This window comes from Nicotiana tabacum, chromosome 6 (assembly GCF_000715075.1).
Source record: "Nicotiana tabacum cultivar K326 chromosome 6, ASM71507v2, whole genome shotgun sequence".
NCBI classification, from domain to species: Eukaryota; Viridiplantae; Streptophyta; class Magnoliopsida; order Solanales; family Solanaceae; genus Nicotiana; species Nicotiana tabacum.
This window is the reverse complement of record NC_134085.1, coordinates 33,061,396-33,133,484: the sequence shown is the minus strand read 5'-3', so window position 1 is coordinate 33,133,484 and position 72,089 is coordinate 33,061,396.

The window sequence follows — 72,089 nt, the reverse complement described above, 5'->3', positions numbered from 1 at the left end:
TGGGCTCGCTCATAGGCACTCGGCCATAGTAGGCTCGGTATATATCTTACCATCTGATCAGAGGTTGCCCAATAGGGGCCTGCCCATCGATTATAGCTCGATGGTAATGAAAATAATTTAATACTGTATATATAAACCCTCTGCTCTCTTGACTGGAAGAAGAAAATACACAATTAAATATGAAGTCCCGATAATGAGAATATTGTAACTTACAAAACTAGGAAAATATACGTAATTTGCGAGACTAGCAAAATATACGTAAATTTCGGGATATGAATTTTTCTTTATGCCTCGTTATCAAACTTGTGTAACGACGAGATCATGCAAAATGAAGGAATAGCTTAGCCTTAACATACCTGGAGTAGGAAAAGATTTGTATGATGTTCTTGGAAAAAGTTGCATCGTACTTATTTAGAACAGCAAAATTTCTTCGTTGCTAAAACACTAAAAATCTTTGTTCGACTATTGAAGATTTACGCTGCTTTATGATAATCACGCTACTTAATACATAACATCTGATCTTTGGAGTGATGTTTTGAGAATGGGGGGTTGAAGGAATTAAGGTTTAACGTTTTGGTCTAGTTTGGTTGAAAGACTTTTGGTTAGGCAATTTCTTGAAAATGAAAGATTTTGTTATTTGATGCAACTTAGCAAGGAATGACTTAGTCATTCCTTTATAATATAGCTAGCTGCCACGTGGGGATGGGGTGGGATATTTAATCTTTATCCACTTATTAGGTAATTAGGTAATGTCCCGTTACCCGGTAATTAACTAATTACCCGTATAATTAAAAATTATTCCAAATTACTTAAAATTCTACTTATTTTAAATATACTTTATACATCATACTACCGTGGTCATATGGTACCTTGCATGGTACTAGTCCATAAGTATTGGGTATTATTACTCGACCCATAGTTTATTCCAATTCGACAACCTTTAACAAAACTCATTTTCTTTAATTCGTGTACCATTTCCTTCACGACACTTACTTATTGGTTGGTAATAATAGAATAAATATACTAACATCAAGGTAATCTCATCCTCGAGTCTACGTCAATTAACTGAAGATGAAACTTTAACGTACGAAAAATGCGAGATGTAACAGATTATGCCGAGCCTCATACTCACGCGTATAACCTCGCCGAAGAACCCACCTCCCTCCGTACATCCAGAGCTAATGGTGGTAGAGGTGGATGCAACTGCAGGAATCGCTCCGAAGCCCAAACCTAACATAAGAAGTTGACATAAAATTTAAGATATATTTTTACTAGGTATGTTAAAATGAATAGAGTACTCGAATATGTTTTCACCTGTAGCAGCGGCAAAAATCCAGCAACGTCACGCTGGGTGCCCATAGTCGCCCGACACATCTGCCTGTACAAGTAGGCGAGAACAGCAGCACCCCAGCTGTACTGGGGTAAATCATCTAGCCGCTCAAGATGATGAAGAAATCTCAAGCTGACTAGGTTCTCCGAAGTGTTCGGGAACAATACCCCTCTAATCATAAGGAGTAGGAGCAACATTGTATACCGGTGAACATGATAATCCGGTGTATCGCCATCGATGTCAGGATGCAATTCCTCCAAATACTCTCGAATGGTCATCAACGAAAAACGATTGGTCCCAACCAGTACATTCTCCTCCTATGGCCGGAAACTAGTGAGCTGTTGCAGCATGTCTAGGTACTGCATACCTATCATCTCTCTCATGGCATACGGCAAAGCAACGGGGTGTCCACTAACGGGCAGCCCATATATAACCTTCACATCCTGCAGTGTGATGGTGGCCTCGCCAATGAGCAAGTGGAATGTGCGCGTCTCCGGTCTCCAACGCTCTATTAGGGCCGTGACCAAAGACCAATCAAGCTGTAGCCGCTCAATATCCAAAATCCTACGGAAGCCCGTATCCTGCAAGCATCTAACTACATAGGTATGGAGAACTTTGCGTTTCAGAAAGTCCCACGTGTCGTCCACTCTCCTGAAGCGGAGAGTCTCGGCTAGTAACTCTCCCTCCCATATGTGGACGGACCTATGATCGCCCTGTAACGACAGTAGCTCATCGCTGGAAGGTCCGGGATGAATAGGCGGCACCTCCATGTCGTCTACTGTAAATTAAACAACATTAATTACATGTTAGTTTTATAATTTTATATGTTTATTTTTGGATTAAATAATTACATATTGACATTTGGGTTCCAATTATTAAGTATTCACATATGGGTTCCAGGCTCGATATTTGAGGCCCAGTAGCACCAAGATATCCTGAATTCTTGTATGTGTTAGTTTTCTTATTTTACATGTTAGTTTTATAATTGTATATTTTTTTAAAAATTAAATAGTTAATTATTATAATTATACAATATTTAATTATTGAGTATTCACATATGGGTTCCAGGCTCGATATTTGCAGGCCAGTAGCACCAAGATATCCGGAAAATATTGTTCTTTTCTCATGTTACTTTCTTACAATAGTTGACTACAATTGGACAGAGTTTGTATTTGATTTATCAATTATTTTGATGTATTTTTGAATATAAGAGATACTTAAACTACAGGGATATTATGCTAAAAGGCAATACATTTTACTACCCTAAAAGAGCACTATATTACTAGTCTTTAAGCAAATAAATAATATAAATTAGATAAAAACAACAAATATATATAATCACAAAACATTCATGAAAATACATATACAACAGTAAAAAAAATTATTAACATTTTTTTAACAAATAATAACGTTTCTCAATTTTTGCAAATTTTTTTAGCACACTAATATCTAAGTCCGGATAAAAATAACGTACCAGTTTAATCGTAAAAAACATACAAAACAACATAGAACACATGTAAAACAACTAATATGCAATTTTTTTACGAGTTTCAACAAAAATTAAATCGGAATACCTCGATTTATGTTTTTCTGAAAGTTGAAGAATTGAAGATTTGAGTCTGAAACAAGCAACTCACAATGAGAGAAGGCCTTAGCTAGGATGTGGGACCAACACTCTTTACTTTTTGTGGAACGGGTGGGGTCCACTCGAGTTTTTTTTGGTCGTTAATGGGAGGGACTGCTGGAACGAATTTTAAAATGGGGGGGAGGGGGGAGGGGTTGCTTTCTGGTTTGAGCGTGGAGGAAGGAAAGGGGATAGGTATTTGAATATGTAAAGCGTGGTTTATTAAAGCGTTTTACATATAGCACTTTATCAAACCACATTTTAGATAAACATATTATCAGCTTTAGGTAAAGCGTATTTTGAAAATGCGTTTTACATAAACGTGGTTTTAAAACGCGTTTTACCTTAACATCCAAAACGGTCGTTAAAGTAAAGCGCAGTTTAAAACTGCATTTTATATAGTTTGGTCACTAATTTTTTTCCACTTATTTCGGTCTTTTGAGTCAAAAAAGACCACAAATAGGTCTCGGACTCGTGGGTTGAGGGCATTGTGTCACAAAAGACATATACCGAGTGCACATGGTGCGAACATTTGAAGGGCCGATGCGAGGCCCGTTCTCATGGTGAGATTTCCCTTCCTGAGTGAATAATACTTTGGTCTTTTTTTTGTTACCGAGTTCTTATTTATTTCATTTCCCTTTGCAGGTCTTTCCATGGATATTGTAATGAGTCCTCCATCCGGTGACGAGGATAGCCTCGCCGAGTTCCCTGCTCCGTGACAAAGTGAGGAGAAGAAGAGAAAAAGGGCTCCAAGTTCTCTAAACTCGGAGAAGAAAAAAACGAGGAGGAGGCTAGAGCGCAAATCTAATGAAAGCACCAGTTCCCGACTACCATCATCGGACTCTCCCTATTGATTGAGGGACGAATCCAAAGAAGAAGAAGAAGAAGAAGAAGAAGAAGAGGAAGAACGCCTCTGAACTGGTAGCTCACGTGTTGTCGCAGTTTGAGGGAGAAGGAGCCTTTGAACTAGGAAAGGAAAGGTCGGTCTGCCTCAAGCCACGGAGGCTGACGAGGTGGCCGTGACCGAGGCTTCCAAACCAGAGAGAGGCAAGGTCATTTTGCCTCAAGCAAGGGAGGCCGACGAGGAAGCCTTGGTTGGGGCTTCCCGGGCAATGGACAATGACCTGAAGGATGCACTCGGTGTGATAGATATCTCCGAGTCGCCTTCGTTTACTGAGTCCATGTTGAATGATGCTCAGATGGTGAAAGAGCGACTCAACGAGGGGGCTCAAGGAGCGGAATACCCCCATCCGCAGCATTTTTTATGGCGTGGATTCTGCCACCACGAAGGATGTCACCGGATTGGGTAACTTAGAGGTTCGGAGGAAGAGTCCATCTTCAAGACTAAATGAGCCTTCCTTGAGTCCGAAACTAATCAACCGGTTCCCAGCTCCAAGTGTGGATCCTGATCAGAATCAATCGATTTTTATCTCGATTTTGGAGGATGCCCCGTGTCCTGTCTGTTCCCGTAGGGGTAGCCAGTCCTTTAGTACTTGGTGACAGAGGAAGACCTAGCCAAGATAAATGATATGGAAGCGCCCTACCTGTTCAATGAAGCTCAACAAGGGTTAAACCGAGTAACTTTAGATACCTCGTGATGACTTCTAAGTTGTGCTTAGATCAATTTAAAGATGATCATAACTTTTTTCTCTGTGTTTGTAGGCCTCGATGCTTTATCATGAGACTTTTCTCTGGTATCGGGAAGAGTTAAACCAATATGAGGCCGAGATTCGAGGGCTGAGAGATGCTTACAAACTTCTCAGCGAGAACCGTGGAGGGGAGGCTAAGAGCCTCTAAGCTAGAGGTAGCTCGGAAAGAGCATGTCGACCTAGTCGAGTGGGTAAAAAGAGTATTTGAGGTTAATAACAATGAGTCAAACACGGTGACTAACAGTCCGAACCCGCAGGTCCAATAGAAGCTTGATCAGATCGAGCAGCTCTGGGTAGAGGTGGATGTGGTAAAGGCCAAGGCTAAAGAATAGAAAAGCAACATGGACTGCTTAGCCTCGAAAAAGGAGACTGCCCCGGCACAATTGGCTTCGGCTGAGGTCCAACTTTGAGTTATAATAGAAAAGGCCTTAGTGCAGGCCATAAATATTGAGGATCTCCAGTCTTTGCTGAGTTCGGCCCTCTCCGATCAAGAAAATCTGGCCAAGGAGCTTAAAACGGTCAAGTCGGAGGCCGAGGTGGTTAAAGTCGATGTCGATGAGATGGTGGAGGCTGATGCTGAGGCAGCTCTGGTTCAAGCAAATGATATCATCGAGTATGCGAAGTGGCACCTCAAGGAAATTCATGCTCGGGGTTTCGACTTATCGGCTGAGACTAAGAGTGATAAGGAGATCGAAGCCGAGGCCAAAAAATTGGCCTATCCCAAATATAATGAAGATTCTGAAGATCTGGACGAGTCCGAGGGTGGAGGAGACACTGAAGGTCCTGGTGATGAGGTGGGCTCCGGTGAAGACCAGGCCGTTTAAATGCCTTGTACATTTTTTTCTTTGTTTTTGTATCTTTGTACTCGTGTATTATTCTTTTCTTTGAGGTCGTTTGGCCTTTGTAAAAATTCGTATTGAGGTCGTTTTGGCCCTCATAAAAATCTTTTGATACATATATAAAGCTCTTTTCCCTCCAGCAATTTCTGACTTTTTTCCTTTGCTTTATTTTTATGTTTGCAAAGATTAAAATGCCTTAGCACGAAATAGTTACGCTATGTTCGGAGGTTCGAACAAGCCTTGCCTTTAACATTATTTTTTTTAAGGAATCGTGGGGGTTTGGTATGATTGGAAATTTTTCCCCAACGTACTTATACTCTTTTCGATTATAGTTTGCTGAGGGTAGCCTTTAGAACCGATTAAGAAATTTTAAGGCCTTAATTTTTTGTTATGGGTCTCGGATGTCTCCGAGCTATTTTAATATGGCTATCTTTTTAGTTTGGGTGATGCCCAGTTGTCTTGTCATGCCGAGTTATGTGGACTTTCCTAAGATAACTATCCTCGAGTGGGGATGGTCGTAGCGTTTAAAATTCGGGCGTTGGCTAATAGGTCTTGTGCTAACGCTCAGTATCCCAGACCGTCTGAGCTTGTTTTTGGACGGTAGTCCCCGAGTGAGAGTGATTGGTCAAACTCAGAGTAAGGTGTCCCTTGGGCTCGATACCTTTAGGGGATCGGATGTAGGAAATTATTTGGAAAATACAAGAAAAATTTTAATGGACAAAATACTTATCTGCAGGGAAGAGACTTCTTTTTATTCTTGTGCATAATAGTTATACATGTGTACATGCTTTGTGTCGGGGCTCGAGTAGTCTATGTGGGCACGGTTCATTTGACTGTTTGACCCTTACAGTAAATCTTATCGATCAAGACAAGATTGTTCAATCATAAAGTCCCCATCCTTGCTAAAGTCGTTATCCGAGGGTAATGCCCCTAGTGTCCGAGGTTGATCATAGAGAAGCCTCGCATACTATTGATGACACTTATTCATGATTGGCCTTCGATTCTAAGTTAGCACGATCCACTGTTGCCTCGTTAAGAACCTTTTAAAAACCCCATTTGGGACAAAACCAGTTCAAGGGAAATAGAGTGCAACATATGCTTTTCGGCCTAAAAATTCTACCTTTCCTTGATGGTTACCTGCAAGTGTTATTTAAAAAATAAGTAAAAAGGAATGAATGGGGTCGTACCTTAGCAGTAGTATCGCTTCAAGTGAGTTATGTTCCATTTATTCAGTAGTCGTTCACCGTTCATTGCCCCGGGTTTGTACCATCCTTTTTCGGTGATCCCGATATTTTGATACGCCCCTTCCCAATTTGGCCCCAGTTTCCCCTCGTTGGGATTCCGGGTGCTTAGTGTGATCTTCCTTAGCACCAAGTCCGCGACATTGAAATATCGAAAATTGGCTCTTCGATTGCAATACCTCTCGATTTGCTGTTTTTGGGCAGCCAATCGGATAAGGGTTGCTTCACACCTTTCATCTAATAGCTCCAGGCTAGTACTCATGGCCTCGTAGTTTGATTCCTTGGTTGCATATCAGAATCTGACAGTTGGTTCCCCGACTTTGAGCAGTATTAGAGCTTCGGTGCCGGAAACCAGCGAGAATAGGGTGGCCCTGGTACTGGACTTTGAGGTCATACGGTATGCCCATAACACTTCAGGCAGGATTTCCTTCCATTTTCCTTTGGTATCGGTTAACCTCTTTTGAGGTTTTGGAGTATGGTCTTGTTGGTCGATTCTACTTGGTCTTCGAGAAACTTGGTCACTTTGTTGCCGATGAATTGTTTCCCATTGTTGCACACGATCTCGGCTGGCATGTCGAACCGGCATATGATGTGGTCCCAAATAAAATCGATGACTTTCTTCTCCCTGACCTTCTCGTATTCCTGGGCTTCCACCTAATTAGAAAAATAGTTAGTCATAAATAATATAAATTAAGCCTTACCATGTGCCCATGGAAGAGGGCCAACAATGTCCATTCCCCACTTCATGAATAGCCATGGTGATAAGACTGAATGCAGAGCTCCCCCGGTTGGTGAATCATCGGGCATGTCTTTGGCATTCATCACATTTTCATACGAAATCCTTCGCGTCCTTTTCCATGTTGATCCAGTAGTAGCTGGCTCTGATCACCTTTCAAACTAATGATTCGGTGCCTGATTGATTTTTGTGGGTGCCCTCATGAACTTCCCTTAGTACGTACTTGGTATCTCCTAGTCATAGACATATCGCCAGTGGGCCATCAAATGTTCTTCTGAACAGGGTTCCGTCTTCGAACAAGCTAAACCGGGCTGCCTTTGTATGCAGGGCCCTCAATTCTTTTGGATTCGAGGGTAGTTTCCCAATTTTTAAATATTCTACATATTTGTTTTTCCAATCCCAAGTCAAGCTTGTAGAGTTTATTTCGACGTGACCTTCTTCCACTACCGATCTCATGAGTTGTACGACTGCCCCCGAGTTGAGCTCGTTATCCTCGACCGATGACCCTAAGTTTATAAGGGCAACAACCTCGCTATTTTGATCCCGAGGTACGTGTTGCAAAGTCCACTCCTTGAACCAATGTAATGTTACCTACAACTTATCCAGGTACCTTTGCATTTGTTCTTCTCTGACCTCGAATGTACCTTTGCATTCTTTCTTCTCTGACCTTCGCTCCCAAGCTTTTGGCTAGTTCGAGACCTGCAATCATGGCCTCATATTCGGCCTCGTTGTTAGTCAATTTCAGAGTCCTAATATATTTTCTAACTACATTGCATGTTGGTGGATTCAACATGATGCCAAGTCCAGACCCTTTTGCGTTCGAGGCATCGACCGTAAAGAGGGTCCAAATTCCCAAAGACGTCCCCAAGTTTACCAACAACTCTCTTTCGACCTTGGGTACTAGGGCCGGCATAAAGTCGGCCATGAAATCTGCCAAAATTTGAGATTTAATGGTTGTCCGAGGTCGATATTCAATATCGTACCCGCTGATTTCTACAGTCCATTTGGCCAATCATCCCGAGAGTTCGGGTTTATGCATTATATTTCTCAATGGGCAAGTAGTCACAACACATATAGGATGACACTGAAAATATGGTTTCAGTTTCCTAGAGACGCTTAGTAAAGCGAGCACCAATTTTTCTAGGTGAGGGTACCTAATTTCGGCCTCACCCAGAGTCCTACAAACATAGTAGATTGGAAATTGTGTACCTTGCTCTTCCCGGACTAGGACTCCACTTACCGCTATCTCCGATACTGCTAAGTACAGGTATAGTTATTCGTTCAACTTCGGCGTGTGAAGTAGTGGTGGACTCGATAGATATGGCTTGAGTTCCTCCAAGGCCCGTTGGTATTCAGGGGTCTATGAGAAGTTGTTCTTCTTCTTCAGTAGCGAGAAGAATCGATGACTCTTATCGAAGGACCTTGAGATGAATCACCCGGTTAACCTTTGCACGGCCTTTGCATTGTCCGCCAGTGTGATATCTTCGAGGGCTATGATCTTGTTGGGGTTGATCTCGATTCCCCGATTAGATACAATAAACCCGAGGAATTTATCCGATCCGACTCCAAACGCACACTTCTCCGGGTTCAGCTTCATATTGTGCTTCTACAGTATGCTGAAGGTTTCCTGCAAATGTTTTAAATGGTCCTCTGCTCACAAGGACTTAACCAATATATCGTCAATGTAAACTTCCATTGATTTTCCTATTTATTCCTCGAACATCCAGTTTACTAAAGTATTGATAAGTGGCACAAGCGTTTTTTAGTCTGAATGACATCATGTTATAACAATATGTGCCATATTTAGTGATGAGGAGGTTTTCTCCTGATCATCTGGGTTCATCCATATTTGGTTGTACTTGGAATTGGCGTCGAGAAAATTGAAGATCTCGTGGTCGGTCGTGGCATCGATCACGCGATCGATGTTGGGCAAAAGGAAAGAGCCCTTGGGATATGCCTTATTCAAATCCTTATAATCTACACACATTCTTAATTTGTTCCCATTTTAGGGACTACTACTACGTTTTGCTAACCACTCTGGGTATTTAACCTCCCGAATGTACCCTATTTTAAGGAGTTTAGATACTTCGTCCTTGATGAAAGCATGTTTAACCTCGGACTGTGGTCTCCTCTTCTGCTTGGCTAGGTTGAATTTCGGGTCCAAGCTTAGCTTGTGAGTGGTTATCCCTGGTGGGATCCCTGACATATCAAGATGGGACCAAGAGAAATAATCTATGTTAGCTATAAGAAATTGAATGAGTTTTTTCCTGAGCTCGGGACTTAACCTCGTGCCCAAGTATCCCTTCTGATCGGGTAGATGCTCAACCAATATGACATGTACCAACTCCTCGACAGTTAATTTAGTGGCATCAGAATCATCGAGGGCTATAAAAGATCTGGAAACCCCTTAATCATCTTTTTTATCAGTCCTATGTTTATTTGATTGGGTCGTGGCCGGTGTTGGTAATTGCTATATTTAGCCTTTTGCTTTGTATCCAAACTTGGTTCCTTTGATATTGCAAGTGTTGATATCGGAATCACTTTTTCGACAACAAACATTTCCTTTGGAGCTAGTTGTTCCCCGTAGATTGTTTTAATCCCTCTTGGTGTTGGGAATTTTAACACTTGGTGAAGAGTCGAGGGAACTACCCTCATGTTGTAGATCCATGGCCTCCCGAACAGGGCGTTGTACCTCATGTCTCCTTCGATCACATAAAACTTGGTTTCCTGTATGGTCCTGATGGCATTTACTGGTAATGTTACCTCTCCCTTAGTGGTTTCACATGCCATGTTGAATCCGTTTAGAACTCAGACTGCAGGCACAATTTGATCTTGTAGGCTGAGTTGTTCTACGACCTTTGATCGGATGATGTTATCCGAGCTTCGTGGATCAATTAACATATGCTTAACTCGAGATTTATTTATGAATACAGATATTACCAGTGCATCGTTATGTGGATACATGATCCCTTCTGTGTCCTCGTCATTGAAAGACAAAGTTCCTTCTGGTATGTAATCTCAAGTTTATTTGTCCCTTGTGATGGATACTTTGGTACGTTTTAACATAGGCCCCTGAGGAATATCGACCCCACCGATGATCATGTTAATGACGTGTTAAGGCTCTTTTTGTTCGGTATGTTTATTAGAATCCCTATTTCTGAAATGATTCTTGGCTCGGTTGCTCAGGAATTCTCGAAGATACCCGTTGTTGAATAATCGGGCCACCTCCTCCCTCAACTGTCGGCAATCCTATGTTCTGTGGCCGTGAGTGCAATGATATTTGCACATCTGGTTAGGATCCCCTTGGGCTGGGTCTGATTTTAGAGGTCGAGACCATTTGGTGTACTTGATGCATCTGATAGCTAATACGATGGCAGCAACATCAACATGAACGTTACATTCTGATCACCTTGGTGCTTCTTTAGGCCTGATAGGCCTGTCGAAAATGTTCTTGCTCATGAGTCCCCGGCTGCTCTAACCTCATTCATTTCTGCTTTTGTTTTGCATAGAATTTCATCTGGACCCACTACTTCTTCGATCTACATTGTACGGCTGGTATCGATCCCTGTTTGACCTTAGTTCACAGATGATATCTCTATTTACTCTGTCGATGGGTCTAAAGGGATAAACGGACTTGGAAGGAGCCCCAAGTTGATCATCTTCGACTCTGATTTTTGATTGATATCGGTTATGCACATCAGCCCAAGTAACAGCTGGATACTCTATCAGACTATGCTTCAACTATTGTGAAGCCACCGAGCTTCAACCATTGAGTCCTTAGGTGAAAGCTTGAACGGCCCAATCATCAGCGACCGGTAGCAGATCCATCCTTTCCATCTGAAACTGGGACATGAACTCCCTGAATATTTCATTATCCTTCTGTCTTACTTTGAAAAGGTCTGACTTCCTAGTTTCGACCTTGATAGCCCTGGCGTATACTTTCACAAATGAGTCTGTAAGCATGGCAAATGAGTCAATAGAATTAGGAGGTAAGTTGTGATACCATATCATAGCTCCCTTTGACAGGGTCTCTCCGAATTTCTTCAACAAGACAGACTCGATCTTATCATCCGCCAAGTCGTTCCCTTTGATGGCATGTGTAGGAAGTGACATGCTCGTTTGGGTCAGTTGTTCCGTTGTACTTAGGAATCTCAGGCATGCGGAATGTTTTAGGGATCGGCTTTGGAGCTGCACTCAGAGGGAAAGTTTTATGTACGAATTTCTTGGAAACCAGGCCTTTCAGTATCGGCGATGCTCCCAGGATTTGGTCGCCCTTGAAATTGTAGGTTTCTACCTTTTTGTCATTTGCTTCAATTTTCTTCTCCCCTGATTCTATCCGTTTTGTCAGCTCCTCGAGCATTTTTATGATCTTAGGGTTGGTCCCCGACTCATTTTCATTCGACCTCTCTGGGACCGGTTCTTCCTTGTGGGCGATTTCCCAAAACGGATCGGGTTCAATTTTGCTCGGTGCACGGCTTTGGTTCTGTAACTGAGCTATCACCCCTTGCTGAGCCTGTAAAATTTTGAAGATCATTCGTAGATTTATCCCGTCTCCTCCATTATTTTAAGTATTCAATGTTGTCGATCAGGCTCTACAGCGGATGCTATTTTCGGGGTCGGTAGGCAGGTTTGTTTCGATAGCCACATGCGAGTTAGCGTCCAATGAGTCCGCGACTGGAATTCCGATGTGATCAATGGATGGGACCTCGATCGTTACCGGGCGCTATGTTATTATTTTCACCGTGCTTACCGGACTCATTGTCAATAGGTAGGGGTGCCAATTGTAAGTTTGACATTTTGAGCTTTAACCTGAAATTAGAGGCACTTCAAAGAACAAGTGTAAAGTAGTGTGTGTTATGGAAAATTTGTATCAAATAACTATTATTATACTTAGCCCCACGGTGGGTGCCAAATTGTTTACCCTCAAAATCGGATAACAATTGAATTTGTAAGTGGTTTTATGGATACGTGGAATAAATTGATACAAAGTGATAAATTAAATTACAATTGAAATAAAGAATGATAAAGTAAATTCAAACCACGTGAATTGAACAGTTACAGTCTTGGGAGGTGAGCCACCCTTGAACAAAATGCACTTCGATCAGTGTAAAAACACAGTTGAATAAGAAATTATAAGAGAAAATAATAGTATGTTGCTTCTGAATGATTGTTACAATGTGCTTTACAAGTAATCACGCCCCATTTATATAGTAGGGAAGTCCTATATTAGGTACAATTCTATAAAAGGTAAAGATTTCCTGATTTGCTGATTTGCCGATTCTTTATTGATACGTGCCGAGATTCCTGCTATAACATCCAATCGATCATGGGTATTTCGGCCTTTTATTATTTCGGTCTTCTGTTGACAGTGTTTCCTCGAGCTCGATCGAGGTCAGGGTCGATTCCGGGATCACAACTCATTGTTCTTGAGGACGGATATTCTGATCTCGAGTTCTGGCCCGGTGGGACCTGGGTCATTCCTCATGTTCCGAGCAAGATCTACCATGTCATAGACGAGCCCGATTTCTACCATATACAATGGGTGGTGAAGTGACCTAATTCACAATGACTACGTTGTTAAGAGACATAATCATTATGCCACCTAGGTTACCTTCCGATGGGACTTCGATCATATTATTGAAATGGAATTCATTAACATCCTGCTGGTGTTCATTCATTTTTGTTTCCAAGAGAGCTACCACAATAGGCTTGTGAGTGTTAATAGGTCCCGAAAGGTCCTTTTATACTCTGCGTTGTTACAACCCTTACAATTCCAAACTATAATCTTAATGGGACAATTCACTGTAAACGTTGGATTCTCCTAGTACAGAGCAACTTGATCCTCCATTAGCAGCTTGTTGAAGCCTATAATAGTGGGGTTCATCACTACGACGTACTTCCCTGCCCTCCTATTGATTGGATTTCGGATGTCTATTGTGCATTTTTTAGGCTTAGAGGACTTATGATGATATGCTTCTAGTCTTTTTACTCCTAGAAAAGTAAGATTATTATTTCCCTTAGCCTTGACGTCTCTGTGCGAGGCCTCGAGACTATGTTCTTTTAGTTTGCCACTCCTAGGTTCCTTGCTCTCCTGGTTCTACTTGAAATAGAGGCGGTGTGCCATTGTTATTGTTGTAAGGAGATCGACTGTTGAGTTGTGATTATATTGGTTTTGATGATTAACAAATAATTATAAAAGAACTATGTCCCTTGAAGTCCGTTGATCAGAAGCTGAAAAATGTTTCCTAGTGCAATTTGATTTATGTTGGAAAAGCAATTTGTGTTGACAATCAATTTCTTTGAAGGAATTATTTCGTGAAAGAATTACAGGAAAATACACATGACTTCACACCATAACAAAAAATAGCCAATATTTTTAAGGTTTACCCGACCTAACCCACATTGTACATATTTTGAAAACACTAGCAAATTAAAAATCTATGTTCTCACAACCATTGCTTCTAAAAGCTATGGAGTTAAATATGTGTTCTCATAACTATTGTTTTTAGTCTCTCTTCTTCTCACATCTTCTACATATGCTTCAAGGGGCCGTCTTCTTGTATCACCTGCTTGTAATGTAAGAAAATTGAAGAGTAGAAGTCCACCATTGAAGACCATTCAAAGCTTTGCTTTGGAAAATGGATTTTTTTGAATTTGTTAGTTGTTTGGATTGGGTGTTGTTCCAATATATTGAAAATATCAAAAGGAGTTAAAAATTTAAATTTAAAGTGATTTGGAATGGATTTGAGCAAGATTTGAGTTAAATTTCAGAAAAGACGTAAGGAAGAAGACGAAGTTAGTTTTTTGTATAATTATGTATAATCTTGTATAATAGTGTATATGAGTGTAGAAACATACCTTATATATTATTATACACTTTTATACACCTTTATACAAGCGTCTATAGATGAAATTCTTCCACGATTTTCAGTTGCAATTCTTGTTCAAAACCAGTCCAAATCTCCATTAAATGACTTCAAATTTTATATATAACCTCCTTATACTATTTCTAACAAGTCTAAATAACACCTACTCCAAATTTCTCATAAAATCAATTTCGGATTTTAAACCCACATATTTAAGCTTGTTAAAAATCTAATTTTCACCACCCAAATGAATTTGGTTTGTTGAACTAATATTTGAGTCACAGTTACTGATTCAAAAATTAATTTAAAAGCTTGACGAATCTTTTTTAAAAATTAAATTGTAATTTTGAGAACCTATTGGAGTTGAATATTGAATCTTAGCTTATTATTTTGAGCTAGTTGTTTGTAAATTAAAATATGGTCTATAAAATTGAAAAGTAGGGAGTCCACTTGTTCTAATGTGAAATTTTCCCTTATTTTGTGAACTACAAGCATTACATCAACTCAAGGAGCTCATGTCCAAAAAGATTTCAATTATGAAAATACTTGCATGGATAGGAAATGCATGTGAAGGATTCTTTAAAGAAAATAAATAGAATCATTTAGGATTTATTTTTCTTATGAGGTAACCGAATTAATTTAGGTGTTGGAGCTAAAATTGGAAAAGGATTCAGCCAAATCCGCTCAATATAAAATATGACAATTATGCTATTTGAGGTTAACTCTTTCAATGCCATTTCGCACAATCACATCAAATTACTCTTGACAAGTAGTAATTTATAGCAACAATATGCTTTTAAGGATACAAACTACTCCATTAAAGAACCTGTTACAGAAGCCGAAGCTGCTAGAGTTCTTTAGTTATTTAGGTTGAGCCATAATTCTTTAATAGTAACCTATTTGCTTGTGAGAGGTATAAACGTAGGTTATTAAGTAGAATGAGGGGGAAACTATACAAAAGATGATTACCAAGTTCAACGACCACCAATGAATTAACCCTTATAAATAAGATCATAAGAAAGATTCCAAGTGTAATGCCAACTTCTTAAGAAAGCAAGGGTAACACAATTGCTGAAGTTGGGGATCTTGAGACAATGAGCATTGATGATCTCATCGAAAATGGCAGAGCCTCGCAAGGAGAAGAATCTGGTACTTAAGACCACTGAAAAATTGGAAATTGACGATGATGGCATGGATTTGCTGACACGTAGATTCCAATGCATAATAAGGAAGAATGGTCTTCTGAAAAAGGGCTGTACCTCCAAAGCTAAGGCTCCATAGAAAAGCAACAATGATGGTTGCTACAAATGTTGTAGTCACGATCACTTAATGAGGGATTTTCCAATGTGGGATACTGAGTGGAAGAAAAATAATCCTAATAAAGTAAAAGAGCAAAAAAAAAGATCAGCTTCCTAGAAGAAAGCTGCCAAAGAAGAAAGCAGACAAGATAGTAAAAAGGACTCTGGCTATAGGAGAAACCTCAAGTGGTGAATATGATGATGTTAGCGATGAAAGAACAATCCTTGATGGCCAAGGATGATTCTGACTTAGACAATGAAGAAGTTCTTGCATTAATGGCAAATTTAGATTTAGATGTAGAAGATGACCAAATTGAGGTAAAGTTTTTTGACATTAAAGAAAAGATTTAAATTTTCTCTAAAAAGAAACTGATTTCATTGTCTCATATCTTAATTGACGCATATCATAATCTCTATGCTAAAAACGAACAACTCATAAATGAATATACTTCCGCTAAATTTGAAAAGAAAGACTTAGAAGTAACTAAAGAGAACCTGAAGAGCATCATTAAAGATCTAAAAGAACAGGTTGTCACTCTAGGTAAATAAAAGTCAATTTTAGAGAGTGAAAAACAAAATCTTCTTGATGCACCTGCTAAGGAAAGATTCATGCTAGTGAGGTTCAAGAAAACCTGGAGTGTTAGTTGAAAAAAGCTAAGAGTGATTTCTCTGCTGAACGTCAGAAAATATGGTGCTTCAAGAGAATCTGAATAAGACTAAATATACGTTAAAAGGAACTTTTGATGGACCAGGTCCTTAGAGATGCTAACTACCTTACATGTAAACCATAATAGCAATAAAAAAGGACTAGGATATAAAAAGTCCAAGACCCCGTATAATCCCAAAAGTAATTATATCTCTACTCCTGGAAATTGCTTATGCATATACTATGGTAATAATAGGCACTTCAAAGATTCATGCACGACAAAGTTTAAAGCAATTTAGAAAAATGTTGAATATATTGATAAAAAGAAGATTATTAAACCTTCTTGTTCATTAAAAAATGCAAGACTTTTAGGATGAACTAAAAAGGATCCGATTCATCCTTTTACTAAAAGAAATACACCCAAGCTAGCCTAGATTCCTAAATCTAACCATTGAATTATTTTACAAGCTAAGGTGAGGGGAAGCAAGAACATATGGTACATGGACAATGCTTCCTCTCGACACATAATTGGAAAATGAAAAACTTCTCTCTTACTAAAGGCCTATCAAAGAAGATATTATACGTATATATAAAATTGGTTAGTCCTATTCCCATGTGATTGAAAATGTGTATTATGTTAAAAGATTAAAACATACAATTTGTTAAGTGTATCACAAATGTGTGATAGAGGAAACCAGGTTCCATTCACCCCGGGTGTATGCACTGTCACTAATCTTAACTCTCGAAACCTTTTTTTATAGAAAAAGACATAAAAATATTTATAAGGCTGATATTATGTCTTCTCCTAAATATGACTAACATGCTTGATACTGATTCACTATTGTGGTACAAAAGGCTAGGGCATGCAGGTTTTTCTGTCACGACCCAAAATTCAATTAGTTGTGATGGCACCAAATCCAACCCGCTATGTAAACTAATTTAACAATAATCCAATATCAACTGAGATTTACTGAGAAAAGTAAAGATAATATAGCTGAACTTTTATACAAAGAATCCCCAAGGAATGGTAGTACAAATCATGAGCTTCTAAGATTTAGAGTTACAAAGCTAGTATAAAATAAATACATCATTTGTTTGAAAGATACATAAATAGATTTTTATAAATGTAAAGCTACCATGAACAAGAGGCAACTACAACTGGAAAGCAGGTTCATCTTCATTGACAGCTCCCACCATACACAGCAACATTAGCTCCAAAATCTGTACGCAAGGTGTAAAAGTTTAGTATGAGTACAACCGACTCCATGTAATCAATAAGTAACAAACCTAACCTTAGGTTGAAAGTAGTGATGAGCTTGGACAACGGTCATAGTGCAACACCAATAGCCAAGAACAACTCGTAACAATATAATAAAGCAGCACAAGTAATAACTCAAATATATGATGCTCATCTCGTTCACAATTACAGAAAAATAGACATGCTTTTCAAGTATAACAGTAAAACCCCAAATCTTTCACCGAAATCACCAAAGTATGACTATATCAGAAAACTGTGATTTTTCCCAAAAACTTTTAACAAGAGATAAGATATTCCATTCTCAAATATCATGAGGAAAATATATCTCTATGCCTATATATCAATGTGCATGTGAAGTCATGAATGTCACAGTACTGTGTAGCATGAGGAAATGCATCTCTATGCCTACATCCCAAGTATGCATGTCAGATGTAATGCACCACAGTGATGAACTCATGTACTTACACTCTCGGAATACTCAATCTCATTGTCTCACACTCGGCACTCAATCACTCAGCACTCGATACCTACGCTCACTGCTGGTATACCAAACTCCAGAGGGGCGGAACCTGCGCAAGCACTAATATAAAGCCAATCTGGGATGCTATGGCATGTAGCCCAATCCCATAATAATAAAGCCTATAACTCCTACTGCGGTGTGCAACCCGATCCCATCATGCATCAATAAAACTTGATGTGGCACCGACTCAGTCATCAATCTCTCCAATCTCTCTAGCTTACAAATCTCATGACAATCGGCCCAAATAATGATAACATGAAGTGGCAACAATTGATAATAGAGTCTGAGATATGATATGCAAATGAAAGAATATGATTGAATATGTAATTGCAATTTAAGTAAATAATTCAAAAATAGAAATGACCTCAATGAGTTGCAACAGAATAAGCATGTAGCCTAAACATGATTTCTAATATGATATCCAACTCATATAATTAAACAAGTATGGAGAACATGGAGGTAACGGGATATAATGGCAAAACAAGTCCAGTCATAGCCTAATAAGCGACTAAAATCATGATTTCCCCGGAGCACGCCCACACGCTCATCAACTAGCATGTGTGTCACCTCAATACATCTCTTATAACACAGTTCCTAGGGTTAAATACCCTAAAATCTAAGTTTAGATATGTTACTTACCTCGAACAAGCCAAATCCAATACCGAGCAAGCCGAACAATATTCTAGAAATGCCATCCCACGTGTACCAACCATTGAACGGATCAAAACTAGCCAAAAGCAACTCAAATATATCAAATAATGCCCAAGGAAATAATATCAATGATAAAGGTCGAATCTTTACACATTTACTCAAAGTCAACCAAAAATTCAAACCCGGACCCACACCTCTGAACCCGACAAAACTTACAAAAATTCGACAATGCATCCAATTACAAGTCCAACCATACTATTTTCACTCAAATCCGACTCCAAATTGTTGTTCAGAACTCAAAATTTCACTTTATGAAAGTTTAGACAAAACTCCCCAATTTCTCCCTTGAAATCATTAATCAAATGCCAAAAATGAAGAAAGATTCATGAAATATAATCAAAACCGAGTAGGAAGCTCTTACCCCAATCCATGTGATGGAAATTGCCTCCAAAATCGCCCAAATCCAAAGTCTCCAACTCAAAATATGACAAAAATGAACCAACCCTCGATTTATAAACTTTTGCCTGGAGATTCTGCTTTTCAGGCAATCAGTCGCTTCTGTAGTGTCGCTTTTGCGACCCAAAACTCCATTTGTAGAAAAGCACTGAAATCTGACCTCTTACACCTGCGGAAATACTTCTACTTCTACGACCTCGCAAGTGCGAGACACGATCTGCTCCTGCACCATTCCTTTCTTCTGCGCCCAGATCACCGTTTTTATGCCTCCGTAGATGCGGTCTAGCTCTTCGCACATGTGACTGCTCGACAACGTGCCACCCTCAGTTCTGTGATACTCTATTCACATCTTTGGACTAGCATCTGCGTCCAAATTTCTATAGATACGGAAACATCTGCACATGCCTGCTTAGCAATAAGATACAAAATTGATCTGAACCACATCCGAAGCTCACCCGAGCCCCTCGGAACCCCGTCCAAATATACCAACAAGTTCGATAATATAACACGGAATTACTAGAGGCCTCAAATCATGCATAACAATATCTAAACCAGGAATCACACCTCAGCTCAAACTTAATGAACTTTTGAACTTTCAGCTTCCAAAACTCATATTGAACCATATCAAATCAACTCAGAATGAACTCAAATTTTGCACACAAGTCTCAAATTACATAACAAAGTTATCCCAATCCCTAGAACCACAATTAGAACCCAATATCATCAAAGTCAATTCCTAGTCAAATTTATGAACATTCCAAACCTTTAAATTTCCAACTTTTACCAATTAGTGTCAAAACCTTCTAGAAATATTCAAATGCAACTTCGGGCATACACCCAGGTCCAAAATCACCATCCGAACCTAACGGAACCATAAAAACTCTGATATGAGGTCAAATACTCAAAAGTCAAACTTAGTCAAATCTTCCAACTTAAAGCTTCCAACATGAAATTCATTCTTCCAAACTAATTTCGAATCACCTGAGAACCAAAACCAATAATTCACACAAGTCATAAAATATCATACGGAGCTACTCAAGACTTTAAACAATTAAACAGAATGCAAATGCTCAAAACGATCGGCCCGGTCATTACATTTCACTACTGAACAAGTTGATTATAAAGGACTTGGCTCTTGGTCTGCCAAAATCCAGGTTCAAAGAAGACAAAGTATGTTATGCTTGTGCAAAAGGAAAAAAATACCAAGTCCTCTTTAAAATTAAAGAAAGTGGTAAGTATCTCTCGACCCTTGGAACTACTGCACATGAATTTATGTGGTCCCATGAGGATTCAAAGTTAATATGAAAAGAGGCATGTGCTTTTGATTATTGATGACTATTCTAGGTTTACATTGAATCTTTTCTTGCTGCTAAAGACAAAATATATGATTTGTTTATTACATAAGTGAATAAAGTACGAAGAAAAATGGATAGTTAAGTAACTAAAACTAGATCTGATCATGATACTGAATTTGAAAATGCGAGATATCTTGAATAGTGTGTGATCACGACATTGATCATAATTTCTGCACCTAGGACCCCACAGCAAAACGATATTGTAGAAAGAAAAAAATAGGACTTTAAAGGATATGACAAGAACTATGTTAATTGCTAATTGTCTTCGTTAGACTTTTCCGACTGAGGCTGTAAACACTGCTTGTTACATAATAAATAGCTGCATAATTAGGCCTTTACTTGAAAAGACACCCCCCCCCTTAAGTTACTTAAGGACCGGAAACCTAACATAACTCACCTAAGAGATTTTGATAGTAAGTGGCTTGTATATAATAATGAAAAGAGACTTTAGGAAAGTTCAATGTAAAAATTGATAAGGGTGTCTGCCTTGGTAATTATTCACATAAAGAACCTTGTGTGTTAAAAAGGAGTTGCATGTAATATTTGATGAATCTGTTCACCTTTATAAGAAAGGCTTGTAGGATGATGATGATGGTCAAATTGGACTCATAGATGTATGGTGATTGATCAAGTCAAGGTCTTCCAGAGAATGATGTTGAGCATGATGTACAAGAGACAAGGGGAACCGAACAGGTTAAGTGGTTCCTATGCAGATCAGCAAGGAAACAATACTTCTCAAGAATTACAAGTGAGAAATCGGAAGCACAAAATTCTCATCCAATTTAAAATGTTCTCACTCTTATGAATTCTAGAAGCATGAAATGATCTAAAATGAGAAATATGTGTGTCTTCTCTACCTACTTTTCTATGATTGAGCCAAAAAATATCAAAGTCTCTTCAAGTTGCAGAGCGGAATATGTCTACATAAGAAGAGTTGTTGCTATTTGAAAGGAACAAAGTATGGCATATGGAACCCCGACCGAAGGACAGAACAATCATAGGAACCAGGTGAATTTTCCAAAAATAAAGGTGGATATTAAGGTACTTTTACAAGAAATAAGTTAAGGTTGGTAGTACAAGTCTATAATCAAGAAGAAGCATAGACTATAATGAGATCTTTGTACCGGCGCCAAGAATGGAGGATATACGGATGCTCATCGCTTTTGCATTTTACTTGAGCTTCAAACCGTATCAAATGGATGTCAAAAACATATTTTTAAATGGGTATATGAAGGAAGAGGTATTTTTGTGTCAACCTCCAAGTTTTAAAAGACACGAGTTTCTTGATCATGTATATAAATTGGACAAGATATTGCATGGATTAAAGCAAACACCTAGCGTATGGTATGAAAGGTTATCAAAATTTCTTTTTGAGAAAGGATTCACAAAAGGTAAAATTGACAGTTAGTTATGATAAATACATGTAAAAACTTAATAATTGTCCAAATTTCTATTGATGATATCATTTTTGGTGCTACTATTGAATCTTTGTGTAATGAGTTTGCAAAACTTATGGGAAGTGAATTTTGACATTGTTGAGTTGTGATATATTTTGACGATTAACAAATTTGTGTTGTGTATATAAGATTGAGCAACTGATGTTCTCTGAACTACAGTAATTTATTGTGGTAAAAGTTAGAGATCGAAAATGAGTTATTTTAGGATTTTCCATGATTGAGTAATAAACAATATCTTGTTGAGATTTTTTAGAATCTTAGTGATAGCTGGCGGCCGTACTATTTTTGGAAGGAATTCACGTGGCATAGGAGTTCCACTATATTTAGGACTCCTTTAGGACTCATATATATTCAGCTACCTAAACTCAACGGGCAAACTAAATAGAATGTATATATGTTTTCCCTTTGTTATGAAGTTTGATGATTCACACATAGAAAGCTAGTGGATTCGGTCAACAAGCAATTGAAGCAAGTCTCTTGAAGTACTTAATACTAGTTTACTCTGCAAGTTTGTGAAGAACTGCAACGACCCAGTTGGGCGTTTTGTGTATTTGAGTCTCGTTCACTTATTTGATATTTCCCCTCTACTTGTTTAAAGCTTTGTGACTTGCGGGGTGGTTGGAGTTGCTACCGGGAAGGTCTGAGAGTGATTAGAACACTTACTTTCTTTTTATTAGAAGCTTAAGTTATCAGAGTTGACCAAGATTTAAGTTTATTATAAACGACCCCAGTTTGGTGATTTGGTCGTTCCACCGGGTTTGTAAGGTTATTTAGGACTTATGCATATATTTGAATTTGGATTTGGAGGTTCCTAGGATGTTTTAGCTCTAATTGTTGAAGATAAAAAAGTAAAGGTTCAGAAAATTTATAAGTTTGATCGAAGATTGACTTTGATGATATCAGGTTCGGATTGGTGTTCCGAGAATTGGAATAGGCTCATATAGTGGTTAGGCATGAGTTAGACATGTTTGTGGAAGTTAGAAGGTTTAAAACTTAAGAGATTGATCTTGATCAATAATTCGTATTTTTTATGTTAATTATGGTATTTTGAGCCTTTTTATAGGTTTAGGGAAGGTATTAGGACTTGCTGGTATGATTTGATGGGGTCCTAAGGGCTCGAGTGTGTTTTAGATGGGGTTCAGATCAATTTGATGTTGGTTGGTAGATCTGGAGTTGGTGTCTCGCACCTGCGAAACTTGCGGCATAGTTGAAAAGTTGCAGAAGCAGAGGGGAGTCTGCAGAAGCAAAATTTGTCTTGGGACAGGGAGTCCACAAGTACGGAGGATGGTAAGTAGAAGCGCTTGCGCACATATGAAGTCTGTATGCAGGTGCGCTACCGCAGAAGCAAATTTGTTTCTGCAGAAACAACTAGTTGGAAACTTAAGTGAACTCGTAGATACTAGGATCTGACCATAGAAGCAGTGTCGCAGACGCAACCAATGTTTTTGTAGATGCAGAATTCGCTGGGCAGACATATATTTTGAGAGTTTAGCTCTCTTTTTTGTTGGGAGATTATGACCTCAGCTAGATGTGATTTCTGGAGAGATTTTCACCACACTTTTGAGGGCAAGTAATCTCTACTTGATGTTGATGTTAGATCTTAATTTTCCATTGTTTTGTGCCCTTAAAATATGGATTTGGAGGAGAAAACTAGGGTTTTTGTGCAAGATTTTGGAGAGTGATTATTTGGGATTTGAAACCCGATTTAAGGTCGGATTTGTATAAAACGTGTACATTTGGACTCGTAATCGAATAGGTAGTCATGATTGTAAGTTCTGTCGTGTTTTGGGAGTCGAGCCAAGTTGATTTTTTGGTTGACTTTGCGTATTTGATTAAAGATAGAGCCTTTATGCTTTATTATTATTTCCTTTAGCATTATTTGATATCGTGGTGTTTTATTTGACTAGATTCGAGCCGTTCGGAGGTCGCTTTGCAAGGGAAGGCAATTTTGGATTAACGACTTGGCTTGTTTGCTGTAAGTATCTTGCCTAGACTTAGTTGAGGCACTAGTTGCTTGAACTATTGATGTTGGCTACGTGCTAGGAGTGGCATTCAAGTGAGGGTTGAGCTATGTATGTGCACCGGGTTTATCCGTGCATGGGGTAGTCCCTAGGCTATATTACGCCTTGTTTTGGATATTGTGATTCTTTCTATCATGATTATTATATTTGTATGACTATGTAATATTGTGAATCCTTCTAGAGATCATGTGTAGGTTTGGCATTTCTATTTGAACATGATACTCACTATTATGTGGCATAATTACCCAGTTTGAGCTATATTTGTATACTTCACACATGCATACACTTAGCATTCTATTTTATCAGTCTAGAAGTATGTGATTTGATATCCATTGAATGTATATATGTATCATCGTATATGATTTCTGTGTTACGAACTTGTTTGGCAGCATGTATGTATCATTGTGAGTTGTCCGTGCACATGTTATGATTATGGAACGTAAGTTGTCCGTGTAGCGTATGGATATAGATCATCCCCCCTAAGGTAGTCCTCTCATGTTTATCCTTGATAAGATATAGGCGTTTTGGAAAACTAATCATTGTGGGTTTTTTGTGTATATCCTCTATAATCAAATTCCTTGATCCCGAGGTATCCTTGCCACCCAGCTTGTCGGGAGTTCATCTGGTGTTACATGCTTCCATGCTTTGGAAGAATTATGAGGATCCGCCATATGTGTTGGATTTTAGATTGGTGCAGTTGGACAAGGATTTGACCTATGAAGAGGAGTCGGTAGATATTTTGGATAGGCAGGTTCAAAAGCATATATTGAAAGATATTGCATTGGTGAAGGTTCTTTGGAGAGGTCAACCAGTTGAGAAGGCGACTTGGGAGACATGGCATGATATGTGAAGCATATATCCTCACCTTTTTGGAATTTTGGGTATGACTCTAAAATTATTTGAGGATGAATATTTGTTTAAGAGATGGAGAATATAATGACCCGGTCAGTCATTTTGTTTATTTGATCCTGTTTCCCTATTTGATATTTTTCCTATGCTTGTTTGATGTTTTGTGACTCGCGGGGATGGTTGGGGATGGTTTCGAGAAGGTTTGAAATATTCATGAGTTTAGCTAGAGGTTGACTTTAATGATATCGGGTTTTGATTATTGTACTGGGAATTGGAATAGGTTCATGTAGTGGTTTGGAATTTGTGTGCAAAGTTTCGGTTGAAATCCGAAATGTTTAGGCATGATTCTGACATGTATGTGGAAGTTAGAAGGTTTGAAACTTAGGATATTGATCTTGATGGTATGATTAGATGGGGTTCAGGGAGCTCAGGTGTGTTTTGGATGGGTTTCTAATCAATTTGATGCTAGTTGGAAGATCTGGTGTTGGTGTATCGCACCTGAAGAACTTGTGGCGCAGTTGCGAGGTTGCAGAAGCGAAGGGGAGTCTGCAGAAGAGGAATTTGTCTTGGGAGAGGGAGTCCGCAAGTGCGGAGGATGGTGCGTAGAAGCACTTGCGCGCCTGCAAAGTTTGTGCGTAGGTGTGATACCAAAAAAGCGGATTTGTTTGTGCAGAAGCGAATGGTTGGGAACTTAAGTGAACTCGCAGATACGAGGGTCTGACCGCAAAATCAGTGTTGCAGAAGTGACCAATGTGTCCAGCAGATTTGGAAAACACTAGGCAGACTTATATTTTGTGGGTTTAGCTTATCTGTTTTATTATTAAGAGTTGGGGTAGAGGTGACTTTAAGAGAGATTTTTATGTTAGATCTTGATTCCCCATTGTTTTGTGCACTTAGAATATGCATTTGGAAGAGAATAATTAGGGGTTTATGCTAGATTTTGGAGACTGATTATTTGGGATTTGAAACCCGATTTGAAGTCGGATTTGGATGAAACTTTTATATTTGGCTCATAATCAAATGAATACTAAGGATTTGTGAGTTTTGTCGGGTTCCGAGAGGCAGGCCTGCGTTGAGTTTTTGGTTGACTTTTTATATTTGATTTAAGATCGAGCCTTTATGCTTCGTTACTGTTTCCTGTGGCATTATTTGACTAGATTCGAGCTGTTTGGAGATTGATTCTCTAGGGAAGGCTTTTTATAGTATTGACTTGGCTCGTTTGAGGTAAATATCTTACCTAACCTTGGTTGAGGGACTAATTTCTTTAATTGTTGTTGTTGGCTACGTGCTAGGGAAAGCGTACATGTGAGGGGTCGAACATGATACTCATTGTTGTGTGGAGTAATTGCCCAATTTGAGCTGTATTTGTACACTTCGCACATGCATACCTTTAGCATGCTATTTTATTAGTCTAAAAGTATGTGATTTTATATCCATTAACTGTATACATATATCCTCGTATATGCTTTCTGTGTTAAGGACTGGTTTGATAGCACATGAGTTGTCCGTGCAGGTTAAGTTGACTATGGAAAGTGAGTTGTTCGTACAATGTGTGGATATGGATACATCCCCTTAGGGTTTTCCTCTCATGTTTCTCCTTGATGACGTACATGTGGTTGTTGAGAACTGATTAGTGTGGAGTTTTTATGTATCTCCTCTATATGCATATTCCTTAGGTGTATACATGATTTTTACTGCACATTTCCTCTATATGCTAGCTCCGTACTTGCATATATGCATATCTTCTCTATATGCCGCTTCTGTTGATAAAATAATACAAAGTACATATATTCTCTATATGTCTCTCTCTATGTAATTTGACTTGCCTATTTTGTGCATATCTTCTCTATATACTGAGTTGTCATTTTTTTATGTTAGTGCATATCTTCTCTATGTGTACCATGGGCTTTACATGCAGCCATGCATAGATTCTGGTATTGTTACAACATATTCATACATATGCATGAGTTGTATAGATTTAACACGTGAGTATCATTGGTGATTCTTGTCATTACCTCTCCGAGGTTAGTCATGATACTTATTGAGTACATGGGATCAGTCGCACTCACACTAAACTCTACACTTAATTGTGCAGATCCAGGTATGGACCTAGTTGAGAGCTATGTTGGTTATTGCTGTCGTGCTAAGAAGATAGAGATGCTTCCTATTTGCAGTCCCTAGTGTCTCTTCCTATCTCCTTACTATTGTTTTACTCATGTTGCATAGCTCATGACTTTATATTACCAGTTCTAGGGGATTTATGTATTAACGCAACCTTTATTATGGTTACTTGGCTCTAAATCTTTATTATTTCGCAAATTGTTGTCATGTTTTTGTTATTATATTATGTTTGTCTTGTGTACCAAGTGGGTTAGGCGCTATCATGACCGATTGTGGTATTAGGTCGTGACAAGAACAAGACTGAAGTACCTGGTCCTTACAGTTATGCATATAACTTTAGTAAGTCTAGTCCTTGGATATTGGGGTATTGAGTTGTAATTTGTTTACTTCTAAAAGCACAATTGGTTTAGTTAGTTTTTACTTTCTTACTTACAAGTTAGAGTAATTTGAAGGGGGTGACAGTTATGGGACTCTTGGGAAGGGAATAGAGTTAAGTGTTAACATTGTGGGAGTTGTAATGTGAACCTATTTTTAGCTCAATTGTTTTAGTGGAGTTTGGAGCTAAAGCCTATGGGGTAGGTCGTTATTTTTTCACCTTTTGAGCCAAGAATTTTTTCATATAAAAATTATGCTCTTAAGTTATTCGCACTTAGTTTACTACTTTAATACGACATAAGAAAAAGAACCAAGGTCCGCAGGAAAAGTCTAGGAGTAATCATTCTAACAATTGATATCACATATAACACCTTGAGAGATCTTGAAATATGAGTGAACCACATAGAACTAACGAAGACCAGTCTACTACCAGACCTCTATTTTTCAATGGCCAACACTAAAGCTTATGGAAAGCCAGAATGGAGGATTTTCTTACGGCTAAAGTCTATGAACTATGGACCATATTCGCACAAGGTCCCCTTGTTCCCACAAAACAAATTGAACAAAAGGAAGATGTCCTGAAGGATCCTTCTAAATTTGTCGTAGCAGATTTTAGAATGATGAAAAAGAATGCTAAGTCTAAAAAATTTACATTTGTGGCCTTGGTTCTAATAAGCAAAATAGAATATCATAACGCTCTAATGCTAAGTAAATTTGAGATGCTCTTTAAACTACACATAAAGGAACGACTTAAGTCAAGAAGTCCATAGTTGAGATGCTGATGAGAAACTATGAGTTGTTTTTAATGAAAGATACATAGACCATTTAGAACATAGTGACCAGGTTTACTATCATAACAAATGAACTAAAAAATATCTTAGAGAAGTGTTACATCTGAAGAGCTGGTTAGCAAAGTGCTGAGGATCGCGATTGCGACCTGGCATCATGTTCTCATAGAAGGACGACAGGCTAGGGGAAGGCTGGAGATATGCTTACGCGTTTGCATAGGGTTGATCGTGCTCTCCTAGGCTTGGAGTTGGCAGTGCATCACGTTCGTGGGCGATGGATTGCGTTCGCGATGGGTATTTTGAGGCTGGAGCCAGTTTGTTCTTCACGAATACAAGGCATGGACTGCATTCACGAAGGGTATCACTAGGCATACTTATAAGTTGTGTAATTCCGAGACTTAGACCCATTATTTCATCTTTTGAGTCCTAGTTGGAGAGGAGAAATTTCGAAGAGTATTTTCACACAAGTCAAGAGGGCAAGTGACATCTACTTGATTTTAAAATTATATCTTATTTACCCATGTATTACATATAGATTACGGGATTTGAAGAAGAAATTTAGGGATTTTAACTATGGTTTTGAGAAAAAAAAAGTGGAGATTTAAACCCCGATTCAGAGTTGGATTTGAATGAAACTTGTACATTTAGACTCGTATTCTAATGGGTAGTCGAGATTTGTGACTTTGGTCGGGTTTCAGGAAGCGAGCCTCGGTTGACTTTTTGTTTGACTTTGTGCAATTTGATAATATTGGAGCTTTATTATTTGGAATTGATTTCTATAGTCATGTTTGATGTTATTGAGTTATTTTTACTAGAATCGAGCCATTTGGAGGTCGATTAGCTTGGGAACAACTTTTTGGAGTATTGATTCATGTGCTTTGATGTAAGCAACTTATCTAAACTTGGTTTGAGGGTAATTTTTCGATGGCTATGGTATTTCATTCATGTTAGGGGTGCTAGGTGACTGGATTATGTGCATGCATTAAGGTTATTCATGATCCAGGTAGACCTTAGGTTGTTATTTGTCGTCATGCCCCGTTATTTTCATGTTTTCTAAACTTGTATGACTATATGACCTATTATTCATGTTAGAAATCATGTCTAGGCTATGTGCTTATGTGTTTGAGACATGATAAGACTATTCTGGCTATATGGAGTTGTTTGCCTTAATTGTAGTCATAATCTCGGTCATGATGTTACTTCAATGTATTATATCTCTATCTCTGTGCATTCTTTATATGTTCTCTCACATGTGTAGATGCCATTATATGTGTGACACGGTTTGAGCTGAGTACTGTGAGATATGAACAGTTGAGACTTGAGCTATTCATGATTGATCTTGGATCATAGAGCCGATTCGATACTGATAGTGAAGTGATGTGTATGTCAGGCCCCATATTAGGCTGAGTGGTACTGGTTACGAGATGACGCGTGTGTCAGGCCCTATGTTGGGCTAAGTGATATTAATCGTTGACTTAGATTCGATTAGCGCTTGGGCAAGAATCCGCCCCTCTGAAGTCAGGTAATAACCTGTGGGTGCAGGCTCACAAGTCATATATGTGCTTGGTGAGGGACTTATGTCAAGCACCCATATAGTGCTGAGTGTTATTGTGTGTGATGATTGAATGGAAATTGTTCCAGGAACTATACATGTGTTGAAATTTGATATACTTGATGATTTAACTACGATATTTATTTATTCTGGCATATATACTTGTCATACAGGTATAGGGCTGTATTTTTTCCCTCATAATTACTGGGACTTGATGCCTCTATTTGATGTGCTGAACTTGAAATCATGGTTAAATTGATACAATCATGCTTAAGTGTCGCAGCCCAAATCCCACCATAGGAATCGTGATGGCACCTAGTCTTGAAAACTAGGTAAGTCGATCATTTAGCAACACTTAGATCAATAAACCATGGTATAATAAAGTAATGTTTAACATAAATGCGGAAATAGAGGTAATACAAGCTGAAATAGCGATAATCAAAACATCTCCCAAGAACTAGGTAATATAGAGTTACGAGTTCTAACTGAATACATATGAATATCTCATTGTTCGGATATAATGACAGTATAAATATAAGGATAGGACTCCAAGGGACTGAGACGATCAAAGCAGCTCTATCTTGAATCCTCACGGTCAAAGAAGCTTTCGATGCCTGGGTCCACTACCTCCAATACCTGGATCAACACAAAAATATGCAGAAGTGTAGTATGAATACACCACGGTTAGTACCCAATAAGTATCAAGGGTAACTTCGGTTAATTAGTGACGAGGTCAAGTCATGTGATACTAACTAGTCAAATAACTTGTACAATATATCAAAAGAATTGACAACAGAATATATAATAGAGACAATATCAACAACCTCGTAGAGCGTGTGATAACAACTCAATGTAGTAAAATCCATTTTAGTCAACAAAACATCAAATAGGAGTGGGGCATGTGATAGAATGTCAAATTCAACCAATAACTCATAGAAGTACAAGATGGAAACTTTAAGAAACAAGTATGTGATCAAAATATTAAATTTGTTTCAACAAAAAATCAACATCAAAAACATAGCCTGAAATATCACATAACATCATCAATAATGCCACCCTTATTTCGCTGCACGCACATAACACTTATATGCCTCCCGTATTTTGCTGCATGCGCATAGTGCCACCTTTATTTCACTGGTGAAATGTCACCCTTATGAGTACGTGATTTTTGCCCTATATGAATTATTCCCACAAATTCAAGATAAAATAATTTTTCCATTGTTTGCATTTTTGTGGATTTTTGTGGCATTTTATTTTATTTAATTAATGAAAAAATACAAAAATATGTTGCATTTGCATTTAGGATTTAATTTTACATTTTTGAATTAAGTAGTAAATCAGTTATTTTATAAGAATTGGAAAAATCACAAAAATAGTTATTTTTGCACTTTTAATTTTAATGTTTGAACTTCGGTAGTTTTTCTTTTAATTAGTTTCTTAATTATTTGTGGTAATTATTATTTGGATTTAATTAATTCACTTTGATAGGTCAATTTGATTTTTTATTTAATGTAGGTTTTTATTTTTAATTGTGAAAAAAAAAAGAGAAAAGAAGAATGATTTAAAAAAAAGAGAAATGAATTAAAAACAAAATTGAAATAAGAGAAGGAAGTTTGTTGGACTAAATCCAATCAAGACAACCAAGCCCAACTGAACACCCAAAACAGTCCAAAGCCAACCCAAACCCGCCTTCACCCGGTCTGGTTCCCCCATACAAACCAAACGACACTGTTTTGTTAGCTTTGAATCTGAGCCGTCGATCTCCTCTTCATCGAACGGTTCAGAACTAACTCTTCCTCCATATAAATATGTCCGAACTGTCCCCCCCCCCCCCTCTCACTCACCTCATCTCTTCAGAGACTCCTGCTAGAACCCTAACTCGCCGCCCTTTTTCTCAACCACCTTAGACCCGGTGGCGTCACCTCCTCTAACCCCCAAATCAACACCACGCCATCTCCAAGCCCCACCCATTCTGAATCCCCACTTAGTTTCTTTCAAATACCCCCAAAACCTCTCGAATCTTAAATCTAGGGTTCGAGTTCTAGAGGTCAAAGTCAAGTTCATCCATGCAAGTTCATCCCTCCAGTTCCTCTGAATGTTCAAAGCCTGGTTCATCTCAGAATGGTGTTATTCGTGTGTTCTTGACAAAGAACAGGCGATTTATACCATTTTGGGATTAAATCAGAACTACCTGGTGACTTCAAGTTTAATCGGTAAGTTTCTTGTCTTTCTTCGCCTTTTTGTTCATCTTTTTGCCCCGCCTCTTCTTCTCCTTTTCTTCTCTAGTATGCCCGTACTAAAATCATCTTCGAGTTTAGTTCTCCTGTTGAGGCAGTTTGCTTTCGTGTTTGGCTGTGTATTTATTTATGTTTCATTTCCTTAGTTTTTCTTTTAAAAATCTTAACTAATATCCTCTATTTCTCTTGATTTTATGATAACCATTTCTGGTAGAATACCTTAGGTTATATTGTTAATAAACTGGTAATTTAGTGTAAATTTCAATTTAGTATTTTTAGCTTAAAAAAAATCATCACTCGTAGCTTAGGTTCCATGTTCTGAAATCACTCAAATATTTCCTTGTTCTGCTTATCATTAATTTGGTTGGATTTCTAACTCCTTTTGGTTCTGGGCCTGAGGTTCATTTGATTCGTTCATTTGGACCTGAACACATGGGTCAGTGACCATGACCCATACCCATAGGTTTCAACAGTAAAAACAGGGTCAGTAAGGGGCAATTTGGGTAGTCCAGTCTAGGGAATCTTTGTATAACTGAAATGGAAGCTTCTTGGAAGCTGACTTTGGGATTGTTTTGAAAATCTGAAAATTAAATAGGGATATCTAGGCAAAAATGAAAACATGAAAAGGGCTTAAAGGGAAATTTGAGACTCTATTAGCTGCCCTATTTTCTTGCCTATAAAGGTACATTGTCTTGACTTTCAAGGCAGAGATCAAAGAGATAAAAGTCAGAAAAATAAAACGGTTGAAAATTTTTTAAAAACTGTTCCATTGAATTCTTTTGGTGATTTCTAAAGTTTCTCTAATTCTGAAGCAATTGCTGGTTAGCTGGGATTAAGATGGTTTGAGATCGAGTCTGGTTTGATGTTTGCTGGGTCTTTGTTTGATTGAAACTGCTTTCTAGACAATTGTACAACATTTTATGGGTTTAAATTGGTGTTGATTACTTCTTACTGGATTCTGTTGCTGTTGCTGGCTATTTCTCCACATCTCTTTTTCTTCTTTGCAAATTTCAGGTATTATCCAGCCCTATGGACATCACTTGATGTATAATTTCAAGTATGGATTTAAAAAAATGAAATTTGATGCCATGTTATCTAATTCGTCTATTCTTCTTTTAAATTCATGATTCACATGTAATACGTGTTTTGAGAGATTCTGATGGGTGTATTCATTGAGGAATGGGTTATAATTGAGTGTTTAAATCCTGTTAGTTAGAAAATGTGGCCCTCTTATGGTTTTGACATCATATTCTGCTAAGTGGTATTAGATCTAGGCCTGGGTGCTTGTCCTTGTTTTGCCCTTGAGTTTGGTTCTGTAATAGTGGAGTAAAGCAATAGTTTAGCTTTTTTTTTGGTTTGTATGAGTTAGTTTTTTGCTCTGCAAGAGTGTGTCATTCTGAATTGTCAATTTGTTGGCTGGACTTTTTGGTAGATTCTGAATTGAGCATGTTAGAACATGAATATTTTTGGAGATTGAGTTGCATTAGAAGTCAAGATGTTATGAATGTTTTGTTCTGAAATTCATTGTTGATTTGAATGTCGATTAGGACAGAGATTTAAACAGGAAACTGGGATAGGGAGGAACATGTACTAAGTCATGTATGTTAAATGTGGGGATTGTGCTAATGCTTAGTTTATTGGTTAATATGCATGCATGTTGAATTTGAGGGAATCATCTTGCTATGTGAGTGAAATAATTATGCAGCAATTTCTGAAAATGCTCAATCAAATGGTTGCTTCAATTTATATGTTGAGAATTTCCAGTAGCTTGTGGCTCACTGTTTCACCGCATGACCAAGTGAATTGCTTAAGGATTGTACTGCCATCCGTAGCCTAAGGGCCCTTGACGTCCAAGACGGATTTAGGTGTTACCCAGACTCGATCTCGAGTCCCCTTTTGCTCAAATTTCGGACTGGCCCCCAGGCCCAATTCAATGGACAATCACAAAAGGGGGCCTTCATTAATTGGGCTCAACATTTCTTTAGAATAATTAGCATCCTCCTTAGCTTTCAACAAGTCATTTAAGCAATATTTGAGTAACTAGAAATTCTGCAAAAAAATTTTAACTAATTGGGCTTTCACATAGTGGAGGTGTGCCATATTGGACAACATGAATAGTTCATGGCCCTCTTAAACCTAGTTTGAACTACCCTTTTAAAATAAATTGAGGTGCGCCGTACCAAATAAAAATGACAATTGCATGGCCCTCTTTTAATTGATATTCTTTAAAATCCTTAGAAATCGAGGTATGCCGTTTAGCTAATTTTCATGGCCCTCGCGAAGTTGCAAACACATAGCTGCTTTAGGCGCGTCATTTTACTAATTTACTTTCCTAAACTCGGGTGTGCATTTCATGTGACCCAAATCCAAATCTCAACAACGTTAAATAAAATGTATCGTGGACCGCGGGTGCATTTCATGTGACGTGGTTCAAGGCATATTTTAAATAATGTTGAATCTTCCTAATAATTAATTAAAGCGATTATAAAGTTAAAATTGAACCATAGGTTAAAACATGTATTAAAATCAGATAATAGGCCAATTATAATAGTTGAGCGACTGTGCTAGAGCCACGAAACTCGGGAATGCCTAACACCTTCTCCCAGGTTAACAGAATTCCTTACCTGGATTTCTAGTTCGCGGACTGTAATACATAGTCAATCTTTTCCTCGATTCGGGATTTGAACCGGTGACTTGGGACGCCATAAATTTCCCAAGTGGCGATTCTGAATTTTTAATAAGTAAATAATCTCGTTTTGATTGTCACTTTAAGTTGGAAAAGACTCCCTTATACCTTTCGGGGTGTAGGAAAAAGGAGGTGTGACAGATCTGGCGACTCTGCTGGGGACCGAACCCAGAATCTCTAGTTTTGCAGACCAGAATTCGAGCTTAGATGAATTGTTATATTTGGCTTTATTTATTATCTGATTTTATTACATGTTTGGGTCTAATGTGCTAAGTGTTGCTTTTACCGCTTTGATATTCTATGAACTGTATATAAATTGCCACGAAACCCTTCTTCTCTCTGAGTCTTCTAAATCATGAAGGAGTGTGCACTTCGTGTGACTTCTCTTCTGTTAGAGTAATATCCCAAATTTTAGAACGAGGATCAGACAAGTTGCAAAGCCGGTGAAGCTTCTGTATTCCCGGTACGCCCCCCCCCCCTCTCGGCTCGAGTTGTCTGCTCGAGTAAGCCAGGTCTAGAACAATAAACCCAGGTTTTAAACCTAGTATAACAAGACCTCATGCTGGATCCCTAATAGGAACGTTTGCTTGCATCACGTGCATTTGACTTTGGAAGCTCAACACAGGGGTTGGGCCTGTCTAGGACAGGTGCACCAAAATTGAAAAGACCATCCTGATGCATCTTACTTGATACTTGTGCATTTATTTGATTTGGATTTGTATGCTGACCGGCTTTTTAATAATGGGAGAAAGTTGGGGAAAAAAAAGAATAGCAATGTGAGGGTTAAGTGAGTTAAATCACCTGTTTTGGAAAAACCAATGTCTAAATGGTACTGAAACTCTGCCAAATTTTTTTTGAGAAAAATGAAAAAAAAAAGGGTTTTGTTTTGAAAAATAGTTGGTTTTATTTTATTTGCCCGAACTACGCCAGTTTGATTCTCACAGGGTGTGAGATACGTAGGTAACCCCATCGGGTCCAACTTCCTTTTTGCAAAAATAGCCCAAAAGAACAAAAAAATTTAATTTTATTGCAAATAAGTAAGGTGATGTCATTCTTGTCTAAAATAGCTTAATGTCCCCAAAAGGGCACCGGAAGGCCATTTTTGCAAGAATAGCCACCTTGGTCATTTTTCAAGGTTTTTGCCGGTTAGCGAACACAGCCTTAAAATCTTCGTTTTCAGAGTGCTGAAAGGCCGTATTGGTAAAGCCGGATATTTTTGTGGAAATTTTGAGAAAAAAAGGTCATTTTTCCTTAGTCAAAATGAGTCACAATTTTTTTTTAATTAAAATCACCTTAATAAATGTGCAGGATGAGCACAATTCAAAATGAACCTTTCTCAGTCCGTGAAGAGATCCCGTTGGAGCTACATATGTGGTGGAATGATTTGGGGGACAATAGCAGAAAAGTTGTGACAAAAGCGTTGGGTGGTCTTGTCGGGCTCTTGAAAGTTAAGCCGAGAAAGGATATAATTGAGGCCTTGATACCATTTTGGGACCCAGCACATAATGTATTCCACTTTGCTGATTTTGAGCTAACTTCTACACTGGAAGAGATAGCAGGCTACACCGGTTTCGATGGGAATCTTAGAAATCAATACCCGGTGGCACCTAGGGCAGTAACCCCTTACAAATTTTTGGACATGTTAAGCATCAAGCAGGACATTCGAGATGGAAATTTGGCCAAAGAATTCTGTACCTTCTACTTTTTGTACCGGCGTTACGGGAATCCTCGTGGCTTCGAGACGCCAGATACCGGTCTTACTCACGTGGGAAACCAAGACAAGTGGGAAGCTCGGAGAGGATTAGCTTTTATAAGGGCGTTCCTAGATACTTTGATTTGCCCCAGAAAAGACGGGAACATAGAGTTGGGACTCGCGGGGATAGCCGACTTTATGATGAAAAAGGCAAATGGGACCATAGTGCCGATGATTTTGGCAGAAATTTACCGAGCTCTGATCCTTTGTCGAGAAGGGGGAAAGTTCTTTGAAGGGTGCCATATGCTGTTACAATTATGGATGGAGGAACACCTTTGCCACCGTCCTGGATACTTGAATTGTGGTATGACTGGCCTCAAGTGCATTGAAAAACATGAAAAGCGAGTAGAGGGTTATGAGTTCCCGGATGGTATGGAAGCATGTCATGCTCATTTGAGATCTTTGACTGCAAATAAGATCGAATGGACATTCGGGTGGCTCTCGGTCAGTGAGGTAATTTATATGTCGGCGGAGGTAGGGTCTTTGGAGTATCCAGCCTTATGCCCCGCACCGAGTTCTACGTCAGTTAGTCCAATACCAGACCATCCCACACGATGATTATTTGAGTCGGTAGGTTATTGAGTTGGAACCAAAAGCCGTTTTTCCAGAAGAAAGAGTGCGTCGGATTTGGCATCAGTGTAGATTCTTAGAGCCTATAACTCATGTACGAGATCTATCTAAAGGTGAGGTGGAGCCTGGTTACACTGCGTGGTATGGTAAAAGATCCCAAGTTCATCATGAGCCCGAAAGGCCCGCAAAGAAACCCCATGTCCAACAATTTACCAATGGAGCACAAGCGCAATGGGATTGGTTGACCAAAGAAAATGAGTACCGAGACACCATAGGCAGGCTGGAAAAGCAAGTCATGGACCTTCAGTTTGAGAATGAGTTGCAAGCCGCCGCAGATGAAGGCGAGAAGAAGAAGCTAACCCAGGAAAATGAAGCCCTCAAAGCTCAAAGCCGGAAGATAAAAATAGCTGCTAGAAACCCGGAAAGAAGTCGAGTGGATGAAAGGCTTATAAGTAGTCTGAAAATAAAGCCCTTGAGTTTCAAGATGACCTAGAAAGGTCTGAGGCCAGTCTGTCAAAAGTTCGGGCTCAATTGGCGGAAAATGCAAAAGGTCGGACACAGTTTGTGCAATAAATGAAGAGAAAGTATGAAGGGACAATCACCAGCCTGAAAAGAAAAGTAACTACTCTTGAGAATGAGGCAGCCAAGCAAGCTAAAGATTTCAAAGTTGATAGGGAACACTGTTATGATTTGATGGCTCAGATGGAGGAAGAAATATAACAGTTGCAAAATCAACATCTCCATGACACTCAGGTGTTAGAAGCCCGGAATCAACAGGTCGGGCATCTGCTTCAAGAAAAGGGTAAAATCCAAGAGAGGATCAGAACCATTGTCGACTACATTGTTGTGAAATGCCAAGCATGTGAGGATATGACTCGCACCACCTTCTTTGCGGCAGTAATGACATTTGTCCGGTAGATAATGAGTGACTTAGAGAGGCTTCAAAGGGATCTTGCATATAGGCCCGTGGCGAGAACGAATGATGTCCCGCGGGCCCCAGGAGCATTTGAGGCATTAATGTATTCATGATTTTCATTAGAGTCTGTTAGTCTATTTGCGAGTCTGTATTTTCTTTTATTGGAGTCTGTTAGTTGGTTTTCGAGTCTGTTGTTTTCACCTTCTGTCAGAGTCTGTTGGTCTTGTTTTGAGTCAGAGTCTGTTAATTTCCCTTTTCGAGTCTGTTAATTTATAATTTGGTAGAATGAGAGGTTGTAATCAAAACTGTTTTATTTTATGAAAAAAAATTTGAAAATCCCAAAATATTTTGTTATTTATATTATGCACTTATCTCCAGAACTACGCTCAATCTGATTCATGCGGGGTCATGATACGTAGGCAATCTCCATAGGATTCGACCATAAACCAAAAGAAAGAAAAAAGAGTGATAAATAAAAGATGAGGAAAAGAAAATAGAGAAAAAATAAGAGCGAAAAGAAAAGAAAGAGAGAAAATAAGAAACTGTGAGAAGGAAACAATGACAAAACAAGAGAGGGAAATGAGAGAATAAAACAAAGGGAAATCAAGCAAAGGAAGGCAAGAAAAAGAAAGAAAACGAAAAGGAAAAAAAAGAAAAGAAAAAAAAAGAGAAAAGAGAAGTTGCAAATGGAAATAAGAAAAAGTCGGGATGACGCAAGCAGCCGATCAAATGCATAATAGAAACGGTTAACTGCTTAGGTGCATTCACTCTTCAAATGTGCGGTTGCTTATCTGTTAAAGCCCTAATCGCTAACAAGTTTGTTATTGATGAAATTATAGTTCAGGCAGGTGGTTAGTTTGATTGGCATTCTGGCAACTCACTCCTACAACACCCGGTTCAAAAATAAGATGAACATGGCCACCAGGAACTTGAGGCAAGTATTGTCGATCCGTCAAAAGAGGTGGAAGAATCGGAGGTTAATCTGAAAGATGAGTTGTATAAGCTGAAGCAGCAGATGGCCGAAATGTACCAAACATGGGCAAAAGGGCACCCACCGCCAGTTTACCTGCCAACCCTGCTTTTATCCCGCCATTGGCTCAGACCCAGGAACCTCCCACTGTGAACTCATCTCCGGCCTTTTCCCTCTACCAACAATGTTATGGCACCACTTCCCATACATCACAAGCTCCACCACCCAAAAAAGTCCCGTACCCTCCTCCACCAGCCACTCTTGTTTTTGTGACACCCCCACCTGCTGCATTACACTGATCCTCCAGTGAGCCTCTGTTCCAGACTCACGACAACTAGTATTACCCCCCGGATCCCACTTTCAAGGTTCCCGAACCCTATTCCTACACTCCTCATTTTGACCTCCCTACGGAAACCGAAAAACCATCTAAAAATCTCGAACAAGAGGAGATGTTCAGGAAAGTTCCTGGAACAATCATTCAGGGACATGCGGGGATTGGGAGGTCAAGTAAGTGTGTCTTATAAAGATCTATTTCTATTTCCTGATGTGCAATTGTCGGCAAGGTTTAAGATGCCCAAGTTTGATTTGTATGATGGGCACGGTGATCCAATGGCGCATTTGAGAGGTTTCTATAGAAAAATGAGGCGAGCTAGCGAGAAAGATGAGTTGCTAATGGCATATTTCAGTCAAAGTCTGAGTGGTTCGGTGCTGGAGTGGTACACTCAGCAGGATCACGGAAGATGGTACACATGGGATGATCTAGCCTAGGCATTTGCTTGCCACTTCCAGTACAATCTCGAGATTATTCCGGATCGTCTGTCTTTGACAAAACTAGAGAAAAAGCACAATTGAGTTTTAGGGAGTATGGTTTTAAGTGGAGACAACAGGCAGCAAGGGTTGACCCTCCAATGAAAGAAAGTGAAATGGTGGATTATTTTCTGCAGGCCTTAGAACCTACGTATTACGGTCATCTGGTATCAGCTATAGCTAAGTCCTTCAATGAAGTGGTAAAGATGGGAGGTATGGTAGAAGAAGGGCTCAAGACAAACAAAATCATGAGTTATTCGGCTATTAAGGCAACCACCCAGGCCATTCAAAGCGGAACTGGGGGAGTAATTGGAAAGAAGAAGAAAGAGGATGTAGCAACGATTGATTCAGGAGCTTGGTTCGGACCTAGGGTCCCATCACATTACTATAACTAGCCTCGACCCCACCACCAAACCTACCCTCATACCCCATATACCCCACCACAACACTATTACCCATCACCAGACCCCCATTTTTCTGTCCACCATGCGCAAACATATAGCCAACCTCCGGCCCACGCACAATGGCATGCACCAGTCCCACAAAATACGTACCCAGCTCCACAAAATTCCTATCCAACCCCAAGAGCCTACCGGAACCCTCCTGGATCAGGTTCCCGGCTCAACCAAGCATTTAAGAATGAGAGGTTACAAAAGAAGAAAACCTTCACACCATTGGGAGAATCCTATACCAGTTTGTTCCACAGGTTGCGACAATTTGGTACGCTGAGTCCGATCGAGCCAAAACTGCCAAATCCTCCCCCGAGGAACCTTGATCACTCTATGAGTTGTGAATATTGTTCTGGTGCTCCGGGGCACGATACAGAGAAGTGTTGGAAATTGAAAACAGCTATTCAAGAGCTCATTGATACTAATCGGATTGAGGTCCAAGCTCCGGAGGCACCTTATATCAACCAGAATCTGTTGTCGGCCCATCCTGAGACAAATATGATCGAGATAGTGCATAGGGGAGGGGAGCCCAAGAAGCCTTCACAGACCGTCATGATGATTTAGTCCAGTAAAGTCAGGCGGGTTGAAAAGCCAACAAGTGAGAAATCAGTGATCCGGTTGAGCGGGGCAAACAGTGAACCATCTGCAGTAGCCAAGAAGGGGACCCCAAGTGATGTGGTAATAAAACAAGAAAAAGCAAAAATGATTGTGCCAGGAGTGGCGAACAAGCATATTGTAATTGTGGAGGGTGACCGCATGGACCTTCTCATTATCAAGCGAGTAACTCAATTATTGATAGTCAACAGCAAGGCGGTCCCGTAGAATTATGAACGAGTGACAGTGACTTACAAGGGGAAAGAGGTTAAAGAAGAAGTTTTGTGAGACCCATGGTTCGACTCGATCGGGGAGATGCTTTGCCCTCGAAGAGTTGAGAAAAGCTAAGAGCTCCAAAGACAACCCGGTGCTAGTGAAGAAAGTTGTGACCTAGGAAGAAGCAGAGGAATTCTTGAGAAAGATGGAAGTGCAGGACTATTCCATTGTGGAGCAGTTGAGAAAGACACCGGCTCAGATTTTACTATTGTCATTGTTGATCCATTCAGACGAGCACCGTCGGGCTTTGATGAAGATCTTGAATGAGGCCCACGTTCCTGACAAAATCTCAGTAAACCACTTGGAAAAGATAGCTAACAAGATATTTGAGGTAAACAGAGTCACTTTTTCTGATGATGAGTTGCCCGTGGAGGGTACTGAGCACAATAGATCCCTCTATCTCACGGTGAAATGCGAAGATTCCGTGGTTACCCGGGTACTGGTCGACAAAGGTTCCAGTGTGAACATTTGCCCTCTCTCCACTCTGAACAAGTTGAAAGTGGATGATGAAAAAATTCACAAAAATAGTATCTGCGTTCGGGGATTCGACGGTGGAGGGAAAGATTCAGTTGGGGACATAGTGCTTGAGCTTACAATAGGGCCAGTTGAATTACCATGGAATTCTAGGTGTTCGATGTGGCTGTTTCTTACAATCTGCTGTTAGGTCGACCCTAGATTCATGTTGCAAAAGTGGTCCCGTCTACTCTGCAACAAATGGTCAAGTTTGAATAGGATAGATAGGAAATTGTTGTGCACGGCGAGGATAATTTGTGTGCCCACAGTGATGCCATTGTTCCATTCATAGATTTTGAAGACGACAAGGGGCCATGGGTTTATCAGGTTTTTGACATGGCATCGGTAGAGAAAATTCCAGAAGGGAAGTGCGTTCCAACGCCGAGGGTAGCTGCTGCAGTAGTCATGGTAGCCGTTGAAATGTTGAAAAATGGTTTTGTACCAGGCAAGGGTTTGGGTGCATCTCTGCAAGGTATCGTACAGCCGGTGTCTCTCCCCAAAAACTTGGATACATTTGGTTTGGGGTTCAAGCCCACAGTTGCGGACGTAAAAAGAGCCAGAAAGTTGAAACAGAGGGCATGGGTCCTCCCAAAGCCCATCCCACGTCTCTCCAGATCATTTGTCAGGCCCGGTACCAAGAAATGCGCAGCAACAATAGTTCCCAGTTCTGTGGTTGGTCCTGATAAGGAGTTGCTTGAAAGGTTTGAGAAATTATTCTATGAGCTGAACATGGTGGAAGCTGCAGAGGGTTCTAGCAAGGCAGATGTGCAATTTGTTGGGCCCAGTGCAAAGATTAACAATTGGGAAGCTACTCCTCTCCCCACCAGGAAGGAGTTTTGGTAGTTTGCTTTGATTTTCTTTCAGTTTATCTGGATTATTCCAGGGTTGTAATTCAGATTCTATGTTCCGTCCATTTGGATGTATAAACCTTGTTATCTTTCAATTTCAATGAAATGTAATTTCCCTTTTCCCTCATTCCTGACAGTTTTATTTTTGTTTTGTTTTCTTCCTTGTACAGCTCTTTTTATGTTGGTTTCAATAACATGACATGCATGAGGAATCTTTGGCCCAGTCTTAAAAGTCAATCTAATTCTGAAATAGTAATTCAAGAAATAGAGTGTGATGATGAATCGGAATACGACGAGGATGAGGCCTTTGAAGAGATTAGTAAAGAACTAAGCCATTTTGAAGAAAAACCCAAGCCTAACCTGAGTGATACATAAGCAATCAATTTAGGGGACCCAGATAATATCAGAGAAACTAAGATAAGTGTCCATCCTGAACCTCAACTCAGGGAAGAGATAATTAAAGCGATACTTGAGTACAAAGACGTCTTTGCATGGTCATATGACGACATGCCGGGTTTAACCACTGACTTGGTGGTTCACAAATTGCCCACTGACCCGGCATTCTCTCCTATCAAGCAGAAGCTGAAGAAATTTAAGACTGATATGAGTGTGAAGATCAAAGAAGAGATACATTGGAACAATGATCCAAATAATCTTTAATGTTTTGAATTATAAAATGCCGCCAACCAGATTATGTCAACATCATAGCATTAGGGACACTTTGTATAATCCGATGTCTTTTCTTCAAATGGCCGAACTCTCACAAATAATGCAATACTTAGGGGTGACAGTAGTGGAAGTAGCTAGTATGAAATTTCTTGGGCACTTACCCGCATGATTTGGCCCATCTTTCTTTCCTCCATGAGAAAACACTGCTCAGTGAGACAATGTAGTCAAGTCAATGTAGCCAAGCAGTTTGATGCAAAAGTCATTCGAGTCACTCGATATCCCACTTGGTTAGCCAATGTAGTACTTGTGCCAAAGAAGGATGGCAAGACCAGGGTGTGTGTTGATTACCGTGATCTCAACAAGGCGAGATCCACATTCTGATTGACAATTGCGCCAAACATGAGATTGGGTCCTTTGTGGATTGCTATGCGGGCTATCATCAGATCCTAATGGATGAGGAAGATGCAGAGAAGACAGCATTCATCACGCCATGGGGAACATACTGCTACAGGGTCATGCCTTTCGGTTTGAAAAATGCTGGGGAAACTTACATGAGGGCAATGACAACCATATTCCACGACATGATACACAAGGAGATAGAGGTTTATGTGGATGATGTGATCATAAAGTCTAGAAAGTAGTTTGACCATGTCAAGGATTTGAGGAAGTTCTTCCAAAGGCTTTGCAGGTACTATCTTAAGCTCAATCCTGCAAAATGTGCATTTGGTGTGCCATCTGTAAAATTGTTAGGATTCATAGTCATCCGTTGAGGTATTGAATTGGACCCGTCAAAGATCAAATCTATCCAAGAATTGCCACCCCCAAGGAACAAAACTGAGGTGATGAGTTTGTTAGGGAGGTTGAATTACATCAGCAGGTTTATTGCTCAGGTTATGACAACCTATGAGCCTATCTTCAAATTGTTGAAGAAAGATGCTACGGTCAAGTGGAAAGATGAGTGTCAAGAAGCATTTGATAAGATAAAGGGGTATTTGTCAAACCCACCTGTCTTGGTGCCACCAGAACCGGGGAGACCGTTGATTCTGTATTTGACGGTTTTGGATAATTCGTTTGGTTATGTGTTGGGTCAGCATGATATCACCGGCAGGAAAGAGCAAGCCATCTATTATCTTAGCAAGAAGTTCACATCTTACTAGGTTAATTACACTCACCTGGAACGGACATGTTGTGCCCTAACTTGGGTGGCATAGAAGCCGAAGCATTATTTGTCATCTTACACTACTTACTTCATCTCTCGTTTGGATTCATTAAAGTATATTTTTCTGAAGACTATGCCTACAGGGAGGCTCGCAAAGTGGCAAATCTTGCTCACAAAATTTGACATCGTCTATGTGACCAGGACCGCGATGAAAGCCCAGGCATTGGCCGATCATTTGGCTGAGAACCTAGTGGGTGAAGAATATGAGCCTTTGAAGACTTACTTCCCTAATGAAGAGGTAATGCATATAGATGAGTTGGAACAAGTTGGAGAGCCAGGATGGAAACTCTTCTTTGATGGAGCTGCTAACATGAAAGGCGTTGGGATAGGAGCGGTGTTGATTTCTGAAACAGGACATCACTACCCTGTTATGGCTCAGCTTCGCTTCTACTATAATAACAACATGGTTGAGTACGAGGCATGCATTTTGGGCTTGAGGTTAGCTGCAGACATGGGTGTCCAGGAGGTATTGGTCTTGGGGGACTCGGACCTTCTGGTACACCAGATTCAAGGGGAATGGGAAACACGAGATTTGAAACTCATACCATACCGACAATGTTTGCATGATCTTTGTCAACGTTTTCGATCAGTAGAGTTCAGGCATATTCCAAGGATCCATAACGAAGTTGCTGATGCTTTGGCTACCTTGGCATCAATGCTACATCATCCGGATAAGGCTTATGTTGACTCGTTGCATATTCAGGTCCATGATCAGCATGCTTACTATAATGTGGTAGAAGAAGAACTTGATGGTGAGCCCTGATTTCATGATATCAAGGAATATATCAGGATGGGGGTGTATCCGATACAAGACATATGTGATCAAAAGAGAACAATTCGGCTGTTAGCGAGCGGATTTTTCTTCAGTGGAGGGGTTTTGTATAAAAAGACTCCGGATCTTGGATTGTTGAGATGCGTAGATGCTAGACAAGCCACAACTATCATGACCGAAGTACATTCTGGAGTCTGTGGACCGCATATGAGTGGGTACGTGATGGCAAAGAAGATTCTCCGAGCAGGTTATTATTGGTTCATTATGGAACGAGATTGTATCAGTTTTGTGCACAAGTGTCATCAGTGCCAAGTGCACGGAGATTTGATTCATTCTCCACCATCTGAATTGCACACAATGTTTGCACCATGGCCTTTTGTTGCATGGGGCATGGATGTCATTGGACCAATCGAGCCAGCAGCGTCCAATGGGCATAGGTTTATTCTGGTGGCCATTGATTATTTCACCAAGTGGGTTGAAGCTAAAACTTTCAAGTCTGTGACCAAGAAAGCAGTGGTCGGTTTTGTGCACTCAAATATCATTTGTCGGTTTGGGATACCAAGGGTGATCATTACAGACAATAGGGCTAATCTCAATAGTCATCTGATAAAAGAGGTATGTCAACAGTTTAAGATTACACATCGCAATTTCACCCCATACCGCCCCAAGGTGAATGGAGCAATCGAGGCAGATAATAAGAACATAAAGAAGATACTTCGGAAAATGGTGGAAGGGTCCAGGCAATGGCATGAAAAGCTGTCATTTGCATTTCTGGGTTATCGCACTACTGTTCGTACGTCAGTAGGGGCAACTCCTTATTTGTTGGATATGGCACGGAAGTAGTGATACCCGCAGAAGTTGAAATCTCGTCCCTTCAGATTGTCGCAAAAGCCTAAATTGACGATAATGAATGGGTTAAAACTCGCCTGGAACAATTGAGTTTGATTGATGAGAAAAGATTAGCAGTAGTGTGTTATGGCCAGCTGTATCAACAGAGAATGGCAAGAGCATATAATAAGAAGGTGCGTCCACGGAAGTTTGAAGTGGGTCAATTAGTATTGAAGCACATTCTTCCTCATCAGACTGAAGCAAAAGGCAAGTTCGCCCCAAACTGGCAGGGGCAATTCATCGTAACTAGAGTGTTGTCAAATGGTGCTTTATATTTAATAGATATAGAAGGCAAGTGTGTAGAAATGGACATCAATTCCAATGCAGTCAAGAGATATTATGTATAATTTTCTTTGGTTTAAATTGTATTTGTTTGTACTTGCCATATTTTGAAGATTGAAATGACGAAGGCATTTTGTTCTGCTATCTAAATACTTTATCCTTTGTTACCCCTTTGAGCCTTATTTATTTCCTTTCATATCCCTCTTTTGGAATCAGTAGCAAAGATCAGAAGTGCAAGTGCGAAAGATAAGTAAAGGAAAAAGAGAAAAGAAAAAGAGTGAGAAAAAAAAAACAACAACTAAACAACTAAACAACAAAACAACAAAAAGGGAAAAAGGAAGAAAGAAAAGAAAGAAGAGAGAGAGGAAGAACAGAAAAAAAAGAATCACAACAACAAAGTAATTCTATGATATGAACTACATTCGACCTGATTCCTTTTAAGGATACGTAGGCAGCCTCACGGTTCGGTCCCATCAAAATAAAATCCCAAAAAGTCCCCAAGCAAAGAGACTGGGGCAGAAGTTGTGGTTGTTGCAAAAAAAAAATCTGATTCCAAAAGTTGTAATTTTGAACCCGCTTGAATTGTTTTGAGCCTTTGATACCCTTTCTTTCTATCCCTATTCAAAAGCCCACATTACGGTCCAAAGAAAGACCTTCTGATCAGTCTTTGAGAAATGCCAAGTCAAGCAAGGAGAGGTAATTCATATTAGGGGCAACACTCTGGTCCAAGCAGAAAAATGTTAAAAATGAGAGAGTCTTATTGGCGAAAACCCTCACGAGCACCATAAGGCGATGGGAGCTGAGAGAAATCAAAAATGAGAGAGTCTTATTGGTGAAAACCCTTACGGGCACCGTAAGGTGAAAGTCAGTTGAGAGATGAACAAATGAGAGAGGCTTGTTGGTGAAAACCCTTTAGGGCACCGCAGGCCAAACAAGGTCAAGGCTTTGGTGAAGAAATCAGGTTATGGAAACTCCGGGGCAACAAAGTATGGCAACTGAAAGTTGATTGGTTGGACAGATTGGGCCGATTAATCCGAAGTGCATGTCATGATCATTGGTGCCAGTTGCTCCACTCAAATAAGTCCATTTTCTTTTTCCTCTTCAGATAGTCTTCCAGTTTTGGATTTTTCTTATCCTTAACTCTGAAAGTCATGGCATTTCATTTCTTTTGAGTTTATTTCGCTAAGATGTTCCCAATGTCAGTTCTGTTTGAGTAAATAAGAAGGAATTTCAAAGCTTACTCCCAACTTCCAAAGTTGCACCAGGCACAGGGCGGCCAAGGCAGTGCTAGAGATAGTATGATGTGAAATGGGGTATAAAATGTCAGAGGAAGTCCCATCGTTGACATGGTTTGGTAATTTCATGGGAAATGCAGAGGTTCAAACAGATGGGGCAGAGATGTAACACAACGGTTTGGGTATAGAACACTCGGGTCATCCGATGTCATGGGGTTTGAAAGTCAGTCAGGGAAGTCAACCGGTTTTTGGCCAGTTCAGGGGAAGACTGTCAAAACAAAGCACGACAGCAGGGAGGCCACTTTCAGCAAGAATGCCATAAACTAACCACCATATTTAAAACTGACAAGATTTCTCTTTGATTGGAACAGGGGCAGGAAGTTTTCGATTGTTCGGGGAAACTCTCTGTAAGGAAAAGCAAGCACCAGACAGGTTTGACTTTTGATTTTCAGGACCCTCCTAGAAAATGGGACCTAGTTTAAAATTCAAAACAATCATGAGTAGCAAAATCTAGCATGAATGTACCCTAAGGAATATAAGATGGTTTTAAAGTTCACATGTTGGAGATAAGATTCAATTAGGAGTTGTCAGGACCCTCCTGAGTAATGGGACCTAGCTTTAAGATTTCCATTAGATAACAAGATTTAGCGTAAGATCTGTTGTAGGGAAGTATAATTCAGCCATAAAAGTTGTCACTCTTAAGATAAGACTTGAGTTTTGATTTTCAGGACCCTCCTAGATAATGGGATGTAATTGTAAGACCTTCTTAGATAACAAGATTCAGCGGAAGTCATACCTTTGGAAAACATAATTCAACTATTAAAAACTGTCATTTAACTAGGATTTTCAGGACCCTCCTGAATAATGTGATCTAGCTTTCACATTTTTAGTAATATTTGGTAACATGATTCAGTTTAACACTCATAGATGTGCCCAGCTACCAAACTAGGGCAGAAAACTTTCTTTGTTTTGTATATTTTTGTTGAAATCAGGCACCCACTTGGAGAACAGGGAATACAGTTTAAGTTCAGCAATCATGTGCCCACCTGGAGAGCACGGGAATACAATTCAAGTTCAGCAGTCAGGCGCCCACCTGGAGAGCACGGGAATACAATTCAAGTCCAGCAGTCAGGCACCCACCTGGAGAGCACGGAAATACAATTCAAGTTCAGCAGTCAGGCGCCCACCTGGAGAGCATGGGAATACAGTTGAAGTCCGGCAGTCAGGCGCCCACCTGGAGAGCGCGGGAATACAGTTCAAAGTTCAGCAATCAGGCGTCCACCTGGAGAAAAGGGAAAGCATCTTAGATTAAATTCAAGTCAGCAACAAAGGAATTTCACGTGGAGAGTACGGGTCGACAAAGCAACAGGAACTGCAAGATCAAGTTCGAAGATATAGATAGGACCCTTGTAATTCATAGATCATAGTTTAGTCTAGCTTCTTTTATTTTGTCATGATGTAATAAGTGGTTCAATAAGTAGTAGCAGCAGTAGCAGCAATAGTAAAATTATAGCTACACGGTAGTCCCAGCTATCAAAACTTCCCGAACTACACTGACCTGATTCCTTTATAACCAAGGATATATAGGCAACCTCGGAAGCAGGGTGCGGTCAAATCTTTCAAAAATGCTTCCCACGGAGCATGCCACCCTACTATTGAGTCTGTTTTAATAATGAGGAGTTTTCAAATGTGTTTCCAGCAGACCTACCGAGCATGCCACCCTATAGGGATATTGGTGTCAGCACTGATTTGGCACCGGGCACTCAACCTATTTCTATTCCACCGGGCACTGATTTTCCTATTTCGCATGGCTCCAGTGGAGTTGAAGGAACAGTTATAAGAGGTTTTAGATAAGGGGTTCATGAGGCCTAGTGTTTCACCTTAGGGTGCACCAGTGTTGTTTGTTAAGAAAAATGATGGTCTATGAGATTGTGTATTAACTATCAGCAGTTCAACAAGGTGACCATCAAGAACAAGTATCCAATGTCGTGCATTGATGATTTGTTAGATCAGCTTCAGGATGCAATAGTTTTCTCGAAGATTAACTTGATGTTGGGGTATCACCAGTTGAAGATCAGGGCCTCAGACATTCCTAAAACTTCTTTTCTAACTCGTTCTGGGCATTATGAGTTTTTGGTGTATCGTTGGGTTTGGCTAATTCCCCAACAACTTTCATGCAATTGATGAATAGTGTGTTCCATCCTTATTTGGATTCTTCTGTCATAGTGTTCATTGATGATATATTGGTATAATCCTGTAGTATGGAGGAGCATGAGCAGCATTTGAGGATCGTGCTTCAAAATTTGAGGGAGAAGAAGCTATATGCTAAGTTCTCCAAGTGCAAGTTTTGGTTAGACTTGGTGGCATTCTTGGGTCATTGTCACAAATTGGATTTTCCACCCTCGGAAATCGTGATGGTGCCTACTCATGAAATTTAGGCAAGCCGAGAGTTACAATTGTATTACCCTTTTTACTTAGCCTTTTAACAGTTCAATTTAACAGGCAATCAACTACAAAATAACCATACTAATAAAATAAATGTGGAAGACAAAATCTGATAATATCACTAAGTACTCATACGGAAGTCCGAATACAACTCTACCCAGAATTTGGTGTCGCAATGTCACGGACTATCTACAATTACTACAAACAATGGTCTAAAGGAAAATAATACAAATCTATCTCTGAACTACATAAAAACAGAATGAACAGATAGATGGGGACGCCAAGGCCTGCGGACGTCTGTAGGACTACCTCGGGTCTCCGCCACTCGACTAAAGGCAGCAACCTCACTGTGGTCCAAAAGCTACAGCACTGGGATCTGCATACAGTGCAGAGTGTAGTATCAGCACAACCGACCCCATGTGTTGGTAAGTGTCGAGCCTAACCTCGGCAAAGTAGTGACGAGGCTAGGACAAGACTACCAAATAAACCTGTGTAGTTATATCATATATAGCAAATAATAATGATAGAAACTAGCAGTTAAATATGGGAAGGGGAAATATGCTCGGGGGAACATCGTGTACAAATAGAAATTCAGTAAATGAGCATACGGAGCACCAAAATTCAACTATAAGCAAGAATAAGGAAATCAATGACAAGTGCACGGCATCACCCTTCGTGCTTTTACTCTCGTTCTGACCATAAGAATCAATATATTCGGCACGACATCACCCTTCGTTCTTTTACCTCAAAAAATCATGGCACGACATTATCCTTCATGCATTATCACTCATATCATGGCATGGCATCACCCTTCGTGCTTTTATATTCACAATATCGGCACGACATCACCCTTCGTGCATTAACACTCTCTCACAAATATCACGCACGGCATCACCCTTTGTGCTTTTACACTCTTCCTTACCCAAGCTACAATCACAAAGCAATTCGAGAAAGAGAATCAATAAAATCATAATAAAATCCCAGCAAGGAAACAATAGTATAACAACAATATCCCGGAAAGGGAAATAATAGCATGAGCAATAACATCCCGGCAAGGAAAATAATATAAAAAACAATAACATCCCGGCAAGGGAGATAATATCATAAACCTCTTTTCTTTTCCACAATTACTTCACAACTCAATTCTCAACTTGAGTAAACGCTATACAATGTTCAATTACCAAGAATACTTCCATAAGCCTTGTTTAATATTACAAATCATCATATTAAGCATGGACAATACAAAATGGAGTCACACCAATCATAGTATAAGACTCACGGTCATGCTTGACACCGACGTATAGATACGCGTCACCACACCTATACATCGTACTCAACAATTAACATATAGCAAATAATACCAAGACTCTTATTCCCTCAAGCTAAGGTTAGACCAAATACTTACCTTAATGCCACGAATATAATCAAGTCTCAACTACCTCTTTACCCCTCGATTCCACCACCAATTTGCTTGTATCTAGCCACAATTTACTTAACGATACCAATAAATGCTAAATGAATCAATTATAATGCATGAAAATAGATTTTCTAATAATTTTCCAAAAAAGTCAAAAATTGACCCCGGGCCCACTTGGTCAAAACCCGAGATTCGAACCAAAACCCGATCACCCATTCACCCACGAACTCAAATATATAATTTGTTTTGAAATCGGACCTCAAATCGAGGTCCAAATCCCCAAAATTGAAAATCCTAAGTTCTACCCAAAAACACCCAATTTCCCCATGAAAACCCTTGATTTTGAATTGAAATCATGTGAAAAGATGTTATAGATTGAAGAAAATGAGTTAGAAATGACTTACAAATGATTTGGAGAAGAACTTTCTTTGGTAAATCGCCCAAGAGAGCTTAGGGTTTGAGAGAGTTTGAAAAATGAAGAAATTTCATCTAAGTTATAATTTGCACAGTGCAGATATCGCATTTGCGAAGTCAGGTTCGCAAATACGAACTCGCAAATGTGGCCCAGGCTTCGTAAATGCGAAGATAGGCCTCCCCCTGCTTTCTTCGCAAATGCGAACAACCGTTCGTAATTGCGGTACCTGTTGAGGTCGCATTTGCGACATTGAACCTCGCAAATGCGAAGGTCTTCCTGTCTAGCCCATCTTCGCAATTGCGACATTTTTTCGCAAATGCGAGCTCGCATTTAGGAGCCAGGCTTCACAATTGCGAAGCCTGCAGACCTGCAATACACCAGCAGTTTTCCTACGTCAAATCACTCTGCGGCCTATCAGAAACTCACCCGAGCCCTCGGGGCTCCTAACCAAACATGCACACAAGTACAAAAATATCATATGGACTTGCTCATGCTATCAAATCATCAAAATAACATCAACAACTATGAATTAAACATCAAATTCATGAAATCACTCAAGAACATCAAAATTTCCATTAAAGGTCCGATTTATACTAAACGAACTCTGATTCTTACCAAACTTCACAGATTCAACTTAATTATTCTATAAGACCTGTATCGAGCTCCGAAACCAAAATACGGGCCCGATACCATCAATTTCAAACATCTTTACATTTCCAAAAACTCTTATAGTTTTAGTTAAACAATTTCTTTCAAAAATTCATTTCTCGGGCTTGGGACCTCGAAATTCGTGCATATTCCCAAGTCCCATATTTACTACGGACCCTATGAGACCGTCGGATCACGGGTCCGGGTCTATTTTCCAAGAATGTTGACCAAAGTCAACTTTAATCAATTTTAAAGCCAATTTCCTTATTTTACTTAGTTATCACATAAAAGCTTTCCAAAACGCGCTCGGAGTGTGCATGCAAATTGAGGTGAGACAAAAAGAGGTTTTTAAGGCCTTGAAATACAGCATTTACTTTCAAAATGAGGGATGACCTTTTGGGTCATCACAGTCATGTGGTATCTTGTGATGGGATCAAGGTGGATCCCTAGAGGATTGAGGCAGTTCAGAGTTGGCCGAGACATTCTACCACTATAGAGATCAGGAACTTCTTAGGTTTGGCTGGTTATTACTATTGCTTCGTAGAGGGATTTTCATCTATCGCAATCCCATTGACTAAGTTGACTCAGAAGAGTGCTCCATTCAGGTGGTCGGATGAGCGTGAGGAGAGCTTTTAGAAACTCAAGACAGCCTTAACTACAGCCCCAATATTGGTTTTGGTTTAGGATATCTGGGGGAGAGAGAAAAAGAACTAGCATAGAGTATGAAATACTTGTTGATCATTCTCACCGGGGTCATATACAATATATTATGATGCTTAGCGGGTTGGCATTAGGTTTGGTTGATGCAGGACGGTAGGGTGATTGTCTAGGGCGTTGCACAAGTTGAATCCCTATAAGAAGAACTATCCAGTGCGAGATTTGGAGTTAGTAGCCATTGCGCACGCGCTAATGATTTAAGTCACAGAGGATGGGGAGTTTAGCATTTATTCCAGCTGGGGAGAGGCCTTTGGCTATGGATGTTCAAGCTTTGGCCAACAAATTTGTGAGATTGGATATTTCAAAGCCTAGAAGAGTCCTTGCTTGTGTTGTATCTTAGTCATCCTTGTTTGAGCGCATTAAGGCTCGTATATATGATGATCCCCATTTGCTTGTCCTTAAGAACACGGTGCAACAAGGTGGAGCTAAGGATGTAATTATTGGTAATGAGGGTGTATTGCAGCTTCAGGGTTGTATTTGTGTTCCTAATGTGAATGGTTTTAGGGAGTTAATCCTTGAGGAGGCTCAAAGTACGCGGTATTCTATTAACTCGGGTGTTGCAAAGTGTACTATGATTTGAAGCAATATTACTGGTGGTGAAGGATGAAGAAAGGCATTGTTGGATATGTTGCTCGGTGTTTGAATTTCAGAAATCAAGTGTCGGGTCCCAACAAACACGCAAGTATATGTGGTGAACAAGTAATAAGATGATGAGAAAGTATCGTTTCCACGAGGATGTATAATCTACTATCATCCAGTCAAAATGTTGTATAAATTTATCGCTCAAGTGGTTATGAAGAAGATGATTGTAATTTTTACAACTAAAAAATACTACAAAATTACTGAACAAACTAGCAAATCAAAGGTGTAAAGAAAATAAAAAAACACTTAGAAAGTATTCAATGAGATGGTAATATTTTGGTTTTATGGGATTAATGTCTCTCCTATTGCGTTCTTGCGGTTGATGTAATCACTTGACTTATCTAATTTGTTGATTAGCAGGGTTTATTATGCTCGTGAAGTTCTTTCGACGCTTCGTTCTCCTATTCAAGCCAACCTAAGACTATATGTCTATAGAATCATAATTAACAAGAACACATGTGTATTTCCTGCAAAAATAACCAAGTAAGGCAATTAGAATATGTCTATCCTAACAGTGAATCTACTCTCCAATACCCGGATTCAAGAACTTACTCTTTTTAATCTTATATACAATTTATAGTTGCACTTTCAAGTTCACATATAAATTCATAGATAGTACTCTATTGTTAGCTATGCAATAGAATACTTAAGTACAAGATTGAATAAACAAATTAAGATGACAATTCAAGAAAAACAATCAACCATCAAACTAAAATAGTCAATGACGATCCATAACCCATAAATAATGAGGTTCTTAGCCACTTATATTCATGACAATAATTAAAATATTATTTTTAAACATAAAATCTACAAATACTAGATGAAAGATGGAAGAATCGATGAATTTCGTGCTCCGTTTATGTTTATTTGCCTTTTCTGCCTTCAAAATTTACCAACCACTCAGTAATCACGTTTAGGGGGTATTTATAGGTTAAGGTCAGAAACCCCAAGCACAAATCCAAGTAGAAAATGTTTAACGCACGTACTAGGAAAGGACCAGGCACCGTACCCTAGAGTAGGCAGGGCCCATTATGTCGCCTGATGGACTGCGCCCAGGACCAGGCGTTGCCTAGCCTAGCGCCTGGTTATGGAACTTGTCTGATTTTTGCCTTTTCATGCTCGTTTTGTGTATCTTTGACATACTTATATGCAACCTTTACGTATTTTCATCCTCCAATGCTCCTAAATATAAAAATGACACAATTAAGCTCAAATATCACACAGTAATTCATTAAAACACTAAAATGTAAGGTAACCAATGCACTAAAAATATACATTTATAACCAAACATCACTACCTCACACTTAAACGTTGCTCGTCCTCGAGTCAACCAACAGATTACACTATTCTTGAGCACTTTACATTTACACAATTCAAGCATACTACTTCAATGACCATGGTTGATAGCAACAATTAAGCTAGAGCATATGCATTAAGACCACACTTCCCTAACACTTTGTTCTATACTTCAATAATATTCACAGTAAAAACCACATGCTCACCACAATCCTAGTCTCGAAAACTGACTCAATGTCACAATGCACTCATGGCTTGAACACCTAATATCATAGAGAAGTCTAATAACGTAACCTATCCCTCGAGAAATCATATGCCCTCGCTATAAGGACAAGAGAGTAATTTGAATCCACACCTTCAAATCAAATGCTCAAATATATTTTAAGGAATCACATATATCAATATCACTCACTCTCACAAACGAAGTCACGTGTATGCAATTGGTTCCATAGGTTTGCCCATAATGTAAATCTCTACTAATATAGGCTCACTCGATCTAAAATTAATTAGGACTTTTTTCATGGTTGTAATGTGGGCTACGGGTAGGATATATTTAGGAATAGTGGTTCACCCTCCTAAGCACTTTAATACATCACCAGATAACTTAAGCGTAAATTCTATAATCCACTTCAATTTCACAAACAAGATCACTCCCTAAAAACATGCCTTCTACAACGCTACGAGGGACAACAAATTATTAAGCGAGCTAAGGATCCAAACTCAAACTTAAATTCGATCATTATAACTCTAAATCATCGAATCTTTCAAGTCTCATAATCAAGCAGCAATCTGAAAGTCATTCTGGGTGCCAAAATCTTATCGTCTTATAGTATCATCATAATACGATACTGGGCAATTCCTACAAGCATCGCCTTCTCCAAATCATCATTCCACAACTATATGAGGCCTGATCCTCGTTAAGCCCAAGGTATGTGGACAATTTAAAGCCATAATTCGGCCCTAATCTCCCTAAATTCCCATGAAATCTTCCTTAGTTCCCACAACTCATAATCATCCTCAAATCCATTCCTGCAATATATGCCTAAGGTCGAGACAAAATTGGTCTTGGTTCAATTTCTTTGCCCGAAAACTCTTTTATCATCTTCGGTCAAAGAGTGGTAGCTGTTGACGACCAATTTTGACCTTCCCTTTTAAAATTAAATTATTTTTACTTAATAATTTGCAATAAATATTTTAAAAATATTTTTCAGTCGATAATACTTATCTTCATACAAGTGTAACATAAATAGATAATTAATAGTGTCAAATTAATAATTCGATATTAAAATGTTTATAAAATATATTACCTCTACTATTTTGAAATAATTAAAATAACTTCTATATTTTGAAACATATATTTTACAATTAATTTAATAAATTAACCATTGGGTTAAAAATACTCTTAACGTTACTTTTAAGATAAAAAATGCCCTCTTTTTAACAGAATCATGACACGGCATTATTACATCTTTTAATTAAACAATATGGCCTTGAATTATTGGTCTAATGGATTTTTGACCCAATTTAAAAGACCCTACCCGCACATGACTAAACCCAACACCCAACCCCTTTTTTAGTTATCCTAACTCATATGTTCTTCTTCCACGGCTAGAGATTGAGTAGGGTGCCTTTGTCGGAGTAGAAGAAAACAATTTGTTCTTCGGATTGCTTCGATTTCTCTAGCTAAGGGGAGAGTTCCAGGTATATGATGACCGAGCAAAGAAGAGGTTGACGAGGAAGATATTGATCTGTAAAACAGTAGCAGTAGCAAATTCGGCCGTTGATGCAACTTCAAGAAAATGGCTGGTGGAGATAAATACAAAGAGTTTCATTTTCATCTAAGATCCTAATCTTCTAGTGCTAGACTTCAATTTCACCTACGCCCCCGCATCCGATCCTTTTCTCCTGCACTAGCTATAGCCTCCGACCGTTATCTTCTTATGTTCCTAATTTGATAGCCAGGAGTAATTTTTGAAAAATGAGAAAGATAAAGATGTTAAATTGACTCGTGTTATTCTACTGTTCTCAATTATTTCACACATTATTTTATCAACTACTGATAATGATGTTACTGACTTATTGTAGTCGGGGGTTTACATAATAAGAACAAATGGAATGGAAAGAGAGATGAAAATTGAAGACCAGCAGGAAAAGGAATGAGGAATCAATGGGTTGGGATATAGGGTTTGGGTGTTGGGTTCAGTCATGTGCGAGTCGGGTCCTTTAAATTGGGTCAAGTATCCACATGGATTAATAAATCAAGGACATATTGTTTAATTAAAGAGAAGCTTTGAGAAACCACTATGTTTTAGTACTTATTAGCTAGTTGTAGCTATCATTTACTATATTATTTTTTATAACTATATTTTCAGCTTTTCTTTTATAATGTATTCTATGTATTTAAGCTACTATATTCATGAATACAGTAGCATTTCTAGGCGTGAAACAGGGAATTACAGCTAGACAGATTTTTGTATTCGACTGTATTCACGGCGTGAAACAGGAGATTACAGCTAGACAGATTATTGTATTCGACTGTATTCACGATATGTATAACGTAAATAACCAATTCATAGTCTATTCAGTTGTTTGTAAACGGAAAGTCAGAGGTGGAGCTAGGATTATAAGTGTATGGATTCTAAATTATAAATACAAGGTCTCGAAAAAGGTCATTGGATTTTCTTCTATTTTAGCTCTACTGTAGACATATGAAAGTTTTCTTCTTAATAAGGGCATAAGACCACTCCATGTGAATGCAAATTAGGCTCACTAAGAAACTAAAAACAAGAAAGTAGGATAACAACCACATACCTTGTCCGTCGACAGACTCCAGTTTAAACTTTTGGAAAGAATCACATACCTTGTCAGCTTATCAGGGATTCCAGATTTGAACTTTTGGTAAGTACAAAAGCGCAAATTACAAAGAAAATAGATATCAAAATGTTGGACACCACTGGAATCAAAGATTAAAAATCAGATTTTATATAAATTATCAAATATGAAATATAAGAGAAAAACATGAAGCAAAATATCAAAAAAGAAGAATTGAAGAACGAAGAAGAGTCTAACTTCTAAGGGAGAAAGTGGTAGCAACTAGCAGCAAAAGTCAATCAATAGAGATAGAGTCACACGGTCACAGAATATATCAGCAGAACCCTAGTTTTTTTTTATTTAGGAATTTTGATTTCGTCCTTGTTTGGAATTGGAAGACGTCTGTTTTTGTTTAGAGTTTTGTCTTTTGTTTATTAGAAAGAAAAAAGCTAGTGTATTAAAAATGTTACTTTAGAGGAAAGTAAGGGGAGTTGTCTGGGAATTATACTGAATCGTTTACTTATTTAGTTTGTGCTTTCTAAAAATGTAATAAAAATTAATGATATAACATTCCTTTCATAGGTATATATATATATATATATATATATATATATATATATATATATATATATATATATATATATATATATATATATATATATATATATATATATATATATATATATATATATATATATATATATATATATATATATATATATATATATATATATATATATATATATATATATATATATATATATATATATATATATATATATATATATATATATATATATATATATATATATATATATATATATATATATATATATATATATATATATATATATATATATATATATATATATATATATATATATATATATATATATATATATATATATATATATATATATATATATATATACACAAAATTTGTATTTCCAGTTATAAAAAAAGATTCTCAACCGAAAAATACCCCCAAAATATAGCAATCTTCAGAGAAAATATGCTGAATATTTTTCTCAGCCGATAAATACACAAAAACAGAGCAATTAAACACATAAATTATACGTATTAATTAGAAAAATATATGAATACATTCATGGAATACAACGAGACAGTGAATACCATGAAATACATTGAATACAGCTAGATACATTGAAATACAATGGAAAAAAGGATAATGAAATAAATGGAAATACAGCGAGCTACATTGAAATACATTGAAACAGAAAATTCAAATTGCTCAGCCTCAAACTCCGTCGTCTTCGTTCAAGGACAACCCTAATGTTGTCTCATCGAGAGGGCCACGATTCTGACTCGAAACGCCATTGTTCCTGTTACCATAATACCCTCACGTGCGCTTCAAAAAACCTATTCTTTACAATTCATTAAATTATATTCTGGCTCTTTTAACTTCTATTTAAAAAAATAGAATTCACTCGTTTTGAAACTTCGAAATAAATAAAGATTGCAATTGTCCTTGCTTATAAAGTAGTTTTTCTTGGAATTGTAGCATGCGGCGGAGTTTTCCATTGGTGTCCAAAGTTTGTGCAACTTGAATTTGAGATCCTAGGAGGCTTGACGAAGTTTAAGAAAATTCAAGTTTCTCAGTGGCAGCGGTGAGGTTGAAGCAGCATCAATACTTCTTCGCCGAAAAACTCTAATTCTAAACTAGAGTCTTCGGCGGTAGTGAGGTTGAAGCAGAGTTTTCGGCGGTAGTGAGGTTGAAGTAGAGTCTTCGCCGGAAAACTCTAATTCTGATGCTTTGCCGGAGAGTTCTGCTAGTAAGATGAAGGTGGAAGATGAGATAGAGAGAGAATGAGAATAGATACGGGGTAGGGGATGCGAGAAATTTGAGGGGATAAGAGAAATTTGAGTGGAGAGAGAAAAATAATACAAAGCTTATTTTATGGCTTAAGGGTAGGAGGTGACTTTAAATAGATATTTGGCTATAAAAAATCAAAAACTAGTTGTGGAATATAATTTTTTAAAAGGGTATTTATTTAAAATAAATAAGGTGTCAATCTTTGTTATAGGAGGTAACTAATCCTTAATTAAAAGATGTAACAATGTCATGTCACGATTATGTTAAAAGAGGGCATTTTGAAATCTTAAGAGTAACCTTAAGGGCATTTTTAATCTAACTAGTATCCGTACCCGCGCGATGCACGGATCGTATCAAAGAATATTAAATTGTGATCGGATTTATTTGAACATATTGAATTGTATTGTTTCAGTAAATTTCCATGATCATTTATCAATAATCAATAATATTTATTTTTGTTATTTACTTCATCTTTTTAAAAAAAAAATTAAAATATAACATCGCCATTATTTTTATCTCCTGCTTTATGCATTTTTCCTATTTATCGATGATTATTTTTTTCAGTTAGTTACATATAATTTAAATAATATGATATTTAAAATCTAATTAAGACTTTAATTCTACAATAATGAGATAACAATTCTAGTTCTTTTTGACAAAAGGTTCGGTGAAATACGAATTTGAATTGATCCATGCTTAATGTTAAAAAAGTTGATAACCTTCTCTATGAAGAAATCATAAAGTGAAAGCTAATCAGTTGTTGCAAAAAGATAATCCAACCAATTCATGCACTGATAATATAACTTTTGTTTGGTGTAAGTATCACAAATTTTTTCTTCATCCCTAAGTTTATTAAGTAGATAAACTTTATAAATTTGATGTAGTTGATGAGCCATATGAAATGACACATAAATTACTTCTATAAAGTATAGTCATTACACGTTACCTTTCTATACATGACAACTTAAAAATTACACAATGAATGAATAGTATCTTTAACAAAGTAAAAGCCAAGACGATACACAAAGAAAGAAGAAAATATAAGAAATCATATCGAAGCCACTCTAATTTTGTCATCTTTGCAAATTTCACAACACCTCACTTCCATCATGAATTGCTAAAACCACTAACTCATAAGGACAAAATCTACAAAAGACAATGCCAAAAAATAACACTAACATCTACTACTAAATAGCATTTGAAAAAAAAAAATCAATTTCTTGATCAAGATTAAGCCTTTTTAAAATCCGAATACGTGTCGATCATAATACAACACAAGCAATAAAAGAAAGAAGAATAAAAATTTGTTGACTTGAGAATTTCGCATGGCAACCACAATTATTGTATAAAATTAAAAATATGCTATTTCTTGTATAGCATATCGTGTAATATTACAGTCATTTATTTTAGCACTCAAATTTCAGTAAATAAGTGCATGCATAACAATTTAGGCTAAATGAAATATAATGTTTACAGTTCAAATGAAATGAAAAAAATATTTTCATTTTTGTTCTGAAATTTGTTGGCTCATGAAAGCATGCAGTCAACTGCAAGAACTCTTATTTCAGATTTAGAACTTCTATTACCAAGACAAATTTCAAAATCTTAATACAAAAGAATCAATTTCTCTTTTCATGTTGAACGAATACAACTGTAATCAAAATTCGTTTATTTATTTATTTGCGCCGCAAAATCTTCTCGTCCATCTCTTTACCTCTCTCCTTAATTAATGTATCTCGATAAAAACTTTGAAAAATAATAAATTATTACTAGCGTTGAACTTTTAAACAAATCAAAGAAAAAAGAAAGAGAACGTACCTTTGTAAAAAGACACAAATAGACGTTAAAGTAGTCACTGTAACCGCACTCTGCATGTATACAATATAGTTCTGCACATTTCAAAGTATTTAAGGTAAAACCCAATTAAAAAAGATTGTGTACATTCTTTATGTGAGAGGGGCAACCGAAATAACTTACTTGGACTTAAGTATATCGCCAAGCAAGTGTTCAATCATATTAAGCAAATACATATTATATGAACTTCTATTCTATTATGATTAATGCCACCGCTAAATTTGTTCAACTAATAGAAGAAAAATATAAAAGAAGAATGAAACATTCTTGATGACTTTTTGCATTTTATGCATTTTAAAAATTTATATTGCAAGCTAATGCATTACAAATCTGCCACCGCTATCCATCATCTTATTCTAAAAAAATAACTCCAATCATACAAATTAAAAATTGATCGTACTAATTCAAAAGCTAACTATAACAACACTCAAATATAATTTTTTTTAGGAAGGTAACAATGTATAACTATTAACCAATAACTTAAACACCCTAATACTAAAACAATAATAACAATAACATGGCTAGTGTAATTCCACAAATGGAGTCTTGAGAGAGTAAAATGTACGCAAATGTTACCCTTACCTTTGTAGGATAGAAAGACTATTTCTGATAGCCTATTTTGTACAATACTAATACACCTAAATAACCCGAAAAAATATATTGAATTTATTATGTTTTCTTCAACAGAACACAATCCATTTTGCTACTACAAAGATATTACTCCATATATGTATAGTATCAAGAAGAAAAATAAACTTTTAATAGAAAGACTTTTATATTTTAAATTTTTTGTATGTAAATAGTATACGCACCTCACCTAATAATCTAAAAGGAACAATCTATATAGGTTACCAACTTAAGGATATCTTTTGGTTGTAAATTTATTTTTCCTGGAGACAAAAATTAAATATTATGGTGCTAAATACTGGACAATAATTTCAAATTAAATATAAAATCAAATCTAATGATAGAGGAATAACAAAGATTAATTAAGAGATTCTTTTAGAGAAGAATATCTAACCTTATGTTGCTCAAAATTCTTGATAAATGCTCTTATCTAGCAACGTAAGAAAGAAGCCTATAATTTTCTTCAAGTACAGAAGATTGTGTATAATCCTAAAACGTGAATATAAGTTGTAACTGTCTTTAATTTAAAAAGTATAACCAAAATTTATTTTTAAATTTAAAAAGTTAATGTAAAAAATCTGTAATATCTTTTAGAATGATACTTAGTTAATGTATTAAGAGATTTTACGGATAAAAAAAAAAGAGGGGAAGTAGTTCACATTTTGGGGGTGGGAGTTCGTGAGATGTGCTCTTTAATTTTAGGTTCTTATGCAACCATGGAAGTTTTATTTCTAATGGTAACTTCCTAATTATTAATTACTTATTTGAATTGAGTAAATAACTACCCCTACTTCAAATAATAGATATTTAAATATTTTAAATTAAAAATAAAAACTAATAATTAATTAACTAAGTTTTGTCATAAAAACTAACACATGACATTCTCCTATGCTTCCACTTGTCATAATTCTGGGCTAGACTTCCTTCTTCTTAATAAAATAAATATAAATATAGATAGGTGAAATGTGAGTATTTATAAGTTATTTATTATACATTAAGGATATTTTTTACCCTTTTCCGCAAATCAAGAAATTGGCTCTCTGCAGAGGAATATGTACTCATTTGACTGCTGGAGAAAAATCAATTCAACTAATCCACACAGCTCAACACACCACTCCTCCACTCAATAACGTCAATATTTTAAACCACCAAATACTTTAAAAAAAAAAATGTTACTCCTCTAAAATATCTTAAGATGAAAACAACGGCACCTTCTTGAAATATCTAATTTACCTTTTCCATACTCTGAAAACAGCCTCAGAACGTGCTCAAATTTAGGGCAGTGATTGTCTTTTCAACAGTTCTATCTTGCCTCAAATCAAAACGTGAGGTCCCCCATTCAGACAGCGAAAAGGAGTAACAGAGGACCCTACAAATGACCAAACAACCGTTGGCAACAGCTGTATATAACCCCACAAAAGGCTAATGAGCTATGGGCAGCATCAAATCCTCTCAGAAAGTATTCAAAAGCTGAGAAATTTTCTTTTTTAAAATTCTTTTTCTAAATATATTAAATATTCAAAATTCACTTATCCAACTAATTACAATCTGCATCTTGTTGGACCTAATAAAAAATGCGCTGGCTATCAAGACAAGAGGTTTTTATTCAGGTTTACAATCAATCAGAGTTAAGTGGTAGAAATTTCTTTACTCCCTCCAAGTTTTCTTATTGGACATTATTTGATTGGGGAAGAGTTTAAAAAAAAACTTTTAAACCTCGTAATTTTTAAATATGACATGATATTTATAAATATAAAAATATATCATAATAATAAAACTTAAAATTTAAAATAATTTTATTAAAATAAATAAAAATGTCATTCTTTCTTAAACAACTTAAAATAGAGTGTCTATAAAACAAACTACATTGAATATTGTTTATGTGGTTGGACTAACGGTCTCTTCGGTCAGCCCTGCCCGTAAGACACCCTACCACGCCTTTCCGCTATATAAGACCAACCCCACCTACAATCCCTTCATATTGCATCTTTCTTCTTCTGCCCTTGTGCATTTCATTCATCACTCTCTCTCTCTCTCTTTTAAAATAAGTTATTGAAATTCTACAAGAGGCAATGAAAATGAAGATTTTCATGGTGGCTCTCGTTATGGTTTTGGTGGCAATGTCTGGTATCCAAAATGTGGCTGCAATGGAGGCCCCTGCACCTGCTCCTGCTTCTGATTCCTCCATTTTTGTACCCACCATTTTTGCTTCTCTTGTAGCTCTTGCCTTTGGTCTTTTCTTCTAAATAGTGTCTTCTGCTGCTGCTGCTGTTTCTCCTATATGGAGATGGACTAGTGGAGATATGGAGTATAGCTTTTTCGTTTTGTTGGTTTTATTTTTCATCATTTGGGATTCATGTAGAGTTCTTTTTTTTTTTATTATTATTATTACTCAATCTTCTTTCTTCTTCTTTTTAGATCATTTAAGATGAGGAAGAGATTGAGGTTCATTTTATTTGTCCCTTTTTATTAAATTATGTTGACGTTTCCTTGGCTTATTGTTGCCGTGGACCTATTAAACTATGTTGTAGACATTCTTTAGAGTTACTATTATATGCAGAATTTGTGTATTTTTTACAGCCTCTAATTTGTTGCTTTCCGCAGTAAATTACAACAACAACAACTTAGTGTAATCCCACAAGTGGGGTCTGGGGAGGGTAATATGTACGCAGACTTTACCTCTACCCCGAGGTGCAGAGAGGCTGTTTCCAGGAGACCCTCGGCTCAAAGAAGCAACAAGAGACTATTAGTGCTATCAATAGACTCATAATAAAACTAACATAAAATACCATAAAATTCATAACATAACATAAATACCATAAAAAACAAAGTAACAGCAATATAAGAGATATGGGAAATACGAGAAATATGTAAGGTATTAATACACAGAAGATAAAGTCCATCATTTGATCAATAACATCCTAAGACTAATTCCTAACTGGCTAGTCTCACTCTAGTGCGCTGTAAAAAAGACATCACAATTTCCCCTAACCTACAACCTTAATGCTCGATCTCCACAATTCCCTGTTTAGGGACATGTCCTCAGTAACCCTAAGTCGCGCCATATCCTGCCTGATCACCTCTCCCTAATACTTCTTAGGTCTCCCTCTACCTCTCCTTGTACCCACCACCGCCAGTCGTTCACACCTTCTTACCGGTGCATCAGTGTTCCTCCCTGAATGTGCCCGAACCATCTGAGTCTTGCTTCCCGCATCTTGTCCTCCATGGGCCACACCCACCTTCTCTCGAATATCTTCATTTCTAATCTTATCCTTCCTTGTATGCCCGCACATCCACCTCAACATCCTCATCTCTGCAACTTTCATCCTCTGGATGTGTGAGATCTTCACCGGCCAACACTCGGTCCCATACAACATAGCAGGCCTAACCACTGCCCTATAAAATTTACCTTTCAGTAACAGTGGCACTTTCTTGTCACACAGGACTCCCGTCGCTAACCTCCATTTCATCCACCCCACCCCTATACGGTGTGTGACATCCTCGTCGATCTCCCCGGACCCCTGAATAAACGACCCCAGGTACTTGAAACTACCCCTCTTAGGGATGACTTGAGAATCAAGCCTCACTTCCACTCCCGCTTCCGTCGGCTCTGCCCCAAATTTGCACTCAAGGTATTCTGTCTTCGTCCTGCTCAACCTGAAAAGCGGGAGTGGAAGTGAGGCTTGATTCTCAAGTCATATAAATTACAAAATGTAGTATATAATTATCTACTCCCTCCGGCTTTCAGCCCTTTTTATCTTTCCGTTTTGACACATTTATTTCAAAGAAATTATTTAATGGCAGTAACCGTAAAAGGTGTTGGGTTAAATTATTTTTACATTTTTCTTGAATGAATAATTAATGACTACATTTTTTGGAGTAAAATAAGGGTGATAGAAAGAAGAGCTAAAAACTTTTGAACCATTTTTTTTTTTTTTTTTGGTTAAGCGACATATGAAAGGATAATCTTTTGTGCCTTTTGTACCCTTTTGAAAATTAGAATTGTGTTTGAACATAAATATAATTTTGGATTGTTTTTGAAATTTTGTAAGTGGCCTGGATGAAAATTTTGAAAAATAATTTTTTGGAATTTTTAAAATTTTTATGAAGAAATGCTAATTTCGAAAAAAAATAAAAAAAATTCCAAAAAATAAAGGAAAATTTTCTTATGTGCAAACAGGCTCTAAGAGAAGTAAAGCTTTTCTACCCATGCTAGCCACCTAATTAAAAGAAATGAAATGTCATAATGATGAGTAAATCTCTAGCACTTTTTTTTAGAAAAATTCTTAGAAGATTGTAGGAGAGTAATTTTCCCGAGACTGCTCAATTCTATACTTTTATTAGAAAAAGAAAAAAACAAAAGAAAAAGGGCCGACAATATTCTATTGAAGTTTGAAATTTTTTTAAAAAAAAGCAAAGTACATAAATTTAACGAAAAAAAAGGATTTATGAGAAACTAATTACTCCTAGTAGTAATATTTTACAAATACTATCGTAATGCTATTTATGGTCAAGCCGAGTCAAAATTCTACAACCAGCCCCGAGTAGGGGTGTTAAACGGGCCGGGTCAACTCGGTTCCGGACCGGCCCAGCCCGGTTAAAATCGGAACCAGCCCGGATCAGTTAAAGGGGGCTGGGTTGGGCTGGGTTAGGGGGGACAGGCGGGTTGGTCCGTTTACCATTAAAATACCGGTTATCCGGACCGATCCAACCCGTTAGGTGAACAGTACCAGTAAACCGGTTAACCGGCCCGGTCCGGCCCGGCCCGGTCCGGCCCGGTTTAACGGTAATTTTTTTTTTTTAATTTGGGCCAGATCTGATCGTTGACAACGGTCCATTTCAGAAAATGGTCGTTGCCCAACGGGTGAATTACACAAATAGCCCAATTTTGGTTTTTTTTTTAAAAATTAACCCCCTTTTCAAAATCTATAAATCCCCCCCCCCCCCTCTTCCTCATTTTTTCACTCATCTCTCGATTCTCAATCTCAATTCTCATATTCTCTCATTCTTCAATCTTCATTCTTCACCTATTAAAGTACAATAAACTATTTGGCTGTTTTTTTGAAATTTAATTTATCGTAGTACTTATTTTTTTGAAGTTTGAACAATTGAACTTCAAAATTGGAAGAATTGACGTTTCTTCGTGGTAACATTTGAGTTGCGGAATCATCAAGTTCTCAATTTATTGCCGAATTCAGTGCACTCCCTCCACCTCTTGCTCAATTTATTGCCGAACTCGGTGTACTCCCTCCAACTCTTTCACTTATTTACTATTTTACTTGCATATTTATTTGTTTTGTTGCTAGTAGTTAAATTTTTACAATATGTTTAATACTGCAAAAAGAGTTTGTAACAAGGTTACTAATCGGGGAAATAAAAAAAGAGGTAGTACTTCAGGTTCAGCATCTGGTAGTAATTTAAATACCTCTCCAAATATTCCTGAAACATTACCTGATAATAATATAGACTATGAACAATTGCAGGAAGATTTTGGTATAGATGATAATGAATTAGAAATGAAAGATGAGATACCACTTACACCTAGTAGTGTTGGAGCTGCTAGCAGGGGTGGTGGTCGTGTTGCTAGTAGTAGACCACTTGTGGCCCCGACTAGTAATCGTAGAAAAAGAAGTAAGCTTTGGAAATTCATTGAGGAAATAGAAGGTACTGATAGAGTTAAATGTAAACTTTGTAATGATACTTTTAAACATAAAACTGGGGGTCAATTAGGGGGGACTAGGACACTTAGTAGACATATGAGAATTGAGCATCCTATAGAATGGGGATCTGATGGAGATGGAAATCAATCAACTCTAAACCCTACTACTAGTGGTCTTGTGAAATATGATAAAATGAAGGATCGTGAGGAGTTAGCAAAAATGATTTCTTTGGGTTGTCTACCTTTTTCTTTTGCTTCTTCATCATATCTTATTATGTATATTTAAAGGATTTACAATCCTTTATTTAAAGGTATCCCTAGAAGTATTTGTAGAGCTGATATCTTTAGACTTCATGGACAATATCAAACATACATACGTTATTTGTTTAGCCACCTTCCTTGTAGAGTTTCTCTAACTTCTGATATTGGCCATGCTGTTAATGAAAATGATTATTTGACAATTACATGTCATTGGATAGATGATAATACTTGTATGCAAAAACGTATTATCGCTTTTAGATATGATGAAGATCAGAGTCATACTGCTACGTTTATAAGTAGTACTATTTGTGAAGTTGTTGAATTTTATAATCTCAAGCAAAAAGTATTGTGTATGTCTTTTGATAATGCTTCTAACAATAATGCCGCAATTTCAATATTAAAATTGCATTTGCAACCACCTCTTGATGAAATTTTTCATGTTAGGTGTGCATGTCATGTTTATAATTTAATTGTTAAAAGTGGCCTTGATTTATTTTCAACTGAGATTACTCATGTTAGAAGAGCAGTTGGTGTTATTCAAGGAAATAATAGACAATCTAGAATAAAGGAATTTAAGAATAAGTGTGTCCAGTATAACCTTAAACCCATATTCATGCCAGACGAAATTGTTAGTAGATGAAATTATACATATATATTTTTAAAATATTGCTACAAATATAGATTCCCAATAACTGAAATTGCTAATGCGCATTGTACTGATCCAAACCGTATGCTAACAACTACTACTTGGGAGGTCATTAATGATGTTGTTAAATTTTTACATAAATTTTATACAGCTACTGTTGAGTTTTCTGGAGCATATTACCCTACTGTTACTATGGCTTTAGTACATATAGCTGAAATTTCTTTTCTACACTTTGAACTTAAGAAGAAAGAAAAATATAGGGATGTTGTTGAAAAAATGCAAGATTCAAAAAATATTTCTTTCCAATTCCTCCGATTTACTTAATTGGTGCCGTTTTAAATCTTTCTATTAAGATGTCTGATTGTCACCAATTAATGAATGTTTTATATCATTATATGGAGATTGGACCAACTGAAACCCCAGATTTATATACTTATATGAACAAGCTAAATGAATATTTACAACAATTATACAATTATTATGCAAATGTAATTGATGATGCTGCTCTTAATGTAGACAATGTTAATCCAACTATGCATTGTACCACTTCTGCTACTGTGGATGATGAAGAAGACCTTGATAGTTTTAATATTTTTTCTACATTTTCTAACACTCAAACCAGTAGCAGGAAGATTGATGAACTTCAATTCTACTTGCAGAAGCAAAAAGAGCCTCGCACAAAGGAATTTTCACCGTTGGGATGGTGGCATGAGAATGGAAAGCAATTTCCTGTTCTTTTCGCTATGGCTCGGGACGTGATGAATGTGCCAATTTCAATTGTTGCATCAGAGAGTGCATTTAGCCAAGCAAGACAACAACTTGGAGACACCCATCACTCATTGGGAAGCAATGCTTTGGAAGTTTTAGTATGTTTCAGAGATTGGATTAGATCAGAACGAAGAAATCAAGGACGTGAAGATGTTGATAGCCCAGATTACGAGGAACTTGGAGATATATTAACACATGGTAACCCATCCGAATTTAACACTCCAGAAGAAGGTCACTCAGTTCATATTGATTATGAAGAACTTACTAAGGCAACGCAAAACCTTTGAATTTATTCTTTTTTGGTTAATTTACTTGTTAAATGTAAACCTTTCAATTTGTAAATTTGAATTTTGAAATAAATGTAGCACTTGAAATTTATAAGTGCAATTTTTTTCCATCTTACTTGTATTCTTTATATTAATATAACTTACAATAGTTATACAAAATACAAAAAAAATTAAAAAATACATTAAACCCGACCCCCTCAACCCGTAACCCGTACGGTTCAATTTTTACCCGGATGAACCCGAACCCGTTAAACCCGTTAAGAATCAACCCGGAACCGACCCGAACCGTAACCCATACGGGTCCCAAAAAAGCGGCCCGGCCCACCCGTTTAACACCTATAGTCCTGAGTCCATCCATCATAGTGGAGGAACGACATGGATATTGCGGTTCTTACCTGTTAGTTCTTCTATAGACCTCTCATTTTGTCGGTAGACATATGAAAGAGTTGCAACTTGCAATTTCTTTTTTTCTTTTTCTTTTTTTGTCTTTTTAAAAAAAATTCCTTTCCATTAGTGTTAGTGATGGTCACAATGCAATTTAAAACCACGAAAATGCAATTGAATTCGCTAATTTTGTAACTCTCCAAAAAAAAAAGTAAACAGAGGGAGTGTAAAATTTTACAAGGCAAAAAAAGATCTTTTTTTTTTCAGTCTTATTTAATAAAATTTCGTTCGTGAGTGGAAAAGGAAATGACAGTAAGAAAAACTTATAGTATTGGTTTAGACACTTTATAACTTCAAAGTCAACATTGGGGGATTTGCATCTATACCCGCTTTTTGGGTCATGTTTTAATTTATGCCCACTTTGCAACAAAAATTGAAGGCGCACCCACTTTTTCACGTAACTTCAACATACGGGGCTGAAGTAACAAAGATAATCACGCAAAACTTCAGCATTCTAGTAGACGGGCCTGAAGTAGCAAAAATTGCTGAACCAAATGTGCTGAAATTTTTGTTTGTAATTGCTTAACTTAAGCATAGTAGCTGAAGTTTTGTTCTCTATTTGCTAAAGTTTTTGTTTATAATTGCTGAACTTAAGCATAGTAGCTGATGTTTTGTTCTGTATTTTGCTGAAATTTTTGTTTGTAATTACTAAACTTAAGCCTAGCACCTAAAGTTTTGTTCTCTATTTGCTGAAGTTTTTGTTTGTAATTGCACTAAATAAGCTGAAGTTTTTTTATCCTGGATTCATTAGTTTTGTCATTAAGCTTTTTCAAAAACTTTAGCAGAAGATGCTGAAATTATTTAGTTCATTTATAAAAACTTCAGCACTAAATAAGCTGAAGTTTTTTTGTCCTGGATTCATTAGTTTTGTCCTTAAGCTTTTTCAAAAACTTTAGCAGAAGGTGCTGAAGTTATTTAGTCCATTTATAAAAGTTTCAGCACTAAATAAGCTGAAGTTTTTTTTGTCTTGGATTAATTAGTTTTGTCATAAAGCTTTTTCAAAAACTTCAGCAGAAGATGCTAAAGTTATTTAGTTCATTTGTAAAAACTTCTGCACAATATAAGCTGAAATTTTTGAAAAAACTTTCTAACATACTAGATAAATAATCAGATTGTCAACAGTATCTAAATCATAAATTTTGGAAATAATAAACATGAAAAGAATAGAATTATCATGAAAAAAATCACTAAGTATGACCTTAAACTTCCCGTACGTGAAAATATTCATAAATTATTGTCTACTAACTTACGTAATTATTTATAATTTATTTTTAAATAATCTGATAAACATACTTATGACAATTATCTCATGAACTGAAGTTTTATAGCAATACCAACAACAGCAGAAGAAAGAAGAAGAAGAAGGAGGAGGAGAAGGATGAAGAGAAAGGGGGCTAAAGTTGTTTAAAAAGTGAGTACAAGTTAAAACTTTTTAAAAACATGAGTATAGGTTAAATGAGGGCAACTAAATAAAGCACCCATGCAATTTTTACAACACTGGCTGATCGCACAAGTAATGGCCAAGGCCCAAGAGTAAGAAGCTCAAATCAATGGATGTAAGCACGCATATGGATTGATTCCACATTAAGAAATAAGCTAAGTCCAACATCTACACCAATTAGGGGTTAGGGCATTTGCATTTATATCCGCTTTTTGTGTTACATTTTAACTTGTGTCTGTTTTGCAAAAAAATACAAGCATACCCGCTTTTTTGCATAACTTCAGCACACGGGGCTGAAGTAGCAAAGACAATCACGCAAAACTTCAGCATTCTAGTAGTCGGGCCTGAACTTCAGCTCTAAAGCTGAAGTTTTTGTGTTGTAACTGGGAAACTTCAGCTCTAGAGCTGAAGTTTTTGTGTTGTAACTGGGAAACTTCAGCTCTAGAGCTGAAGTTTTTGTCTTTGTAACTGGGGAATCCCACTATCAAGATGTTCTAGTTTTTGATAACTCACCCAACTTTAGTTTACCGTTATTAGATTTTATGTAATCGGATCCATCGT